Source organism: Aythya marila, assembly GCF_965140915.1.
Source record: "Aythya marila genome assembly, chromosome: 5".
Lineage (NCBI taxonomy): Eukaryota > Metazoa > Chordata > Aves > Anseriformes > Anatidae > Aythya > Aythya marila.
In genome coordinates this window covers 48,622,836-48,694,924 of record NC_139046.1, presented here as the reverse complement: position 1 = coordinate 48,694,924, position 72,089 = coordinate 48,622,836, and the positions used below count along the sequence as shown (strand labels likewise).

Below are 72,089 nucleotides of genomic sequence, written 5' to 3'. Positions count from 1 at the left end.
TACTATTTACTATTCCTTTTTTATTTGCGTCAGGTGCTTTCCAAAACACTTCAAAAACAAACACTGAATCATCAAGCTAAACTTTAAATTCAAGCATACCTATGTACTAAAATAGTTTAGTGAATATTTGCAGACCTTAACAGAGCCAGACTCTCAGAAAACCAGCCTGCTCTGTCTGCCCTCTGCTGGCCTTTGTGTATTTCAGTTTTCGCTTTAAAATGAGTCCTTGACTGAAATAACAGAAAATAGCAGCACCATCAAGGCTTATATCAAGCAAATCCACCAGCAAGGAATACATCAGTATCACAGAACTGTAGGGGTTGGAAGGGACCTCGAAAGATCATCAGGTCCAACCCCCCTGCCAAAGCAGGTTCCTCAGAGCAGGCTGCCCAGGTAGGCATCCAGACAGGACTTGAATATCTCCAGAGAAGGAGACTCCACAACCTCCCTAGGCAGCCTGTTCCAATGCTCCATCACCCTCACCGTGAAGAAGTTCTTTTGCATGTCAGTGTGGAACTTCCTGTGCTCTCACTTGCAGCCATTGCCCCTTGTCCTATCCCCACAAACCACTGAGAAGAGGTTGGCTACATCCTTGTGTCCCCCACTCCTCAGATACTTATATATGCTGATGAGATCCCCTCTCACTCTTCTCTTCTCTCCAGGCTGAACAGACCCAGGTCTCTCAGTCTTTCTTCATAGGGAAGATGCTCCAGGCCCCGTATCATCTTTGTGGCCCTCCAATGGACTCTTTCCAGGAGATCCCTGTTTTTGTGCTGGGGAGCCCAGAACTGGACACAGTACTCCAGGTAAGGCCTGACCAGGGCAGAGTAGAGACGGAGGATCACCTCCCTTGACCTGCTGACCATGCTCCTTTTAATGCACGCCAGGATCCCATTAGCCCTCTTAGCCACAAGGGCACAGTGCTGGCTCATGGTCAACCTGTCATCCACCAGGACCCCCAGGTCCTGCTCCTCAGAGCTCCTCTCCAGAAGGTCGTCCCCCAGCCTGTACTGATACTTCGTGTTGTTCCTTCCCAGGTGTAGGACTCTACACTTGCTCTTATTAAATCTCATTTGATTTCTTCCTACCCATCTCTCCAGCCGGCCCAGGTCTCACTGAATGGTAGCACAGCCTTCTGGCATGTCAGCCACTCCTCCTAGCTCTGTGTCATCAGCATACTTGCTGAGGGCAGACACTCTTCCCTCATCAAGGTCGTTGATGAAGATGTTGAACAAGACCGGACCCAGCACCAACCCCTGGAGAACACCGGTAGTCACAGGCCTCCAGCCAGACTCTGCTCCTCTGATCGCCACCCTCTGAGCTCAGCCAGTTCTCAACCCACTTCGCCGTCCACTCATCTATCCCACACTTTCTCAGCTTTGCTAGTAGGATGTCATGGGAAACAGTGTCGAAAGCCTTGCCAAAGTCAAGGTAGATGACATCCACCGCTCTCCCCCCATCTACCCAGCTGGTGATGTCATCATAGAAGGCAATGAGGTTGGTCGAGCACGACTTCCCTTGGTGAAACCATGCTGACTACTCCTCATAACCTTGTTCCCTTCCAATTGCTTGGAGACGGCATCCAGAACAAGCTGCTCCACAGAATCACAGAATTTCACAGAATTTCTAGGTTGAAAGAGACCTCAAGATCATCGAGTCCAATACCTTTCCAGGGACAGAGGTGAGACTGACTGGAATTATTCCATATTGACACGAATCAGATGAACACATTTCACACCAGCATGACAGCAATGGGGCCCTCAGGGAGAGCTGGAGTGAATGCAGGCTTACCTCGTTCCTCAAGGAAAGGGAGAGAGAAGAGAAGTGGATGCAGAGCCTGCAGCAGCATGGTCTTTTATGCCGCATCCCAGAGCCCTAGTAATCTTCCTCCCAGGCTTTGTCCTTGTCTTTCTCCTTTGTCCATCTTGGCTGGATATCAGGCATTGCCTCTAACTCTATACAAGAAAGAGAGAGAAGCACACCTTTCTACTCTGTCAGCTACTGGCAGACCTAGAGAGAAAAAAAAAAAAAAAGTTGTTAATTAAAAAGTAACGTTGTTTTAAGGCATTTCACCAAATATGTAATATTTGGTAGAAACCACACAGCAATTGAAAGGGAAGAACAAACAGTAGAAGGTACTTGCATGGCCTTAATTTACATGGCAATGGACACCATCGACAATCTGCAATGATTTACAAGTGCCTTACACCATTCACCCTTGAGACAGAAAACTGGGATTCCCATATGATGTAAGGGGAGTGCAATCCCTCTCAAAATACGAGAGCCTGGGGGACGCTACTGAGTACTGAAAATGTTAAGGCTAGGCAGCACCGAACTCAACAGAGAAGGGAGGCTGAGTCTCCCTGGCTGTTCACGTAACAGACAAGAGCCTCAGCTTTTAGCCCTAAGCAACGATTCGTAGTGCCAGGCGGGGAACTAGTTCTTCTTAAGCCAGGGACCATTTCAGCATCTTTAAAGCTACAGAAAGGCTTAAAGGCTCTGTGGAATCATGTTCCTGGCACAAAAATCTGGGGACTGGGCAAGTGGGGCGCAAGTGTGCTGGGGAGCAAGCTCTCTGGGCTGATTACCAGGGCTTTAAACTAGGTTTGATGGGGGAAGGGAGGGGAGCTAAAGGTGACAGAGAAGGGCTGGGGGAAGTCCTCACTACTGTTATAAATGGCTCAGTCTTCAAAATAGGACTATAATCAAAGTTTACAATTTATTAAAGGAATAGAGGTAAGCAAACAGCGCTGGGTGTGCCGGGAATCTCTGCTCCACCAAGACGCACACCAGTTACATCAAGCAGCTGATTTTTATGCTCCTAGGCTAACACATATTCATTACTACTTCTAAAAAACCACAGGGTTATTATGATTAGTTTCCGGAATCCAAACCCTCCTACTGGAGCATGCGTAACAGTCTCCGGTGGTCCCTCTGGGGGGGTCTCTCATGCTGAAGGCTCGTAGTCTTCCTCCCTCTTGTCCTTCTCCTTTGTCCAGCTTGGCTGTATGTCAGAGACCTGTGCAGCATTCCCTGTAAGCTTTGTCTTTTAGTCGATCTTCAGCTTTCCCTGTCTCCTTAGTCTCCTGGCCAGATATCAGAGACTTGTGTAGTGCCCCATGCAATAGTCATAATAGTTAGCAGCTATTCTGAACCCCCCCCCAGATATCAGAGACTTCAAGGAAAAGCCTACAAATACATTTCCCTTCAAGCTCTCTATTGACACGAATTGCTAAAACGTTCCTTTGCAAGATACAAAAACTATATACATTAACCACTCTGTTTTTCTTAGACTTGTGGTTATACAAGGGTCTGTAGGACAGAAGGTCACATTCATCATGCTATGAGGCCCTAGCATTGTCCCATATTGACATGAATCAGATTAACACATTCCACAATCCCCCATCTCCTTTTTCATGGCATTGATTCGTGTTTTCCTTTCCAATCAAGCCAATACTTGCCGAATTGATACCAATTGATACCAATTTTGGATTTTTGTTTGTTTTTATTATCATCAGGGAATGAGTTTTCTCCTTCCCTGGTTCTGGGTCAACAGGTACCACAGATATTTGCATTCCTTGTATAACCGAGTGTATTAGTCTGGTAATACAAGGTATTAAACATGGAATTAACAATCCTCCACGTATCCCCAATACAACCATCCTTATTTTAGCAAGTCAATCACCACCCATAAAGCCCCCTCCCATCATCCTCTTAGATCGATTCCATTTGAAATCTGAACTGGGACATGCGCAATTTTCTTCATTTCTTTTACAAGTTCATTTACAGCTTTTCTTTCTGTTGTGGTTTAACCCAGTGGGCAGCTAAACAACACATGGCCGCTCGCTCACCTCCCCCCCTCCTTCTCCGGGATGGGAAAGAGAAACGGGAAAGTGAAGCCCGTGAGCTGAGATAAAGACAATTAAATAATAATAACAATAATAATAATGACAATAATGAAGATACTACTACTAGTAATAATGCATATGAAACAAGTGATGCACAATGCAATTGCTCACCACCCACTGTCCGATGCCCAGCCTAACCCCAAGCATTCCAGCCCTCCTCCCAGCACTTGCACCCCCAGCCTGCCTGCTGGCAGGACAGAGTGAGAAGCTGAAACGTCCTTGGCTTGCTGTAAGCATTGCTCTGCAACAATTAAAACATCAGCATATTATCAGCACTCTTCTCATCCTAAGCCAGAACATAGCATTCTACCAGCTACTAGGAAGAAACACCCTCATCATCAACCTCTAAACAGCAATTACTAAGGTTAAATTTTCCACAGACTTCTCCTTCTCTAGTAAATAATCCAAAGCTAAGCGATTTTGATACAAAGCAGTTCTCATCTTGGTATTTTGCTTTGCAATTAATCCAAGCGCATCTCTGGTTTTATTTACAATTATTTCCATAACAGCTTGTAACCTAATTATTCTATTAAGTATACATGTATATATTGGGGGCCTATAGCCCCAGGACCTGTCTTCTGCCCACATAGCTGGATCATAATAAGCAAACGCCTTCAATCAAGGGGTTGGGCCCGCTTTCAGGGTCGATTTGGGTTTGTGTTACCATTCAGCCTGTCAGGGTGATCCAGCTCCTGGAAAACAAATCACAATTTTATATGGGTTTAAAAAAAAAGGTTCTTATGTTATTTTCTCAGGACAACCTGACCTTAGTGTGGGAGAAGTCCGGTCGAGGCCCTTTCACTCGGCAGTCCATACCCATAGGGGTTGCCTCCCTCGGTAGACCATACACACCGCAGTGGAGGGTCCTGCCCTGGTCTTGCCTTCTCCCTTTCCTCCCTTTACGCTTGTCCCCTTTATTTGGCCTCCTTAATTCATGCAGAGCCTCGTTGCCAGAATATTAGTTCTTCTGTAGCTTGAGTTTCAGTTCCCCAGGAGCAGACTCAATCCTCCAAGTTTCAGTGATTACTGGTCCTTTTATTCTGGATGCGTGGGTCCAACCCCTTTCTGCTGTGAGGTAGTAAGTAAAACAAGGTACGATCCTTCCCGTCGGGGGTTCAATGATTCTTCCCTCCAGGTGTTTATTAAGACCTTGTCTCCTGGTTGTATTTTACGAATAGCAAATCCTAAAGGTGGTGTTTGAGTCATCATTCCAATTTCTCTTAGCTCTTGTAATCTTCCAATAATAATTATACATTTCTGGATGCTATGATCCTCAACTACATTGTTCCCTAGAGGCATCCCTTGAGAAGAAGGCATACCACATAACATTTCATATGGTGATAATCCAGTCTTACTGCGTGGTTTAGTTCTTATGTTTAAAAGTGCCAATGGTAAGCATCTCGTCCAGGGCATTTGTGTCTCGATCATTAATTTAGCCAATTGTTGTTTTACTGTTTGACTCAGTCTTTCTACTTTCCCTGAACTTTGTGGGTGCCACAGAGTATGGTATTCCCACTGAATACCTAACGATTGACATAATTTTATTATTTTAGAACTAAAGTGTGTGCCCTGATCAGAATCAATGTACTGGATTATCCCATATCTAGGTATCAGGAGTTCTAATAGACTTTTTACCACCATTTGTACCGTAGCTCATGCTACGGGATAAGCTTCTACCCATTGTGTTAAATGATCTACTATTACCAATAGATATTTTATCCTCCCTCCCTTGGGCAATTCAGTGAAATCAACTTGTACTTTCTCAAAAGGCCTATAAGCTGTGTTTTTTTTTTTTTCCCCTCCCGTGGCTGCTTGTTGAAACACTTTATCTTCTGACAAGTTAAGCAACTTTGTACAATTTGCTTTGTTATTTAAAAACAACAACAACAACAAAAAAAACAAACAACAAAAAACAAAACACAATGCAACCAAATTGTTTTAGTAAATGATCACTTAACACCTTTTACCCCAATGTGTTTGTGCATGGAAATGTCCCAATATTTGCTTCGCATAAGCTTTTGGCAATCTCTCTCGCCTGTCTGGCAGTGTCCATTTTCCTTGTTCTAATTTAGCCTCTATTTTCTCCAGTTTCATTTGTTTGTTTTGTTTTCCATTGCATTTCAGAGTCTGTCCAAAAATTCCATAGGGGTTTCTTCTGGATCTTGTTGGAACTGATTCTCAATTCCCAATTTAACCAGATTTTGATATTTACCATTCATTATTTCCAGGGTGACTATAGTCTCAGTGTGGGGTCGGTAAGGGGAACGCAATTGTCAACAGCTCCCTGAGCAGTCCCATTGGCAATCTGAGCTCACTCATAAACTCAGGTTGTTTTAAGGTGGTTAACTGCTTTTCTGTTTCCATGACAACTCTCTCAGACCCATCATGGTCCCTCTGCCCCAAAGGGCTCACACCAGTGATTTTGAGATCACAGCCTCCTGTTGAGGCAGAACTATTAATATTCCTACATCCTCTTTCCCTGCTTATTCAACTTCAAACAGCTCTGTAAAATCCTACATGCCACACCTCTAACACCTTCATCAACTCTTTTAACCAATCCTTTATCTTTCTCCAGCCTGTACTTTTCTCATGCCAACACTAAAAGCTCAGTCAGGGGCCAACTTAATTCCACTCCTTTTCCCTCTAAGATGCTGGAACAACGTATCAGTATAATACATTTCATCCTATTTTCCTTTTCTCCTCAAAAACAACAATAATTGCAAGGTAGTGTTATAGTGGATTGATCCATAAAGTGGTCATTTAGTTTATATAGTGGCCACCATTGATTGCAATACTTAGTGAAAGTCCTGTTGCTTTCTGTGCCCCCAGTTCTAACAATATCCTTCGAATGTGCTAATATGCAACCAAGGAGGCTTTCTTTAAAATGTCTTAGTTTTGGATATTACTCATTTCCTTGATTTCCCATTCCCTTTTATTTGTTTATTTATTTATTTATTACTATTCTTTACTAGTTACTGTCCTTTGTTTCAATTTCCATGCAAACCTTTTTACTGCAGGTTTTTACTATTTTTTCCTAATCTTCTTCCCAAATGACCCAATTCTCTGGGATTAAACGCTTCTTCCCACATACAAAATTTACTATTGCAGATTATTAATGAGCCCACTTGATTCCTGTTTTTGAAGAACAATTCAGTGAACAGCTACACTTATGAAGATGAACATGCTGATTAACACACCTTCCTGGAAAGGAATTTTGCATAAATATGCACATTTCTGACAATTTACAAAATAAAAGTTTATATTATATATTATATATGTTATTTATAATATTACATATATTAAAATATATAAAATATATAGATTAAAAAGTGCACCTCACATGTTTGGCTGTCAAACTACAAAATTGATTTTTCATGCTACATTAACATAGGCAGAAAGGGAACTAGTAGGAGACACTGAAGATTTTCTCTATATCCTTTAAAGCTACTGCATCACTGCTCATTTTTATTGCATTCTGAAACCACTGTTAGGCTTATCTTATTCTTAAACTCCTTCTGCAAGAACAATATCTACTCATCTGAATTAAAGAAAAAAAATCACGTTATAGGTTTCTAACATTTAACCCAGAATGCAAAGACTAACAGAAGAACAACTTTCGAGATACTCAGAAAGGGTTACTGAAACACTGACTGGACCATCATTTTTTTTTTTTTTTTAACTAATATTTGGAAACTTCAAGGATAACGAAAAAAATATTATCATAATAACCATATAAAAAAACACACACTGAACAACCATATTTTTTGTCTCTTTTCTGCAAATGCATTACGCTTTGTGACTATTCACATGATATTCAATCCTTATTTAAATTAAAAATAAATAAATAAATAAAGGAAATACAAACAGCAGGCCACAAACAGATATTGGAGTATAAAAAATTGTAGGTGCTAGGATACTTCCTGAATTATACTGCTTGACTTCTCATTAGCAACCTTCAGGGTGAAGGAAATTAACAGCTACTTATTTCTGATCTATGGTACACTATCACACTAAATGAGTATTTCTCCTGATATAGAAAACTTAGAAAATTGAGAGCATGTGGATAGCTAGTTAGATTTTACTAGTTGTGCTGCAGTACTTCATTAGTAGTGAAGGATATTATATTTCAAAGCCTTGGGAAACAACAACAACAAAACAAACAAAACCAAAAACCCAAACATTCTCTAAATAGCATGAACCAGACTTGCCAGTTAAGAAGGCAAGTCAGACATGATCAGGAGACTTAAAACAGCCCTTCCACAACATGGAAGTGGTATAGATAGCATAGAATGTAAATTGAAATATTACCTATATTTTATATATATGAAATATATATTTGAAATATTACCTATATTTTACCTATATATGGGGAAGACAACAAATTACTCAGATTACTCGAGTAACTGGTACAATGATGTATTAAATGACCTTGCAGCAATAAAAATAATCAAATATAAGCTCAATATGAACAGGTAACTGAACAGTAGTTTTATGTGGCCTAACACTATGAAGTACTTGCTGCACTACACTATTGGGAATCACTCTCATACAATTAAGCAGTTCCATTAAAATTCCCCATGTGGTCTGACTCCTAAAAGTTTCCTTCTAAAAACAGTACCTGACTTGCATCGATGATGAACATCAATTTACAATCCTGAATTGAAGTTGTATAGGCTCACCCAACTGTGTATGACAGAGGAACATTGTGTGCATTAATCTGCAGATAAAATCACCACTACCACCTGTTTCAAAGAATTCTTGCTCTTTATCTAGCACTACCACAACGTACAGCTTTGTGGCTTACAGGAAGGGGCAGCTTGGCTGAATACCAGAAGAGAGCCTGTCTGTCACAACTATCCATCTCCTGCATTCTTTTCTAGCTTACACAGCTGTATGGACTATATGGGGTCTGGAAACAGATCAAAGAGGGTTTTGAACACATAGATACAGCATTCCTTGATAAGCAAGTCAATGACGTGCATCACTATGAATTCTTAAGACAATACTTCTACATTTTAGGAACGGGGAAAATATTCATCACCAAAAATGCAGACCCAAGAAACCTGGATAAAAACAAAGATAAAAACAGTAAGGTTTAAAAAAAAGTCATAAAAAGACCTGCTAGGTTCAGTAACCTATACATCTTGTAGTGTTACATAGCCTACTTGCTTGCTTGCTTACAGAAAATTGCCTCATTGGCAAGAGGATTCCTTGTAATACAGCTTCCTTCTGCCACAAGACAACGTTGGGATGTTTTTCAGCCACCAAAGCTTTTAAAATGGTTTATGGTCATGTTTGCTGCATCAACTGCTCCTTTTCCTATCCAATGTTTTCAGTTCCATGATACAGCTTTTCACCTTCTTAAAGTGGAGTGGTTGTAAAAGATACTGGGTTGTCCGTTAGTGACACCAAAATTCTTCTCAATAAAAACAAGAACAAAATCATCTATAGCAGAAATCAAGATTCCCAGTGGCTGCTCGAGATCTTCCCCATTTTTGGTAAAGTATAAATTGTTTTCCTTACTGTGATTAACCCATAACTGAAACTGCTAGGATAACGTAAGTCGTACTGATAGGGACTTGCACTGTGCACATCAGATGGAAAAATCACCAACCCACCAATCCAATTGACACTGGTCATTGTGCAACCATTATTCACTATACTTTATTTCCATTGTTCTCAAGGAAATTACGATAACGTACAAAATTTTCAATGGACTATAGAGAGGAAAAAAGTATTTGTGGTCTGAAATAATCCATGAAAAGACTAAAAAAAATATAAGTCATGAGAAAAAACAAGTAATTTTTTTTTTTTTTTAAAACTACACTTCACCACGATAAAACTAATCAGATGACTAATCCTAAAAGCAACTTTATTTTCTTTCAATTTATGGCACAGCCTATTGCATATGAAATACATGTCAAACATGACACTTAGTTCTAGTGATTCTGCATTAGTTTCCTCCAAATGCAGTTTCGTTCTGAAACGACCAACTTTTAACGCAATCAAAATGCAGCTTGCTGTACATTGCAGTGCATAAAAGCACGTATTCTGGCTTTGTCACATTTGTAGCTTGCTGATCAAGTTTCAAATTGTTGTATCCAATGGGACTAATTTCTAGTTGAAATGAAAGTGTCTATTTTGTATGAATGGAGATGAACATGTGGACAAAAGGATTAGGTGGAAACAGGTACATTCACTTTGTGATGAGTGAGGTTTTTTCAGGGATAACGTTCAGAAGGCTAATTCCAGAAGTTTTATTTTAGAAGGAATATACTGCAGGAAAAACAATATCCCCAAAGTCAGAGATTCTGAGAGCGTAATTAGGGATTGAAACCTTACACATATAGTTCGTGACTTGTCAAATATCACTACCTCCTAGTTTTCCTAACTACACCTATTTCAAGGAAAATTACATGAAGAAAGCAATTTTCAACAAGCATATCTTAAAGGCAGATATTTCTAGCAGACAACAGCACAGTCATCAAATTTTGTTAGTGTTTTAATTCTTCAAGAAGTTAGATCTGTTCATGGTATTTCTTGTTTAGGCATGTAAAAGAGATATTAACAGATGTCATTTTAAAGAACAACAAAAAATATTTTTTACACATGAAATTTTTTACTTCAACTCACTTCAATGTAAGCATAACTGTTTCATATGCTTCACTTTCAGGTCCATTTTAGTCATTGCACCCATTCCCAAACCCCTGAATTCTCCACAAGGATATTCATTGTTTTATTTTAACCCATATGAGCAACTTGTTATCTCCCTTCTGGTAAAACTGTAGATGTTACCAAATGGTACAATTACTTGAGGAGAGGCATTTTGGGGGGATCTGACTGCTATCACAACATGACTGAATTCCAGAGAGGTCCTTCACAGGCTGATGACTGACACATCACATACATCTGTTTTTCTGTCAGATGACAATGTTGGTAAGCAGGCAGATGTAAAGAAAACAAATTTAAAGCTTTTTTTTTTTTTTTTTTTTGCCTTGCTGAGAGACTGTCTACAGGTTAATTAAACCCTTGCAACTTTCGAACTGGGACAAAGTTGCATTGTCTTAACACATGTTTGTGTTAAACAGGGCAAGTATTAGCACCCACATAAATGAGACAGCATGATAAACACATATATGCAACACTTCCTTTCAGTGGCTCCAAAAAAGCATTAAGTAAAATACACTGACTTACCCTACGTGAACACAAGCAGACACACAAAACTGTAGTTGTGCATACAAATCAGTCCTGCAGCCCTTCGCTAATCAGCCAGAGAACAGAATACACAAAAGCTGGGAAGCACACACCAACACTACAGAATACCTAGTACAAAAATTAAGATCACTATATCAGATTTTAAATTAGCCTGCAAGCTCTCTTGTGCAGATGAAGCTACACAAACAAATGAAAACCCATTAAGTACAATATATTATGGTTCCCTCCTACCCCCTTGAAAGTACTGCGGGATTAACAGGCAACTTCGGAACAATTCATGGTCAACCACTTAAAACTGCAAATAAATCTTAAGCATGCAATTGTGAATATAATTTCTGAGTGAAAAACTCCTGGAAATACCAGTAGATTACCATTATTATGCAGTAAACTGAACTTAGTAATCAGAAGTTTGTTCTCTCTTTACTATTAATAGTTCATGAAATGTATTGTATTAGAACAAGCTAAAGAAAAAAATTCATGTAATGAAAACTGTCAGCTCAGTATTAACTAAAAGATTTTCTCTTGCAATTAGCTTTTTTAATTATGGCAGCAGCTCAACAAGTCCTCTCAATCTTAAAAAAATAGTATTTATAAAAAACAGAATTAGACAAACTCCCAGAATTTAACTGAATTTATATTTTCACCAGGTCCTGTAAACACAATTGTTTCATTACAAATTCATACTTTAGATGGTTCCGTACTCACATGCATTCATTCAAACTCATGGTTCCATATTCATATACAGGAAAAAAGAACAATCAATTTCTGTTCATTTAAATTTCAGGCCACTGTATTTATGACTCCAAGTTACAATTCAATATACAACAAATGACGAAACACTTTGTATTTACATCTTTAATCTATCCATTCAAATAACAACATTAATGAGCAAATTTTCAGTGTGCAAAATTTGACCTTTCATACTGCAACCTCCGTGAGATTACAAGATCAACGCCGGTTTTTCATCATAATATTGCTGGCACAAATAACTTGTTTTTTAAGCTAGCCACAGCGTATCACAGAACACCTGAAAACAGTATTTTTCATATTTTGTGGTACTGAAGAAGAAATTTGAGCTGGGGCAACTTTAAAGGCAATAATTATTATTATTTTTTTTCAAATTAAGCCAAAGAAAACCTGTTACTAATTAATTGTTGCTCTGTTTTCCCCAGATATTGGTAACACCAAAAACTGAAATCAATGAAGCTGAGATTTCATCATTTCCAGAGAATATATTTATTCTGATAAGTTCATTGCCATCTCTGCACTTATCCCAATGCATGAGAAGTAGTAGTCTTAAAATACTGAAAAAAAAATAGATACAGCTACACTTTAATTGTGCTTTAATGAGATCTAATTATATGAATGCAGCTGTGGATTCTATCAGAATTATTTCATATTTTGAAAATAATTTTTTTCTGATCTAATTTAGTCTCTCACATTTTTCCCTCAGTGCAGCTTGCAGTAAAGAATGAAACCAAACCCAAACTTTTTTTGGTTTATAACTTTTTTGCTCTTATGAAGAAATCCACTGAAATTTCTGTCAAAAGCTTATGAACCTTACTTCAATCTTATTTGAATGATGCAACATGCCAGACAAGTATTTTTCAAACTGAAAAACTACTGCAGCAATACAAATTAGCTACTCCACAATCTCAGTATTGATCAGGAGTCATACCAGCAAATTGCTCAATTCTAACTCTTGCTTACCTTGCTATAAAAGCTAGATATTTAGCCCTTAAATGAAGCACCTCACTCCCTTTTAAATTTTGTTAAATTTTCTTAAGCTTTCTTTTACAGAGATTGACTTTTCTATGCAAACATTATGCCCTATTAGTACTAAATGTTTAAAGAAATGTGGTATGTTAACTTTGAAGTCTTTTAGCTTTACAATATAAAACCTGATCATTGGAAATGACTAAAAGCATGAAAATTAACAGTTTTTCATATTAATTCAATAAATTAAATATTTTAACTGTCTATCTCACACTATTTACTCCCCTGTAATGTACTTGGGGGTGTTTTTCTGTAACAGAGCTCTCTGTGTTGTCAAAACAGGAAGCAATCTTCACCGAGTTTAACACAAGGCAAGTCGTATTGGATTCTCAAGGTTTGCTTTCAAAGTCTCCAGAAACTTTGAAGCCAGTTCATCATCTACCACACGACCATCACTTGAAAGAGTCACTGTCATGAGTTGATGCTGCTTAAGCTTTTCATTCCCTTCTTCATCTTCCACAACCTTAAGTTCTGGTCTTGCTCGACCCACAGCTAGGATGCAGGCCTGTGGAGGGTTTATGACTGCAGTGAAATCGTTGATGCCAAACATGCCCAGATTGGAGATACTAAATGAAAAAGAAAAATAGTTATCAGTAATGTCAGAAATGACATCTCCTAGAAGAAGGAAATCCATATCCAATGACTACTGTGAGCTAATTTCTTTTTGAAGGCCAAACCTCTTAACTCACTGAAAAGATCTGAACTGGATTCCAGTTGGGCATATTCAGACTCCGAGACCTGGGATTTTTTAATTATAACTAATGCACCTTTTTCTAGAGTCCTATTTCCTTACAGGAATTCATCATTACATTATAGCACAGTGATCACAAAAGCAGTTGCAACACTTTTGCTGCCTGGGAATACACAGTAACATCCAAAGTTCCTTTGGGCAGATAAACGCATCATCTCCAAGGAAGCACTGGATGTATTGCAAGATACCAGAAAGCTACCAAAATAAAACGACTCGTGTAATTTCTGTCACTGGAGCTCTAACCACAGATTAAAAAAATAAAAAGTTACCTTCCCTTAAAATAAAAACCATACTGTTTTAATTGTAAGTGTGCCTACTATCTTCTGTAAATTGCTGGGCAAAAGATGACCAAGATAAGGAAATACATCTAACATAACATGAGAACTACACAGTCCCCATACGATAACATTTTAAAATGATATTCGTGGGCCCATAATGGCCTGTTTCAAAAACAATGTCTTCAGAGTACAGAAAAAAAAGCAAGAATAGAAAGATAAATGCTAAAAATGCAGAAAGCAGACAAGCTTACTTTCATAAATAGGGCTGACAGGAAAGTGATATCTTCAAATAAAACTTTGCCTATCCCTATTCTAAGCCAAATGCCTTTCAGATCAAACCTCACAACTTCAAGTTACAATAGCCAAACAGTATGTTTTGGGCATTTAGATTGTCATTCAGGCACAGAAAAGCCTTATCATGCCTTTCTCTCTTGAAAACTTTGTCTGTATCACCAGCTGGGAAGTGGTACACAAAGGAGGGCTGGACTCTTGTGATAGACTGTTCACCAGAGAAAGTTGGCCTACCATCTTCTCCTTCTGTTAAAGTTACTGCAAGAAGTAGAAAAAGATAATCTGTTACTCTCTCATGGGCCATTTGTGTTTAAGAAGACATCCATGCCTCCACTGTTGTATTTACATAATCTTTTTATACTGAAAGGTCTACAAATTTTATGACCACTCCTCCAGCATGACACAGCCACTTATTCAAGACAGGAGCAGCCCTGGCACACTCTACTATATATTACAGCAGTATTTCTGCAGAAGTGTCATTTTTAGCAGTATTCTCATCACAATTATTCCATTATAGAAGATAAGAATATTAATGATGATCGTTCAGACTTAACTTTTAAAAACTGACAAAAAGAGAGGTAAGCTAAAATTTGTTTAACAAAAAATGTTCCTTGATGATGCTGTTTAGCAAGAAATACTTCACTCAATAGAAAAAATATTAAATATATGCTAGTATTTAAAAATCTATGTGCTCCGGTTTTGATGTTTCAGTTAAAATCAAATGGCAAGAGTTAATACCACAACTTTGCTATAGCACTTGTTACCCCTCTAGAGACATTCTTCTAGATGAATTCAGACAAACAGTGCATTACTGTATGCTGTGCTACCTCTGACAAAGAACTCTTTTTTAAATATTTATTTCAAAAACTATTATCTATGCATTCTCCTAATTAAAGGATGAAATTAAAGAAAAACAAGCAAAAAACCTTTCTTCTGCAAATTCAGAAAACTATGTGCAAATACAAAAGTCAGAACAGTCTTGGTGTGAAAAACCTGAATTCATCAAAAAAATGCAAAGCCTGAATCATAGCAGGCTCTGATGAAATAGACTTGTTGAAAACCAGTACCAAGATAATACTTTCCCCCAATACATGACATTCAGCCTAGGCTTAGCCCTCATAATCATCCCATGGAGTTTCATCCTAAATGAATCAAGATTTTAAAAGGTAACGCATTAATACATAGTAAAATGGCTGAGAATATAGCAGTTCTGAAACCACATTGCTTATATTAAACACTGCTAGAGAATGTTACCTAAAAGATCCTCCCTGGTACTCTTCAGGTAGCAGCTTTCCATCTCTTGCTTTCTTTGCTAGAGCCTAAGGAAAATGAAATAAGAAAAAGATGAGGAACAAGGAAAAGAAATTAAAGTGTCATAAGAGTTTCATTCTTTTTATTTCAGTGAGACGTTGTAAGTACCATACAGCCACAAAAAAAGTCATCTGCTTTTGGATTGTGGTGAGCATTTCAGCAACGTTGTTGTTGTAGGTGCAGTGATTTTACAAAAAAGACTAGGACACAAAGCTTCATTTTCCCAACTATATTGGCTATTCAATAAAAGCTATTCTCTCACCTTATGAACTTTGCTTCAGTTTTCACAATGGAACCACAGTGTTTTTATATAACAGGAATATCTAGCAATATACTGATGAGACAAATTCACTGTATTCCCCTCAACATATTTGGTTTAAAAAATTGTCAGGTATCACTACAGAACTTTCTATTAGATGGAGAGAGAATATAATTCAGCCACGTTCAACGTAAGTAAGACTGCCCTTCCTGCAACCTCCATTTCATCCATGAGACTTTTCTGCTTCTAAACACAACAGAAGAAACTCTCCAGAAGAGTTTTCTTTAAAACACAGCCCAAGAAATTCATACCATATTCTAAGGTGATAATATCATAAAGTACATTATGCATCCCCTAGCATGTTTCTAGCTTAGTGGACTCCTTAGACAGAAGCAGTCTAAGGTCTACCAGTCTACCAGATGAGTAATTCTTGCAGTACGCATCACATCAGGAGGAAAGGACTGGGTGGAGCCCAAAAGAAATGGCACCCATAAGTGGGTCACGAGACAGTTACTCAAGCCAGCAAGCTGTTCCTACACCTTTGTACAGAATCCAATGGAAAAGTGGTGACTGGAAATGTGCAGGGTGACTTCGCCATTAGTAGCAATCTTTTCCAAAGTTGGAGCTCTTCAAATGACAGCATAGACTGACATGGGAATATACAGAACAGGCAAATCTATCCTATTCACATGCAATACATTTAGTGCTTTTGGTATGTAATATATTTATTCTGCAGGTGGAAAAGTGCATGGAGAATGTCAAGATGTGACCGTTCCAGCATTATAACAGCATAAGACTAAAATAAACTCTTCCAAAAGCACAGTCAGAGAAGTAGGCTCAGATCTCAGTTACTGGGGAAGACTGATAAAAGCAACAGTCTCTGCATTTTCCTCCTTCTGTGCAAAATAACAATTAGAGTTTCCAAGCATTTAATTATGTTAGGGAAATACAAGTGGAAGTGAATGGAAAAAAAAGAGCCTGATTATCACCTCACAAAAAAAAAGTAATATATCACATCTATGAAACTTTGTTGGAGAAAAAGATTCCAGGAATCCCCTCTGTTTTCTAGGAATTTTCTACTTCCTTTTTAGGAGTTCTACTGCTGCTTTCTATGATTTTTTCTACATTCTTTCTAGGAATCACCCTTCTTTCCAGGAATTTACCTTTCTGCCCCACATACCCTCTTTTTATTTTTTTTAATAAAAAAGCCTGATTTCTGGGAATCGCTCCCTCTCCATTCCACAGATTTTCTACATGCTTTCCATGGATATCCTATCACGTGCTCTCCAGGAGTATCTGTGTTTTCTAGAGACTTTTAAAGTGCTCTTTAGGAACCCTCTCTCCCACAGATGTGCTTTCCAAGAATCACATATGCTTTCTATGAATATCACCATCCCAAGAGGTCATTTCTATGAACCCTCACTGCCCTTTTTCCAAGGAATTCTTCCCCACCATGAATTTCAAAGAAATCCCTCTCTGCTTTCCAGTTTTCCAGCTGCTTTCCAGGCATTTTCCTCAGGATTTTTAGGAGTCCTCCTCCCTTCCCTCAGTGGGCTTTCTAGGAATTTTCCATGCCATTTCCAAGACCCCTCTCTTCCGTCAACATGATTTTTTTCCAGAAAAAAAAAACCTTCCCCTTCTGCTGTTAATGGATTTTCCATGTTTTCTCAAAAATCCTAGATGTTTTCCAAGGATATACACAAATGCTTTCCTAGTCTCCAAAACAAGCTCTGAAGAAAACATTGTCCATCTATCCAGGTAAAAACTACACTGAACTAAAGCATTCGTACAAAAACCTTGGGAAACAGCATTATCTAGTTAATTCTTTTATCACTAGAACTACTAGCCTGATCAAACAAGAGTTTTCTATCCCAGTGCTACAAAACTGTAATAATTCCAGGTGTCTACAAATATCGTGTGTTTTTTTGTTGTGGTGGTTACCTGAATATTCTCAAAATATAAACCAAAAATAAACCAGCTCACCCATTCCAAGTTGCCTTTGGTCAACTAAATTGAATCAGTGACTTCATAAAAGCATGATAGATACATATATTTGTATATATTCACTTCTTTTCAGCAGGCGATCCCTACGGAATTACTAAATAGTTTGGTTTCCCCTTAAAAGTTAGTCTGAAGCACTAGTGCTAGGCAATGGAAACTTAAGTGATAAAGTAGTTCATAAAACAGAATTTAAATACAATCTACCTTAAAATCTCAGCAATTCCAATGGGACATCCTCTTTAAAATAAAGACTAAAAAAGGTATTGCTGTTCTACTATGACTAGCAAGAAAAGCTTTTTATATACACAAAAACGTTGTTTAGGTGTCAACTTAAAAGTAATATATTAACAAAAATGAAATAACCATGAAGACATCTTGTTACCAATTACTTCAATGTTTTTAAAACTACGGATACAAAAAAAAAGTTATAATTGCTTTTATGTATTGAACAGTGATTTTTTTTTTAAATGAGCTTATAAGCAAGGTATGTACAACTTTTTTTTTTTTTTTTTTTTTTTTTTTAAGTAACCTTTCCTAGTTATGAAAGGCAGTTCAGTTTTCTCCAGCGAGGCTTGATCCTCAACAGCAAACATGGAAGAAACTCTGACTGTGAACTTAACTGTGGATGCAACTATTCTGTTTATTTAAAATCTGCATTTCTACAGCATTTCCTTACTGAGAGCTTCATAAGCATTAGTGTAATAATCATTGAAATTCCTTCTAAGGAATTTGTTTTTACCAATGTACATCTGTACAATGTCTGGAAATTATAAAACAACTATTATACTTGCCACTGGATCCGACAGAGATCAGCGATATAACAGCTCCTAGTGGAATAATGCTACTTCATACTATGTATGAGAAGTTATATTACAGCACAAAAACGGATTAATTCATGTCACAACTATAACTACTAACCAATTCATTATCTGTGCCGAAGTTTATCCAAGCTAGTTTATCCTCCACCCACATGCAAACAAAAAAGTCAATTCCATCATAGTTTCCACTTATGACAATCGCTTTTATCAGTTTTAACCAAGTGAAATAAACAGACTGCTTAATTCTATTGATGGGTATTTTCCACAAGAAATAAAATCTTGGCACATCTTTTTGAACCATTTTGTGAGACAAACCCAACCAGTACGTGGATAGTAACATCCATGACACTGCTGGTCAAGGTAAACAACTGTCTTCCCTATATACATTTCTAAACAGCTTCCAGGCAAGGATCATAAAAGGCCACAGTAGTCCAACAATTGCAATGCCTTCAGCTTAAAACTAAACAGCAAGAAGCTTAAGAAAATCTCCTTCTTATGAATCAACCACTAAGTAATTCAAGCTTACACCAAGTTTTCAAAACTATGACACATTTTCTATGAATTTAAAAGTTAAATGGATACATTTAACTTTATTTTAGGCTTTTCTTCATCTCTAAATAATTATTGAACTAGGAGTTAATAGCCACAGGAATTGTGTTCACAAAATAGAGTCTGTATGAGCATGATACATATGTGCAATTGCATTACTCAAGTGATGAAAATATGGTACTAGGATGCGCGTGACCTGGAAAAAAGTTAGATTTAACATGCAACAGGAGACACATAGGTAACTTTCACAAAGAAAACAGATGCCAAAATACAGGAAAACTGGTGAAGAAACAGATACAGTTTCATAGTTTGTACCTTCAGAGCATGTGCGTGTGTGAGGGGTACATATTTGTTTCAATAATTCAGTGAAGTTGAGGAGCAAAATTTTGTTGGCGTGGATACCTGCAATCTGACTCAATGGCTTTTGTACAGAGTAGTTGTGACCTATGTTACACACATTCCATTTGAAATGAAAGGGAAATTGAAATGCTTACTTTATCATAGCCTATTCAACATAATGCATGAGTACGCTTTCATTGCGGGAGCTGTGGAACACAATTTTTGCTAAGAAAGGTTTGCAATACTGTGTCACAATATTAACATATTGGGGATGAAAACTGAAGCATATCCTATATTTCACTTCCAATAATGTTTTCCTTCTTGCCATTCTATCACTAATCACAAAGTAATTGAACAATCTCAGCTGACCTTCCTCATTGGCTGGCTAGAATATTAGTGAAATGATTTACTTTCACAACATGTGGAACATGAAAAAAGTCATACTAACCAGAAAATCTAAAAGACATCTTATTCAGAACATTTTGTGTGATGACAAGTCTTTTTTTTTTTTTTTTGTTACAACTCTGTTAGTTGTTCCCTTCTGCTTACGCAGACTATCATGATTTCTGTAGTTTTCAGTAAAAGACAAAAATTTATAAAGAATAGCTTCTGTCTTGTTTTAGGACACCTTCATGCCCTAGCAGCTACCTTCACTATATTCTCCAGATACTGCAGGCCTTACATTAGCACACATTAAATGATAAAGAAAAGCTCAGGTTAGAGCATTTCATCATTCATTGTGGTTTTGCCTGCCACAAAACACTTCCACTATGGCTGGAAAAATTGCCATGGATTCAAGTCACCAATTGGCACCTGGCCTATGCACAACATACTGCTTGTTTATAAGAGGAGTTTAATGTTTCCTTTGGGGTGACATTCTCAGTATGAAAAGTTGCAGAAAGTAGTAAGTGCCATAATGTAACTGCACAGAATGTAACATGAGCAGCTACAAACAAATTTCTGGGAAAGGTAGGAAAACAAAACACAATCTCAAACCTAAAAATTGAAAATACTACAGAAATTAATATTACCTCATAAGAATTAGAGAAATACATTGATGGCATCAAAATGCAGAAGTCTGTACAGTTTTATTTTTCAAACAGGCTAGCTAGCCATCATGTTGTTTAGTTGCACGGTAAGTCATTGTTCATTAAAAATGATAAGTTGTAAAATTAATAGTAATTAATAATTAACTCTAAGGAATACTGAAACAGTTTTAGATCCATTTTGAAAATGCTTTTCTTTTTATTGATGTGTCATGCTACATTTTTCACTACAAGAAACTACATAGCTATTTTATTCCTCAGCCTACTGTACATTGAAGTCCTACCTTTGCAGAGGCAGCAATTTCCTGTATTCCCTTGGCAGCAACATCTTTTATGATCGGTGTAATAAGACCTCGGTCTGTTGCCACAGCAATAGAAATGTCAATGGACTGCAGCTGCCTGCAGCCTTCTCCATCCCAAGTTACATTCACATCTGGCATTTGCTAGGAAAAAAAAAAAGACAGCTGATAGAAGAACAATGGTGCAATCAATTATCAAGAAAAAGGAAAATCCTTTAAGACACATAGCATGATACAGGCATTCACCAAATTAATTAGTGCATCACAGACTGCTGCTTGTAAATGAAGGCAAAAGATCAGGTCACACCTGTCATCAGGACTGCTACAAGCAGGACAAAAAAAATAATGAAATCACTGTAAAGCTCTAAGAATAGATTTACATGATTAGCTTGATTTAAACTTACTTTGACAAAAAGCATGAATACATACTCCAGGAACCAAAATAAACAATGGCAGGGGACCCAGAAGATTTCTTTTTGTGCTACTAGAGAACTAACAAATTATCAAAAGCCTCTAAATTTCTTCAGGAGTCACTGGCACCACCTTACAGACACCCAGAACACAAGTACCACAAAGCATTGTAATTTCTCCCCCCAAATAATTCACAGGATATTGACTTTAAAAGCATAGAAAACAGATCTTACCATACCCATGTGTTGTTTTCCAGTTTTGTCTCAAGCCTTACCCTCAACAAATAAAGCTAAAAGAGGAATATGCTGTGGGTACACTCATTGTTACTGGGATGAAGTTCGCCTAAAATGCATCAGAAATCTTTCTGCAAAGACCTCCAATTAAAATTCAAATAATATTTACTGATACTTTTAATGATTTTTTGTGAGTTTATCATATAAAGCTGAAGCAGCTCAGGGGAAAAGAAAAATAACAAACCAACATATAGGTGTAGTCTCAGGTCACTGATCAGAGATACTGTGAAGGTGCTATTTCCAGTAAGTCCAAGATTAGTATTGAGTAACCTTAATGAAACTCAGAATTAGGAAATTGAAAACTGACACCACAGTGCAGAAGATATTCCAGAAAAAAAGTTATGGGAGGTACACACAGCTAAGCTTCATTCATGAAGACACTAACTAACACTATCACATAATTTATTTAATGGAAAAAAAGGAAGAAAAAAAATCAAGTATAAAAAACAATTAAAAATAATCCAGTCTGTGTATAGGAACTCTCATTTTTTGTTCCAGTTCTTCTTCTCTAACATAAGAGAAGGGGTAACTTGTCACTTCAGCATTATGGGTATAACTCCTGAACCATTGAGTACAATACTAAATAACTGAATGAACGATATTGGCCACATAACATTAACCAATTTTAAGCAATACATTTCAGTCTAAGCTTCACATGTCATTAGGAGAAGATGAAAATTATGCTTCTGTCACAACTTGTCTAAGCCATTGTTGGAATGTTGGAAAATATTCATTGTTGGAATGTGGGAAAAAAAAGAATATGTCCTGAAATCAAGTGTCTTAAAGCCCCAAATTGGATAATTAACCTTAAAAATGGTTGATAAGGGTTGTGATCGAAATACTCTAAGAATTTTAAAAATCAAGACTTTTTTTTCCAGAAAGTTATTTCATTGTTTCAACTACAAGCAAACAAACCTTTACCTGTATTACAGAGAAGTTTAGATTATCTAACCCACACATTTATAAATAACGTGGTTTTAACATTTTACCCAAACCACAGTAGAGGTCTTTCCATATGTATATCTTTAATAACGTATGTAGGCTGCTATGCTCTTCACATAAGGGAAAATTAAGTCTGTTTTCACGTTGAGCTTAAATGTGAATTTCTTTGAATCACAGTTACACAAAGCTAGTTTACTATTTTAGATTTATTACTTTAGATAAATTTAAAAAGTAAACTTTTTAGAAAAAAGGGAGGGGAAAGGGGAGAAAATAATCAAAAGAAACTGCAATGTGGAAAACCAAGCATTTGAAATCTTATACCCAAATGAATGCAAAGGTCATAATATTTCTACAGAAAAAAAAATACTTAAATCAGAAGACATAAAATAATAACTCCAAAACAAGTTTACATGGAAAGAAAAAGCTTTTGTTCAATTGTAAGACCCACTGTTTCCTTTGTCATCAGTGATTAAGAGTATATATTCACATCAAGTACTATTTTAACACAGTACAACAATGTAATGTGAATAGCAATAGAGAAAAATGTGTTTATTTTCAATAATTTAAGAATTCTTATATTCATTTAGTAACTGATGATCAATCATAAAATTCAATTATTAAATTATTGAAGTCAATTATTCACTTACCTTCAGAGTAACTGCTGTTGCCTTGATAATAAAATCATTTACAGACACTTTAATGTCATCTGCAAAAAGAAAAAAAATCATTGCCCTTAAGATGTGTTTATCAGACCTGTGTAATGAAAAGATTCCAGCAATTCAGCAGATTTGCTTCTTAGAAACATTGTCAGAAAGTAACTCGTCTTTAAATTACTATCATAAAAGTGAGAACACTTTCTCTCCTTAGAACAAAAGGAATATCAAGAAAGAGAAGTCTCCTCAGCATAGACATCCTTTCTAGCTTTTGATATAAAGTCAGAGTAGCTCTAATGAGAAGTATTCCATATGTGTTTTATGTTTCATATATTTACTTTCCATGTAGAAGACTATTGTAGGATCTAAATACACAAAGATAATACTGAAGACTGCCATTCTTTGTGTACTGTAATGCATAAACTGGAATAATTGCAAAGATCAGCTTTTGTTCAGCTATGAATCACAAGTATGTCATTCTCCAGTGACCCTTGTAGCCCTGCAATGTAAGAATTAGCAAGGTGAAGGCACCTGCAAATCCTTAAATTGAGTTAATGCTATCTTTTAAAGCAAGCTGCAAAATAATATGCAAGTAAGCAAGTTAATAAGCAAAACTACAACACACAAAGAAGTCAATATTAGCTAGAAACATATAAGGTAACCTTAAGTAAAAAAAAAATATATATATATCCATTCCTCTTAAGCATAAGAAATACTGCATATCACTTAGTACATTTGTTTCCTTTCCCCCAAAACTTGGAAGAAGGAATGGAAACAATGCATCTTTCAAAGCTTTAGGAGACCAAAGTACTAGTAATGATCATGGCTGCCAACAGAAGCAAAGCCTACAGACACAATGCAAAATATTCCATAGTTGCTATAGAATTATCCTGAAGATATGGTATTTACACAATATTAAATTCATCATGCTTATAATGAAAAAGGTAAATTACTCTGCTGCCATCATGACTGCTGTCACAGATCAAGAAGCAAAACTACTTAATTTTTGAGACTGACTTATGGCATGTAATAAATATACATGTCTTTAGGATTGCTTCTCTGATGGGAAAATCATTTACAGATAATTATGTAAATTTCTCAAGTGATCATTAATTTAGAGGAATTAACCAAGTGACCATTTTGCCACATAATTGACTTGCAATGTTAGCCATTAGAAGAAACCCAGAACTCTAATATAACACCAGGGAATCTACAAGTACCAAACTGGATTGACGGAACTGCAGCATGAGAAAAAAACTTGCCTTTTTAAATACATGTCAATTGTACTTCACTGATGTGAAAATTGGGTAGAAAGATTCTAGTCTGCATTGTTAATTTTGAAAATATTAAGAAATCCTATTGCACAGCACACTTAACTGATTTTAAGAAAAACAAGAACTATTTTAGTAATATCAAAGCAATCTTTGATTATTACCTTAAACTTCCACAATATTTTCTAAACATACCATTTCAGTGAATACAAGTTGTGACAAAAAGTAAAAACTTCATTTCTTAGTCTTATACAAATATATTTTTGTATAAATTAAACAGTGACACATGAAAATTGGAATTTCCACATTACATATAATAAGATTTATAGCGCTTGATTCAATTGTCAATGTGTATTTCAAAATTATCCAGTTCTCTGCATGAAAGATTTCTGTTTACCTACCATCTTAACATAGACTTAAGCATGTATCTAAGTTTTTTGTTGAAAGAGATAACTGCCTTACTCCCATTAACACCATTACTATCTGTCTTCAAGGGGAATTTACCATGCATTGGCTGGCAGGGGTTAAGAACTTTCTCTTCTTATCATGGATAAAGCCATTCTCAACAAGAATTTGAGAGACTGTATTAGCTTTCCCTTTTCCAATAAATCCAGTGAAGAAGCCAGCAAAACTAAAAACTTTAACTTTGTACCCGAAGGATAGTACACGAGGGTATTTTAATTTAAAGCTTCCCCTGTTATCTTTCACAAGAGGAATTTGAGTTTTTAAGCCATAAAAAAAAATCTAAATAGTCCTGTATCTGGGTGGAATAAAACAAAAACCAACTGGACAATGCATAGTCTTCTGCAGTTGTCTACAAACCATTGTGTTAGCTGGCAAAGTAACAGCTCTGTCTTCCTGTATCTTGACAAGCTACCCAGTTCCACTAATCACACAGGACTATAGCTTGAGTCCGACATACAAAACACCATCATGCTCTGTCCACCACCTCCTGGACACAAGGTGATATGAACAAGGCAAAGTACACATTAGTACCACATGCAATAGTAAGTCAGTTTAACCACTAACCTTTGGCCAATTCAGTTCTTAATTTCAAAATAGCATCAATGTCACAGTCAGCAGCAGCATATGCATGAGGTATAGTAGTTTTAGACTCTGTTAATCTCTTAGCAATAACTCTTCGAATGTTGCTAGCTGGGATTTCTGTGAATGTGCCCTGAAAGAAATCAAATACTACACATTAAATATCAAGAGAGCAAACATACATTCCCTTTGCTGAAACAAAATTCCCAATACTGATGCGTTATCATTGGTGGCTCCCGTTCACTTTAAATTTCACCTATGAGGATCAGAAAGCAGCACATTCCAACTACAGAAAGTAACATGATTAAGATCAGTGAGTGTTCTAGTCTATTCCACTGAATTTGGATTAAATTAACAAAGACAGTTTCACTTTACAGTATAGAATTAATCCTAAAATTAATTCCAGCAGACGTCTTCAAAAAAGATATGTCCAAATATTCAGGCTTCAGTTCTCAGCCAGGGTATGTAAGCACTCTTCTCCATCTACCAGACCTGACATATTGCTCAGACTATGCTTGGTTCCCTATAGATTATAATACATATTTCCTCAGTGAATTACTACTTTTCCAGTTCTCAGAGTAGTTGCTTCAGTCAGGTTTCACTGTATATCTTTTTCCTTATTCTTCCTCTCTCTCTCTCCAAGATACATTCAGTAATGTTTCAGTACAAAAAGTTTCCCCAACTTCTTCATAGAAGCAAATCATCTTTTAAAAAAGCAGTGGCTTTCAGCACTAAGCAGCAGTGGCAATATTTACCTCTAATAAAGTTAAGCACTTAAAAGAAATATTACCGGTGCAGCTGGTTGTCCTGGTGTAGAAAGTGGTGGAACTGCTGGCCTTGGATAAGCAGAAGTCACAGCTGTTGCTTGCGAAGCAGAAGGCACTGCACTAGGCTGGGGAGGAGCTGGAGAAACCACAGGTTTCAATTCACTGGGTTTGCCCTTCTGCTTCTCTTGCAGAAGTTTGAGAGCATCCCTGGTGATTAAACACAGTGAAATATTGACAAAGAAGAAACAGTTTCAAAAATTCCCAAAGTATTACTACTCCATCACTAATTTGTTGGCAAATTTTGTGCATTTAAATTTCTGTTGATAAACCAAATGTTAAGAAGATGATTTTTAAGCTGATACAATTACTGTTTCTTTATTGATATCCTGAGTTACAGTAAATTATCTCATTAATTTCTATTAATAAAGTTTTTTTTGAATATGCAGTAACACAAAACATTTGTGTCAGAGAAGCATGTTTGTCATCACTAATTGTCAGTGTATAAGACAATTTGTAAATTGCACTAACAATTCTTGTAAATAAGGTATCAGAGTACATTTACTTAGGCTATAAAGTTCTGAAAATCTCAAATACAAGCTATTTCATTTGTTATACTTGGGACCACTTCAACTAAACAAATTACTTTGTGATAATTATGGTAGGTTTCTAATGCTACTTTATAAGTAATGGTCACAGGAAATTAAGCATTACATTTATCAATCATTTCTCTGTACCTTCCTGACATAAATATGCACAAACGTATAGGTAGTATACAAGTTCACACTTCATATACAGTTTGAAAGATAGCACCATGCTGAAGACATACATGTAAGGAAAACTCATATCCTTAAGCTACAATCCTATACCTACAAAGGTGCATTGCATTTATATAGCTACATGCTAAATACTGTTGCATGTATGAGGTGAAACAGATAAAATTATATTTACACCAGTACTGCCAACTGCAAGTAAAATAAGCTACGCTAATAAAATCTGTCTCTACCAGGGACTTGGCAAAAGAGCTGTATCAGTCATGGATCACCTATCTTTATGCTCTGGATCTGATAACAAAACCTAGTATCACGTACCCTACATAATCCTCTATCACTTCATGAAGCCATCACCACAGTATGTACACAAAGGTTTATTACATAAATTGGTAGAGGAAATCAAAAGCAAGTGTAAAAATCAGACTACTGACAACCACAGCACGGCTTCTAAATATAAGACATACCAAACAAAAAGGCTTTCTACTTTCATTAATTACTGCTCAAGGGAGAGTTTATTCTTCAGTGAGTGTCAATAGTTTATATGCTATTAATTTTTTGTGAAGGGGCAAAATCTCAGAACCACAGAACAATGTGAATGGACTTGTATTTTTTCTTAACAATAGCAATCCAGAGCCAAGAATTAAAACCTGAAAAGCTCCTTGTTTTCTATATATCTATTACTCTTTGCTGAGTAATTCATCACTAAAGCTGTTACTTGTTTTTTCCAGAATTACATGCTAGCATTTCTTTTAAAAGTATTTAATGTTTAACATAATTACCACATGGGAGGGAGAAAGATGGTTAGATTTCACTGAATAAAAACCGTCTCTAGCATTACAATTTCAGATTAAAAAAAAAAAAAAAGTAACTACATGATGTAATGCAACTTTCCTACTTAACATACTACAAGCTACCAAAAATCACTTAAGGGTTTTAACTTGGCAGCCATAAGACAGACCATCTGTTCATTATATTATTCCCATATTACATAGGATAAAGCTTTAATAACTTTTTATATATTTAAAGTTAAGAAAATGTTTTAAAATTACTTCCATGTATTATACAAATGGCATACGAAACAGATGGCCCTACCTACCATAGCCAAGTCAAAATGCTTTAATGATTTTGATAGCTTTCAGTGTGTTAACTGAAAAAATTATTGCTAGAATTGAGCTTATTTTTAGACTAGAATATTCACTGAGGAGTTTTTGAATTTCGCGCAAGTACAAGATAGACATTTTTTATTTTTTAAACGACCTACTCCACATGACTTAACAGATTAAAGAAAAATAGGCAGATCAATATTATGACTGTCATGGGTGCAAGACTGGGAGCCTGAACATAAGATGGAGGAGGCACCACAATATATCAAATTAAACATTTCTGTACAACGCCAAGAAGTGACATCTCATCAAAACTGGAAAGGAAAGATGTGACCATCCCTTCCAAGCTACTTTATAAACCCCCTATCAATACAGGATAGTAATGAAGAAACATGAGAGGAGTACAGAAACATGAAAGAGAGCAATCTGCCCAGAGAAGATACCAGAGCTTGGTGAACATTTGTTAAACAACAGTATGCTATACCCTGCTGTTATTATTAGAAGAATGCAAATTAAGGCAACTCTTCAGTTTAACCACTACTACAGAAATGTGCAGACTAACACTTTCTACTTCATTATGTTGGCCAAAAGATAAAAAACAGCCACAGTAAACTGTGTGTTTTGTGCTCAAAATATACTTTACATCCTCTAATTTGTCCATTTCACACACACTACTAATAATCATTGAAGATCCAGCGTTGGCACCATGAGATTCACATACTGACAGTAGCATACCCTGGTGGCAGTTATTGTTGCTAAATTTCCTCAGCCTCCTTTCACCTGAACATCTGATTACTGTTTTCATAGATTTCTTGGGAGAGGGAAAAGGTGAGCTGAGAATGCTACACACAGCTTCTACTGCACCATCAGTGTTATACAAGGAACTCATTCCCCCATAGTGACAGCTGATAAGCTGTATGAAGCATAGATACCAATGCAGGTCTGCACTTTATAAATACATTCACTCGTTGGAAACCCATTACTACATCAGTGTCCTATATCTTATTTGCAAGGGGAAAACATAAATGCCTGCGAAATAAATGTCTCTGAAATCCTCAATCACACCTAACTTAGTGACAGCAGGTAGGAAGGTATAGATGGAACGAACATGGCCTCAGAAGACCAGTTACTGCTGGTAACTAACATGCCCACCTTTTACTGTTTGCATTTACAAATCCCTACCTCATCAGCAAACATGATGAGAAAGGGCAGAAGCAGTCTGAGACAATCAACAATTTTAACATAGTGTCCAAAAACAGTGTCTGAGCGGATGACTAGAAACGTGGTGTAACAGAAGTTGACTTACTTTCTGTTAATACATTAATTTTCTAGCATATTTCTGAAGAAAGCACAAGACACTGCTTGAAGAAAATAAACCACGCCAGAACAAAACCAGTCAGAACAAGGAATATAGTAATTAAGACTTGTAGGAAATGAACTATCAGCCCACTAAGGGAGCAAATTGTGACAGAGAAAACTATCAAGTGAAATCACCAATTTCTGTTAAAAGTAAATTTTACAGTGCATTAAATCTAAAAATACAAAGTTGGGGGAAAAGAATCTTGCTTTCTTACATAACTCACTATCCTTGTTTGCTTCTTGTAATCTCAAACTTGGATTTTAACAATGTTAAAAAGTCTTGGGTTTAACCAAGGAAACTTAGTGTTTAACAGTGAAAATCGAACCTGCTACAATCCCTTGAAGAATTGATCACTACTCTAGTTAGAAACAAGACTATGAGTCACTCAGCTATGAAGTATGGCACGTATTTAACAGGAATCTCAAGTTAGCAAAAGTAGTATTTCCCTGAATGTCTGTAGAAGCTTTCTACAAAAAAAATCTGCAAACATTTCATTTCCAAGTGTAATAGCAGAGCCTGGAGGCACCTGAAAGGCTAATACTATTTCAAAGGAATGGTTTAAAAAAAATCTGTCTGCATTTTAAAATGTATTTTCAAACTCAAGTCTTTTGTATGAAAGAGATGTTTTGAAAAAATAAGATTGTTAGTCAGAACATTTTCATAGTTACAGAAATCTCTTTGCTACATCTCCATGACAACTGGGAATGTTAATTAGGTGTTTCTAAGTCCTAGAGGGTTTCCACCTGCCGTAGACTACAAACGCACCACAAAATACCATTACAATTGCATAATGAAGAAAATATCTGATAATTTGTTGCTGTACATAGCACATTCTATCCATTCAAATCCCTATTTTCACTCAATTCAACCAAAGACTATATGAAAAAGCTTTAAAACAGAATGAACTTCCATAGTCTGCTTTTCCAGTACATTTCAGTTACACTAACCTAGCTTTGCATGGAAACAAAATTACAGCAGCTAACAAGGGCTGCATAGGTGAATGATGGCTTCAGTCAAAAATAACATGTTCACTTAGAACAAAACCAAGAATTTCTACAAAAAGTTATCTTTGATAGCTTTACACACAACTAATGCAAGGATAATATATCATTTCAAGGCTAAGCATTCTGAATCTACCACTATACCATTTTACACGCAAGCTCCTACCTCCAAGGGTTGAGTGTTAATCAGTAGAACAGAATACTCAAAATAATATTAAACTACTAGAACACTGATCACAACAAACCAGAGCTGTAAACATTCCTTGTACTAAAAATAGGAAAAATAACAACAACAAAAAACCACAAATGGGAGAAAAAACAGAACTCTGGGATTTCTTTCATACCATACATACATTTCATTGCTCTCCCCAGTTTAACAAAAAGGAGAGCAAATTAAATCCTGACAGATTTCATAGTTTAACTTCAATGAAAGAAGAAAAAGATCTGAATTCATCAAAGAATAGGAGCTGAAGAAAAAAAATCCGCTATTGTTTCGTTTTGGTTCTGTATCTCTAGTAGGGAATAATAGTTTAGATTCACAACAGTAGCGAACACTGCTGTCAAGGCACTGATAGCCACTGTTAATGTGACAGCAGTACCATACAATCCACATTGAATATAAAAACAAAAATCTATTTGTTTTGAAGTTAAAGGCTTCTCCTAACCTATTCTCCCCATCTGCTTGACAGGTTCTTCAAATTACACTAGGCAACTCCTCCAAAGAAAAACATAGAAGAAAAAGGTGGCTTTTATGAAAATAGACTTTTCAATTTCATGGAGATTGCTCTGGGTTCAAAGGAAGAAATAAAGGAATATGAGGTTGTATGTTTACTGAAATATCTACATACTCTTTAGTGAAGATTCCTCGAGGCCCAGAAGGTGTAACATTGCTTGGATCTAGTCCATGTGTCTCCAGAATGTTGCGAGCCGCAGGACTTAAGCGAACCCTAAGGAAATGAGGAGGAAAATTAACTATTTAAAACAGTAAGGTTTACTTCTCTTCTTTACTGTAAGAGAAATTATACAATTTATGCTGTATCGTGCAAGCAACAGCTGAGGAAGAAAACAGTTCTATGCAAAAGCTGTGATCTTAATACTAAAGACAGACTCTTCCCCCTCACCAAGCTTCAATACCAGGTTGAATTTAAAAGCACAACAGTGACTTATAGGGACCAAAATAAAAACTGCAAAACCCATCTTCAAATTTTCCTTCCACAGCAGTATAGCGGGAAAGGATTATCAGTGCAGAACCAAATACATTCTTTAAGACTAGCTTGTAGTAACATAAAAAATGAGTTTCAGGAACCTGGACAAAAGGGTTGCTCATCTCTACTATTTGTTTGGCTAGTTGGCTATTACTAATGCAGTTTAATTCTTATTCTAACATTATTTTTTCCCTAGCTTTCATTTTATTTTATAGTATTGATTTAATGAAGCAGATGCTCTTTGGGAAAGCAAGTCATATAGATGTAGCTGCATAATTCAGTATCTGCTTTGGAAGACTAAATATGAATTCATCCCACACTCAGACATATCTATTTGTTATTTCCTGAATGAGAATGTTTGCACTACATCAAATTTAAGGACTGTCCATACGTCCTTGTCAAAAGAACACATCACAAATGATCATTTGATGCCAAAGATGCTAATGCATCTCTGGAATTAACAGCTGCAGAGAAACAGTTGCACATTTGACAAAAATACAAAACTTAATCCTTTCAAGTGCATGGATAATTGTCCTGCTACAGGTAATATTTGGGCATTGACCAAACGGCCACTCAGTTGGTTCCATGCGTCTTTCACTTGCATTAGAATAGCTCAAATGATGGTATCAAATATGAACATAGCAAACAAGATTAGCAAAGTACGGAGGTTTAAAAACAAGCAAACAAAAAAAATCCGCAAACAAAGCGCAAAACCCCAAACAAATGAAAAAAAAAAATCAAACCAGAACAGTTTCAGTAGCAGATGCTGCCAAAATGAGAGTTCCCCATTCTTTTCTTTAATAGACTGACTTCACAGCTTTTATGTTATCATAATTCACTCGAAGTGGAGAGTAACACCCTTGGTTGACTTGATATTTTGTTTGTTTGCTTGTATAACGACATAACCTAGTCAAAAATCTCCATCACAGTCATTTATAAACTCTAACGTGAAATTGCTGTTTGAATAAAACTCTTCAGTTTGGATTATCTGCAGCAATGTCTAACATGCAGCCTGAAACACAAACCTGTGATACATAGATTACTGTTACCTGCTTAACACTTTGGGGTTAATCTTCTAAGATGTTTGCAAATTCTTACCATACCCAAACATATAAAAAACAATCAACAACAACAACCAAAAAAAACCAACCTAACAAAGAGCACACAAGCTCACGATCTTGAGTTTTTCACAATTCTGTTAGGAAACTGATAATATTCCTTTTTCATAATATCAAAAAGTGGAAGAACTTAGCATGTTTGGAGTGAGCCATTTGTTGTTGTTTGCCTCCTTTTTTTAAGGAAAAAGATAAAGCAAGTTAAAGATAAACTGATCATCTCATGATAAGTATCTAATAATAAGCATTAGCATCCATCATATGTAAAAACAACTTTTTCCTCATCTAATCTTAGAATACTTCATAAAGCAATTATGTATCAGAATAAAAGCACATTAACAGAAGTTGCTCTAATAAACATATGTTGCTTGAATTGACTTTTTGGGAGTACAAGCAGAAAAATATTCTGAGAAGGCAAGCTTTATTACATCACACATACTTAAACACTCTCTTAAATAATAGCTTTATACTAGGTAAGAAGGGAAAAAATACTCTTCTTGGTTCAGCTCTACTGATCTAACTGAGGAAGCGTTCCATTTCATAATGAGCACAGAAACTCACTGCAATTTTCCAGGTGGATGTTCCAGTTTAGGAGGAGGGGCTGAAACTGAAGGACTTGCAGGAGTTGAAGTAGGTGCAGCTGCTGGTGGAGCCAGAGAAGATGGATCACTAGCATCAGCTGGTATTTCAACCTGCTTCCAGTCCTGTCCTTCTTCTACCAGCAGACCAATTAGCGAGCCCAAGCGTACATTTTTGCTTCCTTCTTCCACCTAAATTTAAAGCAATGAGAACATTAAGTTATATATTGCATTGTCTAGACTAACATGACTAAAAAGGGTAGATGTAAAAATTTCAGGCATATTAATGACACTTCATCAGGAAAATATATCCCATTTTATTTCTACTATTAATAATGAAGACTCGTGACAGAAATTAAGTACAGCTGCTATTTTAAGGTGAAAGGGAAATATTAACTTACATTAATGCCTCAAAGTTCCATACATCTAAAGTTAGCTAGCATTCAGAAGTTAAAGTGAGGACACTCAGAGTACCACTGGGAAAAAAAAAAAAAAAAAAAAAGCCCTGTTAGCTACTGAAAATGAGTGTGGATGCCTACCTAATCTTTGGGAACAAAGCCTGAAAATTTTGCTAGTTATGTACAGCAAGATACTTTGAGATATCCACACTGTAATTAGTAATGGCACTTTTTAAAAACACAACTTTGTAAATTCAGAAGTTAAAAAACAGAAGCCCCAACCCCATAACAACAACTTATTTTTGAAAAAGGTAACACTTGCTTCATGCTATCATCCACTGCTAAAATTTGTCTATTTTAACATAACTGGTGTCAAATAACAAGTGTGTCCCAAAGAATACGCCAGGACATGTGATATACAACTCACTATTTCAGATAACATCTGAACAGAAATCTTACAGAAAGAACATAATGTAATTAGACCAGATAAGGCCAATCTGTTCGAGATGTTCCTCTCAAAATTAAAAGACATTTCTGTACCACAATCAAAATAGCTTTTATGATGCTTTGGGAGATAAAAGCATGGACTTTAAAAACAAACAAACAAAAAAACCAAACAACATTGACTTAACCTAATGAAGGGCTTCACAATAGGATAGTCTTATGGTCTTTGAAATGGTTGCAGAAGCAGAACTCGTTAGATCCTCAAAAGCAGTAATGTTTCCAGGGCATCATGCCATAAGTTAAAATAGCTCTTGGGACCACAGGTAGCCACATATAACTTAGACTGTACCAAGCCCAAACAGAGTTAATTTCCAAACAACAGAAACACAATAAAGCTCTACATAAAGCCATATTGCACAAACATTTGCCTCAGACAGAGTTAGTACACATCTATCTGCACTGCTGACATTTTGACCAAGAAAATGCAAATCACTGTCAAATGTTTGAAAAGTCCAAACTAAAAACCAGACACAAAATAAACAGATACACACAGCACTGAGTGTAATATTGTTCTTATTAGTTTCATCAAGCTTTGTAGACACCTAAACGCTAAGTAGAATGCTGTAAAACTGTAAAAAGTGTACTAGGCAGATGCAGATACTAGAACATTATTATTCAGGGAACACGGTTGTCGGCACACTTACCTCCTCTGTCAGAACACATCAGATTTCACTGGATTACCTGTCCCCCTACCTAGAAGGGCCAACACTAGATGTAAAAATGAACAGCAAAGCCAGTCTGTTCTGAGTATATTCTCATAAAACATCTCACATTTACAGCTTTGTCAGTCCACTTTGTCTTCCCCCAGGAACACTACATAAATTTTGGTGTAATACTTCTTTTTAAAAGTGTATTCATTACATGAGGAAAAAAAAATCTAAGACAAATCACTATTTCTTGTCTGATCTCTTGATGCACGTTTCTCCATTAATACTCTGAAAAGCTTTATTTGAGAAAATGTCTGAAGTGCTCCAGATTTTACCATGGTGTTTTTTTGGTTTTTTTTTTGAGGTGAGTTTAAAGTACCTGGGAATAACAGAGTGCCAAGCAAAACTCACAAACTGCTTAGTGTAAAGCTGAAAGACCCTATAACAGAAAGGTCCGTTGACAAGCATATTTGTATAACTGGATAAGCTTGCAGTATTACTACCACTCATAACCAAATAAAACAGCAGCTTGAAGCAGATGCAAACATGACCTACCTAACATAGCCACTGAAAACACAAGAAAAAAGGGTAAAACAAAAAAAACCTATGCTATAAACAAACAAAAAACAAACCTGAAATTATTCACTCTAATCATTTTACAGCATTATCTTATTTAGCACTGAACAAGGCATTTAAAAACCTCCATTTGTCAGAATAGTAATCAGATGTTTGATGCTGAATACAAGACTCATACCAATGACAACACAAATGTCCCACAAGTTCAAAATAGTTCCCATGCTAATATGTAGCAGCAGTGTTTTGGTTTTTTTTTTTTTTCAAAATAAATTTTTTTTTTTGCACGTTTTCATTCCTTTGCAAAGGCATGCATGTACAATAAAGAACAGCTCCATTTTAAGAAGCAGTCCACGTATTGTACCTGAACAGACCAGTAAGCACTAGGATATGCTTGTGGTGTTAATTCTTCATTGCAATTTTGGTCTAGGAGTGCTTTAATGGAGCTATGAGTGCACATGCAGAAATCCAACAGGAATGGTTGACCATTCAGTAATATAACAATTCTACTAGTCAGAGTTTGTTTATAGACCAGCATTGCATGAACATTCAAACCCACCAACAGTCTTCATAGTGAGCCTATTGTGCTTTTTTCTCATATTCATTACTCCTCAAGATAAACAGCTGTGAAAACTCCAGCATTCCTTCATTTCTAGTACAAGTTTCCAACACAGATGAACGCACAGTTTATATTTTTAAAAACACGTGTGTTTAAAAATATTTTCAAAAAATAAGAATACACGCATACAGCTTTTGCAGCTCAGAACAGAGAGACAAGAGTTGTATCGGTTAACTTTTCATCTCCTGGATTTTTTAATCACATCTTCTGTATTTCCAAAATCCACAATACCAGAAGACCCCTTTGCATAAGCCTCAATGAACCCTGGAATCTCAGATTTAGAAAGAGCTAAAATAAGTAGTTTCACAATATTTCTATTGCTCTACATGTAAGCATAACCCAGAAGATTCTAAAAAATCCTAGCTTAGCTGACAAATCAGCAAAGCACAGCTGAGCCATGCCAGGGAGAAAAAGCTGGAGGTTACTCCTCTATGCAATTAAATTTTCCTCTGAGCAAGTACAACTGCAGCACAGTGGCAGGTAAGGTGGACAGAACTCATGCTGGCTGACCACAGTGGAAGCTTTATACGTAGTAGTTTCTGTTCATAGCAATTCTCACTTAGGTCACGAATGAGAAAATTGTAATGGATTTTAAATACAGTTCTTTAAAACGATCATTCATCCCCTGTTTTCAGTCCAAATTGAACTAAGTATTTTAGGCAAAAAAGTCACAGTTAATTTAAGAACTAACACTACTGAAAGAGTAATCACCTTTCTGAAATTACCCTTCTAAAATTTTCATTCACTCATTTAAGTTTTTAGTGCATTTTATACCAAATCAGACGTGATCATTAAAACACAGATTCAGAGAGAAAAGGAATGTATGCGTAAGGACCTATTTTATTCTTAGCCTGCTCTTTCTTATACATACTTGTAGCATATAGTCATAAAAAGGGGTTAGATTCCTTTAATCTAATGAACCTTACCTCTTTAAAGGTAAAAAAACCCACAGTGCTAGTTTGCATTTATTTGATTCAAGTTTTCCGCTCAGTTAACATAGTGCAGAACTGTAGCTGGAATCAAACAATTTAAAACCGTTGCCTTGTTTCTTTTAGGAAATGAATAAACTTCAACTGATTTGACCGCTGAAATGCATTATACTTGTTCTTAATTCCCCATCAGCTACATCACATGAAACTTCTGAGATGGGCTTTGAAAGGATAGCCTTTTCAATATGAAATCATCTCCCCATCCACAAACCTGAGCATAACGCCAAAAATTTTGCACAGAAGTCTACTGAACATCCAGTATAGTGCAGGATACTGCAAAAAGACTATTAAGAACTGTACTTGAGCTAAAAAAAAAAAAATAAAAAAAAAAAAATTAGAGGAAAAAAAAAAAGAAAAAAAAGGAAAAATCACATCCTATTGCTCCCCTATTACTCCAGTTCCCCAAAACATCAGGCAATTAGATCAGGCAATTCCAAAATATCGCAAGTCAGGCAGGCGGGGCAGGAGGCCGGCGGGGCTGACCAGGAATGTTCTAATGGAGATTAGGCGGAAACAGAGAGTGTTTCGCTACTGGAAGGAGGGCCAGGCGTCATGGAAAGAATACAGGGATGCTGTTCGTGTTTGTAGGGAGAAAGTTCGAGTGGCCAAAGCACAGCTAGAGTTGAAGCTGGCTGTGTCTGTGAGAGAAAATAAAAAGGGTTTTTTTTAGATATGTAAATGGAAAAAGGAGAACTAAAGAATACATAGGGCCGCTCCTTGATAGGGAAGGTCTCCTCACAGACGATGACGTAGGCAAAGCAGAGACGCTTAACGCCTTCTTTGCCTCTGTCTTCAATGCCGATGATGGGCTTCGGGACCCAGGGTGCCCTGAGCTGGAGGGCCGGGACGGTGGGGATGACAAACTCCCAACTGACCCTGAACGTGTGCTGGATGTGGTCTGTGGATGTGGTCTACCTTGACTTCAGCAAGGCTTTTGACACCGTCTCCCACAGCATTCTCCTCAAGAAGCTGGCTGCTCTTGGCTTGGACTGGCGTACGCTTCGTTGGGTTAGAAACTGGCTGGATAGCCGGGCCCAAAGAGTCGTGGTGAATGGAGCCAAGTCCAGTTGGAGGCCAGTCACTAGTGGCGTCCCCCAGGGCTCGGTGCTGGGGCCGGTCCTCTTTAATATCTTCATCGATGATCTGGACGAGGGCATCGAGTGCACCCTCAGTGAGTTTGCAGATGACACCAAGTTAGGTGCGTGTGTCGATCTGCTTGAGGGTAGGAAAGCTCTGCAGGAGGATCTGGATAGGCTGCACCGATGGGCTGAGGTCAACTGCATGAAGTTCAACAAGGCCAAGTGCCGGGTCCTGCACCTGGGGCGCAATAACCCCAAGCAGAGCTACAGGCTGGGAGAGGAATGGTTGGAGAGCTGCCAGGCAGAGAAGGACCTGGGAGTGATGGTGGATAGTCGGCTGAATATGAGCCAGCAGTGTGCTCAGGTGGCCAAGAAGGCCAACGGCATCCTGGCTTGTATCAGGAACAGCGTGACCAGCAGGGCTAGGGAGGTGATTGTCCCCCTGTACTCGGCTCTGGTGAGGCCGCACCTCGAGTACTGTGTTCAGTTTTGGGCCCCTCACTACAAGAAGGACATCGAGGTGCTTGAGCGGGTGCAGAGAAGGGCGACGAAGCTGGTGAGGGGCCTGGAGAACAAGTCCTACGAGGAGCGGCTGAGGGAGCTGGGCTTGTTCAGCCTGGAGAAGAGGAGGCTCAGGGGCGACCTTATCGCTCTCTATAGGTACCTCAAGGGAGGCTGTAGCGAGGTGGGGGTTGGCCTGTTCTCCCACGTGCCTGGTGACAGGACGAGGGGGAATGGGTTTAAGTTGAGCCAGGGGAGTTTTAGGCTAGATGTTAGGAAGAACTTCTTCACTGAAAGGGTTGTGAGGCACTGGAACAGGCTGCCCAGGGAAGTGGTGGAGTCACCATCCCTGGAAGTCTTCAAAAGACGTTTAGACGTAGAGCTTAGGGATATGGTTTAGTGGAGGGCTGTTAGCGTTAGGTTGGAGGTTGGACTCGATGACCTTGAGGTCTCTTCCAACCTATAAAATTCTGTGATTCTGTGGGATTTGCTACTCCACCTGGATCCCTACAAGTCCATGGGTCCGGATGGGATTCATCCCCGGGTGCTGAAAGAGCTGGCGGATGTCATCGCGGAACCTCTTTGAATTATTTTTCAACGATCCTGGGAATTTGGAGAGGTCCCGGTAGACTGGAAGCTGGCAAATGTTGTGCCAATTTTCAAGAAGGGTCAGAAAGAAGACCCTAGCAATTACAGGCCTGTCAGTCTCACGTCAGTGCCTGGTAAAATCATGGAGAAGTTGGTTCTCAGACTTATTGAGGCGCACCTGGGGGACAAAGCAGTCATTGGTCCCAGCCAGCATGGGTTTGTGAAGGGTAGATGCTGCCTAACTAACCTGATTTCCTTTTATGATAAGATCACCCGTATGGTGGACCAAGGGAAACCAGCTGATGTGATTTTTTTGGACTTCAGCAAGGCTTTTGACACGGTTTCCCATAGGATCCTACTGGACAAAATGTCCACCATACAGCTAAATAAAAACATCATACGATGGGTGAGCAATTGGCTAACGGGCAGGGCCCAAAGGGTTATGGTAAATGGGGCTGTGTCAGGCTGGCGGGAGGTCACCAGTGGGGTCCCTCAAGGCTCCATTTTAGGGCCGGTACTTTTCAATATTTTTATAAACGATCTGGATGTAGGAATAGAGGGTATTTTGAGCAAGTTTGCTGATGACACCAAACTTGGAGGAGTTGTGGACTCAAATGAGGGCGTAAAGGCCTTACAGAGGGATCTGGACAGGTTGGAGAGCTGGGCGATCACCAACCGCATGAAGTTCAATAAGAGCAAGTGCCGGGTCCTGCACCTGGGACGGGGAAACCCTGGCTGCATGTACAGACTGGGCGATGAGACGCTGGAGAGCAGCCTAGAAGAGAGGGATCTGGGGGTCGTGGTAGACAGCAAGTTGAATATGAGCCAGCAGTGTGCCCTGGCAGCCAGGAGGGCCAACCGTGTCCTGGGGTGCATCAAGCACGGCATCGCTAGTAGGTCAAGGGAGGTGATTGTCCCGCTCTACTCTGCGCTGGTGCGGCCTCACCTCGAGTACTGTGTGCAGTTCTGGGCACCACAGTATAAAAAGGACATGAAACTGTTGGAAAGTGTCCAAAGGAGGGCTACAAAGATGGTGAAAGGCCTGGAGGGGAAGACGTACGAAGAACGGCTGAGGTCACTGGGCCTGTTCAGCCTGGAGAAGAGGAGGCTGAGGGGGGACCTCATCACAGTCTACAACTTCCTCGTAAGGGGGTGTCGAGAGGCAGGAGACCTTTTCTCCATTAACACTAGTGACAGGACCCGCGGGAACGGGGTTAAGCTGAGGCAGGGGAAATTTAGGCTGGACGTCAGGAGGGGGTTCTTCACAGAGAGGGTGGTTGCACACTGGAACAGGCTCCCCAGGGAAGTGGTCACTGCACCGAGCCTGTCTGAATTTAAGAAGAGATTGGACTGTGCACTTAGGCACATGGTCTGAACTTTTGGGTAGACCTGTGCGGTGTCAAGAGTTGGACTTGATGATCCTTAAGGGTCCCTTCCAACTGAGGATATTCTATGATTCTATGATCAGTTTCATCCTATACTTTTCAGGAGACTGGAATCAAGTTTAATATCTATTCTCTATTACAATATTTAAGCCCATCATTTCCAGATTCCAAAATGGAGTATTAACCCATTAAAAGTTTATTTGGCATAATAATCTGTTCATGCTACTCCAATAAAGCTGCCTCTCTTCCCTTAATCTGAAAGACATTACAGCTATTATCCCCCTTGAGACATCTCCTTCTCAGACTCAGCTTCCAGTGTATGATTGTTATTGGATGATGTGAAATGTCTTGGCTAAGGTTGAATGCCATTGCTAGAGAATCTAACTGTTGCCACTGCTGAATGTTGCTAGAGTCTGGTTTTGATTGATATAAAAAGGCACCACAACAGCAAAATATACATAAGGAAATTTTGGAATCTGGGATGGTTTTGGAATGCAGGGAACAGGAAAAACCCAGTTTCTGAAATACTAATGCTATCTGTAGTCATCATGAACCACTTTTAAAGATGCTTGCAAGTGAGCACTGGAGTCTATCCTATCCTTTACACCTCTTGGGCAAGCATACTTTAAAAATTTTAACACAGAGAATCCCCATGCCTCCTCTTCACATAATCTCACAAAGCAGTATCTGTAAATGCAGAATAGATACTTCCTATTAAAGAAAAAAAATGAAGAGGTTGCACAATAATTTTCAGAAGCATTCAAAACTGAAGACGAAAGAATTAAAAATAGTGAAAGCATTACTCATCTACCAGTTACGAAAATAACAATATGAAGACCAAAAAAAAAAAATCCCCATGCTTTCAGAAGTGTCTACTGTGCAATTTTGTTCTGGAATACCAGAATGGATTCTCCGAAAATTACTAGATGTGTTGATATGCAGTTGAATGCAACAGCAAGAGTTTTATCAAGGTGCTACCAAAAAAAAAAAAAAAAAAAAAAAAAAAGGATCTGGGGAAAATAACTATTTAGCAATGTAAATTACAAGAAGGAAAAGGTTTACAAACTTACTATTTATATAAACAACTGATCAAAATGCAAGTTTTTTTGTAGAAAATGCAACGCTAATAATAATTTCTTATAAACCCTGACAAGCTTAACTTGCAGCTGCATTCCATCCTAGATCACTTCTCCTCCTAAAACACCTCCCACCTATTTTGATGCGTTCACTTTTGTAAAGAATGCTCATACAAAAAAGGAAGATGCTAAACGGACCATCACTTCTCAAATTCTCCCATGAAGGCAAGTACTCGCCCCTTTTTGCAAAGAGTAGCTACGCAAATACATTCTGCTACAACTGCATTTTCGTACAACAGCAAGAGGCAATGTAACATACCAACCCAACTAGCTTTTGTAATAGCAGCACAAACAAGTCTCACTGTGGGCAGGGTAGAATTTTGTCTTGCACGCTGTTGGCTCTAGGAACTAGTTGTAGCTACACCCTTTCTGTAATTTTCTAAGTAGCTAGATTACAACTAGTAGCAGTATGCCTATATAGCTCCACAACCCCATCTCTTGATTAGATATTCCCTAAATGAGACCTCCCTGACCAAATTACGTTTTATCTACTATCAAAATTTGTCATCAGCAGCGTTCTCTTTCAGAGCGCAATCCCAGTTCTCATCAATTGTAGGGCAGTTAACAGAGTAACACTGTTTAGCTGACACCAAGCATATGGAAAGGTTATCTCCTGCCACGTTAATTAAGCTATTGTTTCAGAGCAGGAGCCATCTTTCACAGACCTAGTCTTAGAAAATGGCATTGGAGAGAACTACTGCAATCGTTATTTTTCATCTTCAGGACAGTACCTAAGAATATTGGTCTTACACTTTGTATGATTTTAAGAAATTGATAGAAAAGGAAGGATGATACTGTGATTAAGCCACTGAACTCAAACTTCAAGTCCCTGTCTATACTTGAGTCTTTGCTTTTACCTCACTGAAGCAGCACAAGATCTCTGGTCTTTAGATGCCTACTTGCAAAACAAAAACATTAAAAAAAAAAAAAAAAACAGGAAAAATATTCATATGCCATTGGCATTGAAAATCCAAGGTCAGTCCTAAATCTGTTTCAAAGAAGGAGAATTATTTATTCCTGTAGTAACACTGTTCTTTAATTCAAGCAGTTTATTCCCTTAGTGTGGGTGCAATCAAATACTTGGATTTTTTGATTTTGCAGTCAAAGCAAATCTATGTTGCTAAGCTCAAGCAACCAAGATCCTTCCCAATCACAGCCAACTCTTAAGTAACTCTGCTCAGCACCCTTCCTCTGGAAATTTATCTTCAGTGGCAACAGGTAACCAAAACTGTTTATAGGAACCCAAATAACATCAAAATGCCACTCATCTTCTTGCATTTTACTTCTCCATCTCTACATGTTTGTTCACTCCCTTCTTTCCCAACACCACCACTTTGAACTAGATGTTTCTATAAAGGGTTTCATTATCTATTGCACATACATGACAAAACAATTTCTCCAAAGTTCTTATTCAAAACTCTTCAAATTCACTGTTAACGTTTAGTTATTGTGAATGGAGGGGAAAAACATCTACTATACTCCCACCAGCATGAAAATGAGAGAGTTTTGAAATCTTCAAGTAGTAAGCAGTTTGGGAAAGAAACGCATAAGAAACGGAAAAGGGAGAAAAATTGTGGTCCTCTCAAACAAACCACATGGTTGGATTCTTTTGAGCGTAAGGAATGAAGCCTATAATTTCTCCATGGTATCCATTTAGAATGAAGTAGAGACTAGACTATAAGCACCATGCAAATGATGCTTATAAAACAACGTGTGGTTTGCAAGAAAGAGTATGTTACAACTTTATTAATAATTTCACACAAAGGAACAACAGAAGATCGCTACCGTATTGTTGGTTAAAGCACCACCCAAAACTACATATTCCAAGTGACTGTCACTTTTTTCTCTGAGAAAGAGAAAAACTGCAATATTTCATAGGTGTGACTCATAAGGAACAAAAGATAAATTAATACAACTCAGTTGGACTAACTGAAAATCTCTCTCTAAATATGTCCAGAAATTACAAATACGAGTGGTTTGGTATACATACTGATATAAATAGAGCAATTATTTCTCACTGGGAATGCAAATAAGTACATTATACTAAGAGCTGAGCAGACTGAAAGCTATCTGTCTAAACTAGTTTTTGAGGCATTATGCTAAACAACAGTCTCAAGAGAGATTGTAACATCCTACTCAGACAGAATCCCTACCAGTATTTTTGCCAATATGCCATCATCACTCGATTCCATGGTAACCACCGCTTTGTCTGTTTCAATTTCACACAGTGCATCTCCAGCATTCACTGTTTCACCTGCAAAATATAACAGAACTTAAGAATACTTAGACTAAACTTTCTTTCAGAACTATTTAACCATGGCAGACAGACACATAAACATACAATAAAGGCACTTTACATCCTTCAATACATTCTACAGCTAGCAGATTCCCCATCATGGTTTATCATGATATATTGTATCTTTCAATTCCAAATATGAACACTAACATTCAGAGACAGAAACTGCAGCAGCAGAACATTAACATATTCATTAAATTCCAAATAGCATTGTTTATAGTAAGCTTTCCAAAAGGAAGTACATACACACACAAAATTAAATTTATTTGCACGAGACCATCAATCAGTAGCACTGGCACAAATATAATCCCCAGCCTTCCATTTTCATTGCTAGCCATAAGCCTAAGATGTTTAAACCAGTAATTATTAAGATTGGTCTTAGTCAGCAATATATGTAACTAAGTATTACAGTTCCCTAGTTTGTACCTATACTATCAAAGATTTTCAGTTAGAAATCTAGGAACTTGAATCCTTTTGGCAAGCTTATCTGCAGGCTTGCTTCCTCAATCTCATACAATCAAAAGAGGTCTAATAGAAATGCTTTTACTTTGTGAAATAAAAATATGCGCAAATATTAGAATCTGCTTTTGCAACATTACAGAAATCCAAGTAGAATAATTTTGAAGTCTACCCTTCCCCTGCTTTTCAAGTATACCTATAACTGCGGGCACATGATAAAATTACAATGGGTCTGGAATCCTTCAACACACCAATACTGACCAGATGGCCTACATTAAAACTGAAATTACCCTGAAGAACTTTGAGGTAGTTGAATGCTTTGGTCTCCAACAAAATATTATACTTCTCCTTATAAAGCACTGAAAAATGGGGTCAATATGTGCAAGTCTAACATGTACAGACGTTAATATCTCCCCAGTACCAGAACTGCTGCAACAATATTATCTAAGCACTTAATTCTTTCTGCTACTGATTCTTAAGCATCAGAAAGAAAAAAAAGTTGTGCAGGTTACAACCTGTATTTTGGTATATGATACACTTAAAATTTTATTATTGAATTACTGCCTGTTTCAGAACTACCTCAATTAGAAGGGAAAATAAAGCATTATATGATTCTCGCGATCTCTGCAGTAACAAGCAATAGCAGCATTCAAAGCTCAACCAATTACATAGTTTTAGAAGTCGTAAAAATTCCTATTGAGGAACTTGGCAAGGGAGGTCACAAAGTAGTACCTGATTATTTAATTTAATAGTCTAATTGCCGCACCGCACTTTGCGATAACTAGTGCATAAACAGTCTACACAGGAAACTAAATTCCCAGGCTTTATATCTGTGGCTTAATCCCATTGGATCATTAATTCAAGTGGCCTATATCTCATTAAATCATTAGGTAAGTACTTCATAGATGTTAAGAAACCAAACTGTTGGGCAAATTGTGCAATCTACAAAGCTAACATAGGTAAACAGAAAGGTGCTTAATTCCATCTTAGTCTCTTCTCCCAGCCTGTAATCAATCTGTAAATGTTCTGTACCTTTAAAAAGAAATCTTACTATTGGAGGCTGCTTAGCACTAACTCTAACAGTGCAAGCTAGGCAAAATAAATTTCATGTGTTTGTCCCGTACAATGCATCTTGGAACTTATATACATGGGGCTGTTCACAGAACGGTGAGAATTCCCTTACACAGGGAAGACAAGAGAAGGAGTCTTCAGGGAAATAGCCAAACCACTTTTCCATCACTGTTTGTTTTGTTTTCCCTTCCCTAGTCCCAGTATATACTGCAGCCAAGAAGTGGTCAAAAATTTGGAAGAAAACTGTTCATATGCAATTTCAAGAACAATTTATAGCAGCCTTCAAAATTTCACGGGTTTCAATATCTCAGTGCTATAGAAAGGATCATAGTTATTTTCAGTAGACTGCAAAATTTGTGATCACTCCTAAATAGCGCCCACTTTGATGTCAGTTACAAATCAGCTTTCCCAGCAGAGATGTCTGGAATGAACAGCTTTGCAAAATGTGTGTTTTTATGCTTTCTAATGAGAAAGCAGTGTTTCCAATGGAAGTTGCCTGAATGGTACTCTGAGATTATATATAATGCACTTGAAAAAACTTTTTATATCCCCCCCCCCCTTTTTTTTTTTTTTTTTTAAATTTAAGTGAGTAATTTCTTATAGCTAAACTGAATGATTAGTATTCCTGCTGAAGCTGAGTTTCCTTCTAGGAAATCATATCCAACTGGCATTCAGTAGCCTGCGTCCTCCGTTCAATTACTTGCAGACAAGTATCCAAATCACAAGATACAAAGTGCATTCCTTGGTACTCTTTGCAAATCAAATCAAAGTTGACTGAGCATAGAGACTGAACTCCCTGGAGGTGATGTCTCACAAGAAGACCAAGTTGCACTGCACTAGGAAACTGCTAGCACTGCTGCTTGGTCTGTTTCCTGCACACGATAACAAGAGGGTTTTAGTCTCCAGGGCTGTTAATCTATCATCTTTCATCAACATTAAATTCATACATAATAAATACAAGTTTTTAGAAACACAGTTTTAAGTGAAGGACTTTATTACCCACAGGAATCAATATAAAACTGCATTAACAATGAGAGATCAAGACTAAAGCTGTCAATTAAATTCAACATTTTTCCTTCTGCTGTACCGATATCATCTGCCCATCCTGTGAAACTGTAAAATGAAAACACTTGATACTTAAACAAAGAGCAGAAAAATGATCAAGTAGTATTCTACTGACCCCTGCTGGTTATAGTGGAAAATAACACTTCATATGCAATCACCAGCTTTCTTCTGTCAATTGCTTGGCAATATTTATTTTCTTGGATATTAGATTATCAGACATTCATATTCACTTTTTAAATTTTATTATGTTTACTTTCCAGACTTCCAGAGGGGGAAAAAAGAAGTTCGCTGGCACTTCTGTGACCATAGTTAATTCCTAACAAAGCAATATCATATACTTAGATTTGGCCTTGCTTTGAAATGGCACACATAACAATGAATATCCTGAAATAGCTTCTCAAACTCCAACCATCAATTAAGAATTAATTTCAATTTAGTTAAAGTACTTTTATTTTCCTTTTGCATTTTGTTTGAAACGTAGCGGGAAGAAAAATCACTGTATAGTGGTTACATCCTTGGACCATTTTATGAGGAAAACTGATTCATCCATGTTTTATGGACAAACTATCATATTCTTCCTCGTAAATTCTTCAGAAATTCTTACCAGAAGCAAAACATCGTGTCCATTACTAGAGGATCTATGAGCTATACTGTTGCCATCTGTCTACCTCCCAAACTGTATTCAAAACAGATACAAGTAAAGTACTCCAGTAATACAGCAATGGAGGATGTACGAACACTTTAAAGGCTAGCAGAAAGAAATAAATTACTTATATAGTCAGAACACTCAAAACTGATGTTTTGGTCAAATGGTGCCTGTTGAAGAGATGTGCTTTACTCCAAATGTGTCCGCTTCTTCCGTAAAACCAAAAATGTCTGAGGACAGAATCTCTACAGCAACCTAAAACTTCACAGTGCATCCTATACGAATGGACAACTGGCACCTGGAATCCAAAACTACAAAGTCCAATTCTAATATTACACTGGAGAAGGAGAAGGGGTAGGAAGAGAATAAAGTTTTTCCTGACGGAACTGGGTCTACTGATTTTTTTCCCACTTAAATACGATCTATATGAAGACAAAACGTACACTCAGCTTAGTTATCTAGCTACTCCCACATAATTTAACATAAGTCAAGTACTTTTCAGTTGTTAGTATTTTGCTTCAAAATACTAAGGTACAACCTGAAAGACCAATCTTATTCTTATGGAATATATAGCTGAAGAATTACAACTGTGGTCCTAAGGGGAAAAAAAAAGTCTCACCTTCCTTTTTTAACCATTTCACAATGTTTCCTTCTTCCATTGTAGGAGAAAGGGCAGGCATGAGAACCTTAATTGCAGGCGTACCTGTAAAACAATAATATTATTATTTAGACTAGATACTTTTCCAATTATTTTCTCAGTAAATTGCTTAACTCAAATGCAACTAGAAGTGAATGAATCTGAAGAACAATTATTGAACAAAATATTCACTACGATGATGCTCTTTCTTTAGAATGTACATACAAGCACGTACTGTAAATGCACTCCCAAGAGCACCAAGGGAAGCAAAGCACAAAGCACTGAATCTGTCTGTGCTTTAAATATAAAATATAAAGCTTTATAAAATATAAAGCTTTAAATAAATTGAACCCTGTCTTAAATATAAATACAACATGGACACTTTAGATCTGATGAAGACGACTTCAGATGCTCATGCTGCTTCAGCTTTGAAACAGTTAGTTTTTAAGGGAAACTTTTCCTAGGACTAAGACTTAGCGCATTATTAAAAATAGACACTAGTATTTCAAGTAGCTCTCAGTTCAGCTTGACCTACTGAACAATGCTTTGGTGGATGGAAGTGAAGCACAGTTATAAGACTTTTGTCCAACAGAAATGTAAACAGAAAAAAAATTTACAGCTTGCTTAGAGCTCAAACTATGCGGGTGTTACCAATGAAAATGCAACAACAAAATATAAATATCACTAGAAGAATATAATCAGCTATGATGAAGCTGTAAATTTTCTTCCTCATATAAATGTCACAAAATTCAAAAGCTGAGCCACCAACAGCCTCTGCTTCTTGCATACCAGAGGCAGAGGTACTAAGCCAAACTGGGTTTCCTTTTTTTTGTGTGTGTGTGTTTCTACATGTGGCCCTACACATGCTTAGTTCTGCCCCATCAGAGCTTCTCTTAGCAAAACCTTGGCTGAAACACCATGCCATAGCCTCTCCTTCCCTCCAGGACACACAGACAAATAAAATGAGTCTCAAAGACAAGTGAGCAGGGAAGGGAGTCCAAGCGTAAGACTTGTCAGATATAAGCAAACCCAAAGGAAAGAAAAACCCCAGGCACAGCAGTGTGCATGCACACCAATCTCAATCCTTAAGAGAGGCCAAAACTGCTGCAGTCACAAGAAACTGGATGAGAGGTATTGGTAAGTTACCCGTTGGTGTACCCTGATGGGCTATAAAGGACTGGATACTTCATCCAGAAATGCCTCAGTGGTATTCACCAGCATTTGTCTCTCTAGTTCTGCAGTCTGATTACAAACATATGAGCACTGTGCCTACAAAGCACCTCCTGTTCTATCTCAGAGTGCTTCTCTGTCCTCAGATTTCTAGCCACGGGCACGTGTGTTAGGACAGAGTGGGGTGGAAATGCACAGAACACAGCTACCCAAATGTCAGAATCATCTCCGACTCTTAACCAAAGGTGAGTGACTTCAACTTAATTGTGACCCCTGCCTTAATGCTGAACTGGAATACTAAGAGCATGCCAAGGCAAAGCATGTAATCCCATTCCCTGAAGTTCAGAGTCCTGGATTCTGAGACCAGAAGTTTCATCAATTTTCTCAAAATCTACCACAAACACCGTGTGTTCCTTCTCCTCTCCACTGCAGGCTTTGGAATTTTTTCCAGATGACAGATTAAAGCATATCTTTTAAATTAATAAAGCCCCCCTGACCCCAGTACTCCAGACAATGATGAGCTGCCTACCGCACTGATAAACTGTTCCAGCATTTATTTATCCTTTTTCCTAGGAAACCGTATCTACTTTGCAGTCTGAAATTGCCCAACCCAAATTTCAGTGATTGGATCTTATGTCTGATAAAACAACTTGAAACATTTCTCATTCCAGAGATCTTCCGTGAGCGTCTCTATAGAGGGACCAGGTAAATCCTCAGCCCTTTCCTTCCCGTGACAAGCCAAACACAAAGATCTGCAGGGTGCCACCACGTATTTAAGCAATAAAGACCCCAGCCTCACCACACCACATACGTGTACTCAGCACAGGCAGCCAGCAGCTCGCTGCCACGTGCCAGCCAGCTGGACCTTCCCAGGGCACCCGAACACAGCGGGAGAAGCAGCCCTGCACAGCACCCAGCTGCGTGACACCCACGTGGGACTGCGAGCCCAGGGCTCTTGCCCAGCACGCCACCTCCTGCCCTCTGATCCTGGTGCCACGGGGGCACGCAGACGCCCAGCCGGTGACACCGGAGATACCCTGCTGACCTTCTGCGGAGAGCGACGAGGCCAAACTAGTACAGCTCTTTAGGCTCTATTTTGGAAGAGCAGTTTTCCAGTGCCTGGTCAATTTTTAAAGCTCTTCTTGAATTATTTTTAATTGGAATTTGTATCGAGTTAAAGCACAGAAACAGACAAATAGGAAGAACACTGCACATAACGGCAAACATCAATTCTGCTTCATACTCCCCTTTTCTCTGTACCCTGTCAGCAGCATTAAGGTTTATCAACAATAGGAAGCAGCAGCACATTTCTCCCAGTTCCTGTATTGCTTAGAACAGGAACAGCTTTACACACTTAGGAGTGACCCCATTTTTTTCCCATTGTCCAGAATAAAACAGGCAATGAAATAAAATCAGAGGTTTCAGCTAAAAGGCCAGAATGAAAACACTTCCCATCCTTACTTCCAAGTCCGAAGAGTTACCATGGTTTAGATCTCAGAGAAGACAAAGATAAAAGGAAAACTTCAATTAACACACAATGTTTTAAGGGATTTAAAAGCATCCACCTCTGTTCTGTAATTAATTAATGTTAATATATCCAATAAATCTGCCCTTGCCTGTCTCACTGTTACAGGATTATGAAAGAATTAAATTATTAAACTTGTAAAAGGTATTAAAACATAAATATTTCAGAGGTTATGTAGAGTTATAGACGTGGCATGGTTTTTCCATTATTGCTGGACACAATGCATTTTTAAAATGCAAAATTGAAATAATGTATTGAAATATCTAACAACCTCCGCAGCCATTAATGACCTCACCATTTTAGGAGGCACAGAGAGCAGAGAGTGAGCTATCTATTCCCCAAAGTCCCCAGGACATCAAAACAATCAGGGTCACGCTCCCCAAAACTCTTGAACTGTGGATACGAGCCCAGCGTATACATGGTTCATGTTTCCAGCAGACTGCATGAAGAAATACACATTTCTTTCAGCTGCCTATTCCCAGGGTATTTTTCCTTTTCCAACTCAGCCCAAGAAATTGTTCTGTTCTTTCTGTGATACTGAAACACTTGTCAGAGTTGCATTATTCATTACTGTAGTCCTTAGAAATGCATCCAGACAATGTTCTGGGTAGCACTGCTGGTCTTCATCTGAACTTCCTCCAAGAATTTTTTTTTTTTTTTTAAGTTTCTTTTTGCAAGCTCTCATCTTGGGCTAATACACATGAAAATGATCTACAATGTATATTACTCTGTGAATTCTTCTCTGTGCTCATGTACCACATCATGGTTTGTTTATGATTTTTTTTTCCTAACACTCCAAGTTAAAGCATGAGTTTATTTTTCTTTATGCTATGTACATTCATAGAAATACATTTATAGGTAACAGCAAGTAGAAAATACATTACTTGAAAATTTACACTATGTAAATAAATGCTTTCCATTTCATTTGTCTAAATTGATGAGTCAACTTTGATGATCAAATACAACAACAACAAAAATTACTTTGAAGTCACACCCCACAAAAATCTAGGACTACCTAGAAATTGGCCATACTTCACTGAAAAAAAATAATGAAAGCATTCCACATTTCTAATGAGAAAAATATGTTTTTAAAACACAGTGTGTCATAGTTTTTGTTTTAGTAAAGAGTTACTTGACCCATTCCCCACAATATGCTCCATACCATGGAATAAACCCAAAACTGAGCAACAAATCTGGGGTACTGTAACATTTTCCCTTTCCTGTTATGAGCAGCTACAACAAACCATACAGTCCCTTCTGGTCCTTTGAGCAAATTAAAAGACAAGATGCAGCAGCAAACTTATATGAAGTACTGGAAAAGTAAACCAGAGACAAAAGAGGAGAAAGAATCCAAAAATCAAGGCATGCATTAAAATGCGTCCTCTGAAAATGACGAACCGTTGGGCCTCATTGCAATAATGGAAAACACAAGCGAGGAGCAGCATTCAAACTGACTGCGCGAGGTGTATGACCCTGCCTTTAACAGTCACAAAGAAAGAAAAATTCTACCACCATGGCTCTGCAAAAATATTTAGGAACTGTACGAACAAAACCTAGGATTGTGAAAACTAATCCTATGCTCCACTTTCTTTGAAGATGGACTCCAACTTGCAGGGCCCATACTACTACTTGGAATGTAGCTGACCTTTTACTTCAAAACACAATACTATATTTAGTATTCTGGGTATGAAATAGACACAGAGTGATGTGGGGATTCCAGGCTGGAAAAGAAACATCTGGCTGTAAAATTCTGTGCATTGTCGTTCAAGACTTAAGATATATTGCAAAACAACTATTGATGTTTTCTTTTGGACTGTTGAGATGTTTTCTTTAGACCGTTCACCTGAAAGTTCAGCATACTGTTTAAATGACAAAATAATTTGCATATGGAAATATTTTGATCACCAAATGCATTCAAACCAAAAGAGTTATATAGACACATCACAGGTCAAAACTTAAAAGGAAAATACGAGTTTATTTGTAGTTGCCAAGTGTTGGCTTTTGAAGATTTTCCGTATCTTCCTACATGGACGTTGCATGAATTTTAATATCCATCTTATTGTCTAGGGTAATTTGTGGCCTTGGCCAGCCTGATGTAGTGGGTGACATCCCTGTCCATGGCAGGGGGGTTGGAGTTGGATGACTTTTAAGATCCCTTCCAACCTGAGCCTTTCTATGACTCTATGAAAAGGAATCATTGTATTCACATAGAGAATTGCACTGTACCATAAAAGCAGCCTTTATAAGCGCTCTAAAAGTAAATATTGTTGCTCTTTCATTGCATGTAAACATGCAATGAAAAAAAGTTCTGGCAATTCACACAATCCCATAAAGATGGGGCTCACTCAGTTAACAGAATGTAGAGCTACAACCACGTGAAAATTCTCAATTCCCAGTCTCCATCCACTAATTTGACTGCTATCAATTTGAAGTGTTATCATTTAGCATCTATCTGACTCGAAAAAATGAAGGAAGACCTAAAAAACTACAACAGAAAACCTTCACATAAATTGGAGCTACTATTTTAAAGATAAGCCCCTATGTAGCCAAGGGCATTTTTCTTGGTGATACATTCTAATAATTATGTCAAACATGGGCATGAGATTTCTGCCTCCTCCTCCTCCCCTCCTTGAAGAGATTTAATGCATCTTTACACTGTGTATTTAGTGAACTAAAGAGCAGACCAGTAGACCTCTGTAATAGGCTATTAGCCACAGTCTGAGAATATTGGTGATGATGAATTTTGTAGTTAAACATATCCAATATAACTTTGGTTCATTGCCTTGTTTGACCTCCTTTGACATGGAAACAGTTACAGCTTTGTCAAAACAAACAAAATGATTTAATGCGCCCCGCTGGTGAGCTCTTTCACAACTTCCTAAGTAATACTCCTGAGTGACAACAGATTTAAAAGATTTACTCCAACCTGACATCAACGATAGGATTAAGGAATACTAAAAAAATAAGACAAGAAAAGGTTGACAGACCTCTAATATTTTTAGAGGTTCATTCTATTTTTCTTTCTATGAAGAAAGTACATCAGTGCTCTGGCCTTACACCAAGTCTACTGTGCAGCTCCACAGAGTTACTAGAGTGTCAATTACCTGTCCAAATATAAGTAATGTATACTAATTTGCCACTGTTTTGAAGCAGATCTAAACATTGGTAGTTCAGCTAATGTAATTAAAGACATTGGAAAGCCTACGCATAGGCACTGCTGGAACTTCACACTTTTCAGCTTATGGAGATGCACAGTGTGACCTAAGAGATAACAGAGGGTTGAACCAACAGCAGAAGTTATCCAGTTTTTGCTCCCACCACCCCTTTGTTTTTCCCTCCTTGACCCCCCTATATTCCACAAGTTGCACATCCTTCACATTCCACAGGCAGGATGCAGATCGTGCCCTTTAATGCAAACAGATTAAAACGACATTGTTCTACTGCCGCAGTATAAGGAACTTGCAAGGCCTGCCAGCAGGACAAGAGAAAGATGTCACAAGGTATCACAGAGCTCTTGCCCCTAGCTGGACTACAGTGTTGCAATTACCAGTTAAGAGGGAAAGAGCTATTGTATTTCTAAAAACAAACAAACAAACAGCTTTTATAAGCAGATACTGCTTATAAGCAAATCCAAACCATGACCTAGTTATATACTAGTCATTTAGTATATACACATGGTTTGCTCTTGGTAGCTTTCACTGCGTAACTGACTAACTCTTATCTCTCACACTAATTTACTTACAGATGATTTCTTTGATACTTCTGCAAGACAAGAACCGCATCGTGTTATGCCTTGACCTTCCCAGATTTGTTCCTACACGTTTACTCCTGGCAATTCCACCAGATCCCTGCTGTGGGCCTCCTCGTGTCCTTCCTCGCAAGGCCTGGATGAGCCACCTCTGTGAAACTGACCCGTACTTACATTTCCTTTCCTCCCTTTATCTGCCTGCCTTTTACCATGTTTTAGACAGTTCTGTATCATTCACAGCAAAGAATTAAAAGTGTAAGTTCTCCTAGGAGCTTATTAGGTCATGTCTTTTAAAAGCCTAGATACCAAGGGCTTGAATATTACTGTGTTAGTAACCGATACAGGAGCTGAGCGCGGCAGCCCTCACCCAGCTCTGAGGCCAAGCACCCACCCTCAGAATTAAGACCAGCGTTTCAACACAAACCCCAAACTCGCCTCCTAAACCCGCACTGAAAATTAAAACCCATTTCCTCACAGACGGGACCAGCTCTGCCCAGACAGCTGCCGCAAGGCGCTGGCTAACAGCCCTGCCCGGCCCCCAGCACTCACCGCGGCGCTGCCGGGAGCCGTGCAGCGGCCTCCAGCCCCCGCGGGCGGCGGCGGCGCCCAGCAGCGGCCTCCCGGCCAGCAGCCGCCTCAGCGCCCCGCCGCCGCCCCGCCACAAGGAGGCCGCCATCTTGCCTCGCCTCCCGCCCCGCCCCGCCCCGCCGGGGCTGCCCGCTGCGCTGCCTGCGCCGCGAGGCCCCCGGCTCGGCGCTATGGCTGCCGCCAACGGCTGCGGGCGCGAGGGCGCGCAGGTAACGGGCGGAGCCCCCGGCCGTTGGGGGGGGAAGAGGGGGGCGGGGGGGGGCAGGTGCTGAACACCCGGCCTTTAAAACTCATTAAAGCTGCTAATTGCGGTAATAAGCAGTGAAAGTGGTGCGCAATAAATACATAAGTGATCAGTTTCAGCCGGGGAAGCTGTAGGCACATCGGCAGCTAGAGGCTTCTGGGCAGCGCAGGGATCCTCACCCACCCCGCTGCCTTCTGACCTCCCTTAAAATGATGCTCACTTAAAAGAGAAGCAAATCCCTTCTGATTTATAAAATCCTTGCATGGTCCTGAAAGTGTCGCAGAAAAAAAAAAAAAAGAAAAAAAAAAAAAAAAAGGATCATTACGTTATTTTTGCTACTTTGGGCATTTAACAAATTGCTATAGACAGATTTTAAGCCGAAATCTACAAACTTAACTAATGCTACTTCTCTCACTTTATACATAGGGTAGCACAGATCCACTTTGCCACATTAAACTTAGCTAGTCCAAGAAATAATGATTTACTACCTGTCAGTGTGAAATATCAGCTATATGACTCCATCCCTGCTTCTTTCTCAGGACAATATATATTGGACAATATATATTTTCTAAGCAATTTGTGAGGGAGATGTACATATATATGTGTGCATCAGTGTATATTGTTTATATGTATATATATCAAGTGTATATATGTATATATATCAAGTACTGCTTATTGACTGTAATATCCTGAAATAACCGCACTTCAGCTGAGTTTTACGATACATTTGTTCCACAGGTAGCCTGGGGCCACCTTGATTTCCATTATGTTAGATTTCCATGTTATTATCCCTTTTTTTTAGTTTTAATAGTACTACTACTAATAATTTGGATAAAATAGGAAAAAGCCATTTTTCCTTGAGTAGCCACAGTCTTTTTTGCAAAATACAAAAACCGTTTTCTGAAAAAAAAAAAAATACTGATGGAAATAGCCTATATTTTAAGTGAATACTTTGTCAGTTTCTGTTTTGAAACTTACCAGCAAACTTGTTTTCAAAAAAAAAAAAAAAGGATTGAAAAATTGGTCACTTCTTTTAACTCATGAAAATTTACGGAGTTTTTCCTCATACTTAACATCATGTCGAAAGCTCAGGTCAAGATGATAACAGCACAGCAGCAAAGAAGCTAAATTGTCCACACTGACTGTATCAGAAAACTGGTGGTCTAGATCCTGAGTTGGAGACCTAAGGAAGAGAAAACCAAGTAGCATCTGTCCTTCAACTTAAAAATCAACTTTAAAAGTTCTGTTCGTTGAAATTTGACAAAGAGTGATCCTGTGGTTGCCTGCTGCTGTCACAAGTTCAGTCCCAAGCTTGTTACAGTAAATAACCTTTTTTAGATTTGAAAAGGGGAGTCATCTTTATTATCAGTAATTTTAAACATGAAATACAATGATATTTCTTTTCAGATAGTTTGTGGTTATAATCAGTATCCACTAATCCTGGAAAAATATTAAACTATGAAGACTGATTTCTGATCCTGGAGTTCCTCAGAAAAACAGTCAAAAATTCTGGATGATACTTACTTCTGTATGTTTTTGATGAAAGTAGCTCCTGAATTTGAACTTAAAAAAATACCTCTGAAGATTTAAAGTGGCAAAAAGCACATATATTCCGCTATGAATGTGACTTTTGTGCTAAATGTCCAGATTCACCAAACAGAGAAAATCTGAAACAATTGGAAGAATGCTATAACAGAATTTTTCACTGCTGTGTACATTCAATAAATAAGGGCAATATAAACCTGTTTAATAGGAGTTTGTTCCATCAGAAGTAGAAGGGATTATTTTTCTTTGAAATGAAAAATACCAATTCATGGGTTAGAACTAGTCAGTGATGTCGTGTTGAATGAAAGTCAAAACAAGACGTCATGGGACTCAGTCTGTGGCGGTCTGTAACAAGTTAGAACAACAGAACGGGGACCCATAATTTACACATGCTATGCACTTGTATTTGTAAACATAGGACACATGCATTAATATTTTCAGAATCACAGTAACATTTCAGAGACAGTAGCATTTGAGAAATATACTTAGTTAGAATATACTTGTTAGTATGTTAACTATTCTCAGTGAAGAAGAGCTAGAAAGGAATGATTTCCTTCCCAGCTATGTGATTGAGGTGTAGAAGTTTGCTTATTTTATTTCCCACTTCGTGCACTCCTGTCTATAATACTCTGTTTTAAGTAGTGTGAACTTATATGGGTTCTTGGTGCTTGAAAAATCTAACTTCTTACCTAAGTTTCTAGGTGTGCCAGTTAGTCTGTGTGTAACACTTGAATAAACAGGCATTTTTTTTTTATTTTTTAAATATATTGAAAGAGACTCTAAAGAACAGAAACAGAGCGGGCAGGATTAGCATTTGAAGTGGATGCCAGTTCTTCAAAGATAACATCTTCATAAACAAGTGTCATTGAAGAATATGGTGCTACGCTGCTAAATTGAAGTATTGATCAGACTTTACATACATATTTTAATATATATAATGAATTATGCATGACCCTCCAATATCCAGGGTCAGTATTTGATGACCTAAGGGTCTATTTTTTTCCAAAACAGCCTTCCTAAAATTGATCGTTTTTCTGATAAAAACAGTAGCAATGCAGGGAGTACGTGTGTTAATTGCTGATTAGTGTCACACGCTCATATAAGAAACAAAATCAGCTCTCTTACTGAGGTGTTGTACTTACAGATCTTACCCCATTCCAGGAAGATACATTTATGTGAAAGTACTTCTCTGTTTCTCTACTGTTTTATCCATTACTTTAAGAGTTCAATTATATCAGGATCTTTGTGAAAATACATATAATTTTTGTTTTTACAGTGGTAAAGCAGGGAGGCTTTGTTCGGTTTTTGTTCTCTAAGATAAGCTAAAAGAAGTACTCAAGTCAACATGCAAATGAGGAAATTCAAGCACACTGTGATTTAAAGTCTGTATCTCACAATTTTCTCTTTATATACTGGTTATTTTTTTTATATAAATATTTCCAACATTCAAGATCTTAAATTTTCTAATACTTAATTACCAAAGACTGTTACCTACCTGTTATGTACAGCTTTCTGAGTTTTATATGTTCAGTGTAAAGAAATGTTTAGAATTTCCAATAAATAGTTTTGGCTTGTACTGTAAAGCCAGTCTGGTTTAGGTCAATGATAAACGTATCTTTGCCATGACAGGTACCTTTGGTTAAAAGTCAGATATATAGATGTATACATCTGTATATAAATGTGTATTTATATATGTAATATATTTACATATATACACATATAGTACATATATAATAAACAACAGAAAGTGGAAAAAATAAATAACTTTTTTCCTTCTGAAAGAAATATTAAAATAATGCAATTTGCCTTCTGGCTAAACTGCTTGTGAGCTAACCTCACATTGTAAAAATGCAGGAATGTGAAGTTCCTCAAAAAATTTGCCTATCTTTTCTATGGTATTTTTCACTGCTGTGTAAAATATTAACAGCTTAAAATTATATTCTACTGTAATTTATAGTAAGTATGAATAAAATCATATTGTAATTAATAAATTAAACTATGAAGTTTCAAAGCTAGCAAAATAAGCATACAGAAAATTGATACAATGGAAAAACAGTAGAGCTTTTCAAAGTGAAAGAAGTTATGTACATTTATTTTCCATATAATCCACGATGTGATCTTGTTGGTAATACTCATGGGCCACTGCACTTGGATAAATTTGAGATGAGACTATTCCTGTGAAGGATAAGTAGCCATATTTTATTTCAGAGTTTTGTTTGTTTCAAGGCATGAATGGCCCCAACAAAGCAAAGAAGACATTGTACAAAGACACGGTCATTTTATAATTGAAGTTTGTAAGTGTAAATTAGACTGTCATGCTGCAGTATGAAAGCACTACCTCTTTAAACTATGTTTCAGAATTGAAATTCTTGGTTTTGTGATGTTTATGATAGCTTTTAATTTATTTTTAATTTATTTGCAGGAAAAGTTGCATCCAAGAAACCTTATCCCAGAGCTTTGCAGACAGTTTTATCATTTAGGCTGGGTAACAGGAACTGGTGGAGGAATCAGCTTGAAGCATGGGTAAGTAAAGATGGAAGAAAAAGAAACTAGATGATCTTTGAATGTCCCTTCCAGCCCAAATCATTCTATGATGGGTATAGAGAGAAGGTGGCTGTCATTTAGTATTTGGTGAGGGCAGTTCAGTTCCGTGACAAATGTTTGATTGTCAAGTGCATGTAACAAGGTAGAAGTGGAAATGAACAATACCACAAATTTAGCCGTACAGAAAGGAGGTGTCTAGCCTGAATTAATTACTGAGGTTCCTTCAGTGGAGGAGAGGCAACTTCAGAGAGTTTCTTTATTCTGTCCTTTTTCTATCTTTAAGGTAGATGAATTGCCTTCAAAGAATTATCTCTTCTCCATTTTTCATTCCATTGACTGGAATCTAGATTAGGTTACACCAGGCTATCAAATGCCTCTGGTTAGATGAGATTAATCCCACCTTAGACATGTCGCAGACAAGACATTTCCTTCAATAAGGAAATCACTGTTCAACTGAGATAATTTCTAAGGAGATATTCTTGGCATATAATTAAAGCAGAACAGGCAAGAGCAAAACAATTTTTGGTGTGTATCTGAGGAGCAACACTTCGCTTTTTACTTGCTCATCAGCCCCTGTTCATACTTTCCAAGCTTCTAATGGAGACAGAGCTCCTCTCAGTGGCCATTGAAAAAAAGAGAAATGATCGCTACAAAGTAGCTTTCACAGTGTCTGCCACCTCACAGGGTGTTGTGACACTGTAACTTGAAAGTGACCGATCCCTCATTTTTCTGACATATCCTTCCATGTAGTGCATATCAGAAAGAAAACAGCTATTGCCATTTAAATATGTATGTATATCTCCAATAAACACAGCCCTAAACACTAATGTTTGTGATATAATGGCTTTGGGCAGGTCACGTCACTTCCCTGCTTGTTTTTGCAAACAAACCAACAGCAATAAATAATCAGAGAAATGAAATGATGAGGATTAATTCTTGTTTTCAAAGTTCTTCACTTACAGGAAGTAACGCTGCTTTCTCATCCATAGCTAAATGTAGGCTATTTTCTTTGCTGTTTCTGCATAATTCATGTTCATTGTGACAAGACAAATGTTGTCAACAGGAAATAAAGGAACATAGTAGCATGGTGTTCCTCGACAGTTCTATCATTTTATTGCTCAGAACACACTGAAATATGTATTTGACTTACTACTAATAACTCATCTTACTGTGGTAGGAGTGGTAATCTTTATAACTGTATTCGTGACTACAGCAGCATTTCAATGAATGGCCATGAGGCAACGAGTGGACTAGCCTAGAATTGCTCCACAGGAGATAGCTAAAGAGCAACTGAAATGCAACTGAAATTCCAGCAACTAGTCTTACCAACTAATCCTGATCGGCATTACTCACCGTGCAATTTACAGGATCTACTCAGAAAAAAGATGCCAGTTTGGATACGGTATAGCATTATAAAAAGTGGATCTAGAATTCCATCAGGTATCCCTTATTTCATAGTCTGTATTTCATCATCAGATTTTGCTTGCATGACAAATTTCTAAAGAAGTGGAAAATAAATAAATAAATAAATAGACATCTCATGCTTCCTAGCTATATCTGTAACTTGAGTAATTATTCACTAGATGTCTCTGCACTCCCGAATTTAATACATTGCTGTTGAAACCAAATAGTGATTACAAGTATAAGATATAATAATCTGATTTTCTTTGCTGTTATTTAAACTATTTCAGATGCCATCTTAAAATCATTTAAATTATTTTTTGTAGATTTTAATCATATAAAGCTTGCAAGAAGTGATGCACTTCTACTTAAATTTGTCACTTCATTGCATTGAATTTGTGATTTTTAATGAATGCAAATAAATATATAAATACATTTTAAGACTGTATATAGACTAGACAGTTACAACAAAAATGAAAGTATTTATTTTGTATAATAAAGTAGACAATTTATGCTGTTTATAGGTAGTCTATTGATTTTTAAGTAGTAGTTTTGCTACAGCTCAGTATCTGATTGCTACTGATTGTTTTTTTTGTACAATTTTTTGTTCTGAATTCTGAGGTGTAGAGTTCTGACTTAGTGTAGATGAAAGTTGTGTATTTTCCTTTACAGGAAAAACAAAGTTGCATTTTCTGCATGTATTTCAGATTTCTTCACAAGTTGGAAACACTGTCTGGTACTCATGTAAGCTAGAGAATTGATATGCCCTTGTATGATCCAGTTGCATGTAAAAAAAAAAAAAAAAAAAAGAACATCTACCTGTGATTGTATGCAGGAGTAAGAAAGTTAAATTTTCACAGACTAGATTTGCTATTTCCTTTTCAATGTATCTACAGTTACAATGCCCATGCAGTTAAATAGGTGTGTTTTTTATATTTTTTCCTGTCTGTGACTTTCCTTAGGAATGAAATCTACATCGCTCCTTCAGGAGTCCAGAAGGAAAGAATACAGGTACGTTGAACATTATTTTTACCTCAGACCTCATTTTGAGATGGGTGGAAGTACATGTACCTTTGTTTAGTGTTTCATTTTTCGTTATGTGAAGTTAGACACTTACTATACTATTCATTGCATTCTTGTAGTAACTGTTGAGTTCTCTCCTTATTTAAGTACTTGGATAACTTAGCAAGCCAATGTTTGTTTCAGTGGCCAGTGTGGGTTAAAACAGAGAGATCATCAAGACTAAATTAACTCTCAAGACTGAAAGTTACTCTAGACCAGCTGTTTTCTTTTTCAAGATTAAATGGCTTTATAGATATCTGTCTACAGTTTCAATAACACCCACATAATTAAGCATTAACACCTCCTTTCTATTTCTTGTCATTTGAGTGATTGCTAATCTTTCTCTTGATCTTCTCAGAAAATAGATGGGGTTGCACCCCGAAAAGGTGACCTTGGCTATTTTATTCCTTCCCTGAAACAGCAAAATACCAAAATATAAGTGGAGGGGGAAATGGTAAATGATAACTATTTTACAACAGCAGGAACTCCCCCAAATATTTATTTTACAGGTCTGAGGGAAAATACAATGATGAGTGAAAGGAAGCTCTTCACTGATAGAAACTTGCATAGTGCCTGATAGGAACATAAGCAAGATAAGCAAAAAATATGACAAGATGTCATGTTTTGTTCCTCATTGGCAGCAGCAGTGGACTGAGCATAGTGAGCAAGGTGATGTCTTGTGACTATTTCCTGCTGATTTTTTTAAATTAGAAAACAATTTTATTTCTAACCTGAACAATTCTCTACTGTGATGACTAGCTGATTATTGCAAAGGTAACATTCCTGTAAAGCTACTAAAAGCAAGGTTAAAAATACATAGTTTTACAAATTAAATATATTTAGTTTTAATTTGCTTCCTTTGATGGTTCCTAATGGTGTAAAGGAAAAGTACATCTACATTTCTTTTTTTTTGAATAGGTTCCTACTTTTCCTTGTGTATTGATTGTTATTTAGATAGATGTCTCCTTTCCTAGAAATATATAGTTTTACAAATATCTGCTCTACAGCAGTCTGAATAAAAGAGTACCTAATATTCACTCACTTTAGATAGTGATGATAATTAATGTTAGCAGCTAGAATAACTTCTAATCTTTTAATCTTTCAACTTTTTCCAAAGTTAAAATTGCATGCTATAATAAGTATGTGGCGTTCATGTATGTGTATATTTCCCTAGAAGGAAAACAAAACTGTTGAAGCATCGCAAGTAACAACATTTTTTGTCTTATAGCCAGAAGATATGTTTGTTTGTGACATGAATGAACAGGACATCAGTGGTCCCCCACCACACAAGAAACTAAAGAAAAGCCAGTGCACGCCTCTTTTTATGAATGCCTACACTATGAGAGGTATATAGCACATGTTTTTGGTTTAGTGATGACTGAAACACTATATATGTACGCACAAAATCAAAATTCAGTACCAGATTCTTTATACATGAAAGTCACAGTGACGAAAAAAAAAAACCTACAAAATAAATTAATTTGTACAGGAACACATACAATGGAAGATAATCTGTATTACATCCCATGAGTCTCATTTACACTTTCTTATGTAGGTACACCTGTGATCATCATCTTTTCAGCACTGACTTTTAATGCAGTCTGTTGATTTAGTGTGGTTGCAGGAGGGAATGGGGTGTTTACACATTTTGCAAGGTGTAAGATACCCTTTTAACAAGTTTTGGCTATGGTTAAAGGCTCTAAATTACTGATAGGTGAAAAAAAATATGAAGCTTTTCTTTAATCACATAGTGACTGTAATCACACTGCTAGTTTCCAGTTGGGCATCTGTTTCCTTTTTTTGTTGTCAGAGATGTTAAAAAAAGCTCAGTTGTTATAATTCGTTAGTACATTTAGGTAGCAGTATGGCTTGCAATCATACATATGGGAAAAGGTATTGGGGGTTTTGGGCTGCAAATAATGTTCTGCACATTTCTCTGGCATGACTGTACTGGAACATCTGCAGATGGACAGTAATAGACAGCTTTTGCTGTTGTGTAAGATTACATCTGTACATCTGATACTATACAAAGGATTTAGGGTGTCTCAGCTCATCTTACTACACAAGAAACTTGCATTTGTACCTCAGGAAAACTTGTATTTTTTGGCAACATTGCAGCCGTAAAGGAATAAATTATAATTTTTGTCTATCTATCTTTCTGTCATGGTAAAATAAGATAACAATAAATAATTTTTCAGAGAATCAGTGGATTATTGAGGAAGACTACTTGCATAAAAATAAAGTCTTTAAACTTTCACAAATAAGTTTGGAAATTCTCTAGAATCACAGATTTCTGATGAACTTAGAGTGTTTTAGTCTTCACAGTACCTAAATAAATATGCAAGGAATGTTTCTCTTTGCTTTTGTGCAAATAGTTTTTCTCGTAGAATTTGTCACTAACTAAAATTTGACACGGGTACCGTAAGACAATCTGTAATTATCTTTTATAGATGAGTAATTATTTCCTACCTTTATTTAGGCTGCTGTACATTATTTCTTCTACTACAGTAGATCACCATTTGCTACGATGCCTAGCCAAAGGAAATGTATCAAGCATGTGAGTAAAATGTTCTTAATAGATGTATTTTAAAAACATAAAATATCTATTTTTCTTCTTTTTCTCTTCTTAGGAGCAGGCGCAGTGATCCATACTCACTCCAAGGCTGCTGTTATGGCCACCCTTCTTTACCAAGGGAGTGAGTTCACTATTACCCATCAGGAGATGATAAAAGGAATACAGAAGTGTACTTCAGGAGGCTATTACCGGTATATCTTTATGTTAAAAACAGAGGCATGCTATTTGATTGCTTGTTTTCAGCAAAATAAATAGATGTCAAGTAACTTGAGTTATGTGTGTTCAAGTGTATAATATAAAGTATTAGGAATAAGTAGTAACAAGACCTCTGGAATAAATCAGTCATTGGCTTCCCCTACGAAGGTCTTAAGCCTATGGAAGAGATCTGAGATAAAATCTTGTAACGTCAAAGTTCCTGTGGTCTGTTGAGCTACAGAAACAAACCAAATAAAGAGCCATGTCCCGACAAATATCTCAAGAACAGAGATGTGAACAGATCTATACGATGTTAAACTGAAATTGTAGCCAGCCAACATTAGGTTAGATTGATAAAGCACAAACTGCATTTGGGTGGACTTCACATATCATTGCCTGTGCTAGTTTGGGGCAAGTTAAGAGAGTAGAGGATTTCAGATTTTACTTGACAGACTTTGAAAGAAAATTCAGAATAAACAGCTCATTAAAGATAATGTTATTACTTTTCAAGGATGAGCTCTGAGGTAAGTGCTGAGTTATTCCAAATTATGTGTGATGGCTTGTTTTGAGGACTCCACCCACAGAGTGTTGAATTGAGACCAGCAAACAACATTTATATAATATGTGACAATTAGATGAAAAATTGAAATGCTAAATTCTTTCCACTTTTTGATGTTAATTTTTGTAACTAACAATTGCCCTTTGGCAAGGGAGCAAGCAATATGTTTGACTTGTGATTTTATGCCTAGGCATATTTTATTCAGAGTTTTGGTTGACTTGCCAGCTTTCCCCTTCTTGACAGCATTAGCATTTGTATTTTTATGTGGCAAAACTTCCTAGTAAAAGACATCCCTTATACTGAATTGTCTAACAACACTGGTTTAAAAACAACAACCAAAAAACTTTTTTTTTTTGTTGTTTTGTTTTGCATTTTGACTTTTCAAAGATTCCTATATGTTAGTCAGGAAACACTGTATTTATTATGCTCCATATCTACAAGTTGTCCTATACCATCCTGCGAATCTATCAGAAAAAATAAAGAAAGCAAACGTAATCTGGAGCTTTGCTAAGTACATGTTCATCCACCCTAGATCAGTTCTGTTGTCTTGCTTCACGCCAGACTGCGCATTGAATTCAAAAGAAATTCTATAGTGCAGAATAGGGTCTTAAAAAACAACAACAACAACAGGGGATATTGAGAATATATTTTTTCTAATTACAAACAAAAACAAAAACAAAAAGCTTCCTTTTCTGGAAGCTATCCAGGAAAATGTTACAGATAGGATAATCAGAAGTATTTGTTGGCCTAAATACGATCCTAGAGATGCCAGAATAACTTTACCTTTGACTTCTGTAGACAGAGAACTAGATCTGTAGTAAATAGCTTTGAAAGTCTCAGGTTGTCTCAAAGTATTTTATATAAAGTTTTATCTGAATGCGGGTTCCTTATCGTTCAGTAAAATACTTGATATCTGTTTAGTTTAACTCATTCAGAGTCTTCTGTGGGCTTTACAGATAATAATTCCAGCTGAATGTGAGAGGGCACTTTTTTTTTGTGAGAGTGACAGAACACTGGAACAGGTTGCCCAGAAAAGTTGTGGAGACTCCTCTGGAGATACTGAAAACTCACCTGGATGCCATCCTGTGCAATGTGCTCTAGGTGATCCTGCTCAGCAGGGGGTTGGACTAGATGATCTTCAGAGGTCCCTTGCAACCTCAGCCATTCTATGATTCTGTAAATCTTACTAACAAGGTTATGATTGGGAATCAGTTTATGGTGTCTATACCTGCTTCAAAACTAATGTCCAACTAGAAAGCAGGAAACCAATCCCTTAGCTGATGTTGTTACTAGTAGCAAACACTCCAAATCCAATTTTAAGTGATCAGAATACATGGGAGTCGAACGTATAAAAACTTAAATTTTCTTCACTCGCTATTTTTTTGACGTCCTTGGGAAAAGGATCAGCATAGAAAACTGCAAGGGATGAGACCTCTTAATTTTGTGAATATGTAATATGAAGTACAGGCTATATTATTTTTACCATTGCTTCCCTTCTGTGTTTTTTAAGAATTGTACTAGCATCCACTCATGAAATATCTATGAGATCTCAGTGATAAATCTGCATGTGAACTGGGGACTTATTAAAAACTATTTAAACAAGTTTCTGCCAGTGTTAATTAAGGTTCAAACAATGCCAAATATCCCAGTCCTCCTTCACAAGAAACTGTTAGGCAAGTTCCATTGAATAACATGCATCATCTTGCCTTTGGAACTGGGGTTCTCAGGCTCCCTTAAGATCACATATAGCCCACCAATCACTCTATCACAGAGAAGAATTTATTTTTCATGTGTTGACTCTTTCTATTTATATGCCTTAGAAGGACAATCTTATTTCCAGGGGCTTTTTGGACTACCTAAATTAATTTTTTTTCTGGTCTCTAGCAAACAGCTTCATTTCCTTCTTCATGATGTGATTCTTTTGAATAATTTAATCTGAGATCAAGCTTGTAGGTGATGCCAATACAGGATGAAGAGAGTCTGAAAAAGTTGTAAAGGGACCCAACAAAGTGATGATATGTGAACAAACAACTACACCTAATACATTAAATTGCTGTTTTCTTTTTCTGCCTCAAGTGCGGTTCAGGTATTGCCAGCATGGCATAAGTCTAGGGGTGGGAGATATCTCTGGAGTTCATATGTTACACTGTGATTGACTAACAATAGAAGAGCTTAAAACTCTATAGTGTTGAGAATTTAACATCTTTATGCAAAGAGAATCTCTTCCTTTTGGAAGAGCTAAAGTATGAGATCACGCTTCCAAACATAGCATTTTTAAAATATAAACATCTATTTTTCTCTTAGATATGATGATACACTAGTGGTTCCCATTATTGAGAATACACCAGAAGAGAAGGATCTCAAAGAAAGAATGGCAAAAGCAATGGAAAAATACCCAGATTCTTGCGCTGTATTGGTCAGACGTCATGGAGTTTACGTATGGGGAGAAACATGGGAAAAAGCCAAAACAATGTGAGTACAATTTACAAATATGGTACATTTTGCCATTATACCTCAAAATTTTAATGACCCTAATATTATGTGTATTTCTGAGCATTTTTAATCATTCAGAACATTCATTAATTTCTGGCCTCGCTGAATGTATTTGATAATGGTTTCATCCATGATTTCACTGATTTTTCTTCCTATTCAGTGCTGACTGACAGTTCCCCATGTTTGCCTTTTACACAGGCAAGTCCCTTCGCATATGAAACCTGAAGACAATCTTTGCTTTTACTTGACATCTACCAATACTGTTCCCCGTTTTCCCTAGTCCGTTTTCAGGGGGTTATTGCATTCTTCATTTGCTGATGGAAGAGCAACAAATCAAGTTCGGATAGCAAAAATGCTGGGCATGGCCCAGCTCACTCACCACGTAGCAGTGATGGAAATAAATTACAACAGCTGTCCAGACAGTCACATTGGTGGTGTACAGTTCAAGAAAGAAAACTAATAACTTTGAGAAAATGTAGTAAGACTTGAGCCTAACTTTACATTTCACATATTCTTCCTTTTAATCTTAGGTGTGAGTGTTATGATTACCTATTTGACATCGCAGTGAAAATGAAACAGCATGGACTAGATCCTTCAAAACATCCAGCAGAAGAAAATGGGATCTTATAAATGACAATATTCAGGTGTGAATTTATCTGTACAGATGATCTTTTTGGAGGGAAAGACTGTAGTTGACACCGTCTGCTCAGTCTGCTTTCTCAGTCAGTCAACAGACTAGAAACTTCAGTACTCTCTCCTTCTCTGCTCCATTACCACTGCAGTTGTATCTATGCCAGAAATAATGCTCCCTTACCATGCAATGCAATGGAAAGATACATATTAAGCATGCCCAGTGCCTCTTCTAGTGCATACCTGTGGCATGGAGTGAATTGCTTTTGAAAACTAAAGTATATCAAGCATTACTTGACAGAAAACAGTAAAAGAAAAAGCCCACATCCTCGTAAGCTAATCTATAAAGAGATATCTGAACACCTACTTTTGTTCTTCAGCTTGTGGTATCAGGTTTGGTTTCAGTCTGTCTCAGTAGTGTTACTTATTTGGTGTGGTTTTCTGGTCTTAAGCAAAAATGGCTGATTATAATTTGATTGTTGTGTTGATTACCGGCACCTGTGTGACTCGTGTCACAGTGAATTTCTGTTTGTAGTCAGTGTTTTGAAGTAAAAGCACATACATAAAGTGACCAGGCAGTACTTTATGTAATTGAAAGAGTTCTCAAACAATTCACATTAGGCTTTATACAACTCAGTACGGCAAAACACAGTGGTAGCATGATGTTGCAGAGTCTGGGATACCTCTTCCTAACATCTAAGCAAATTTAAAGATACTGGTACTGAGATCATAAAGGAGTTCCTAGACCAAAGTAGTGGTCTAATTAAACAGGATGGTCTAATTTCTTGCACAGAGTTGGCCCATCAGATAATTCTCTCCACCCACCATGTTTGCATCAGAAGAGATGAAAAATGGCTGCTTAGGCAGCATAGAAGGTTACCTAGACCAGCTGGGTACTCAGAGCATTAGCCATAATGCCCACGCTAGAGAAGGAAGCAGTAGGACAGGAGGCTTGCTGTCAAATGAGTCCTTGTCTGAGGAGATATTTGGAGAGCTGCCACTGCATTCAGGGCTGAAGACATGCTGCCTAGCACACCTGCACAGAGCTACCCTATGGCCCATGAGAAGGGTTCTAAAATTGCTCTTCAGCTCCTGAAATTGAACATGTTGTACTAACATAGTGGCAATAATCTTCCTTTGCCTTTGGTCTGAAATACGTAGTTTTAAAATACCTTAATTTTTTATCCCGTTTTCCCCATACAGGTATCTTCTTATATGGGAGTTCCAGATTCCACACCTCACCCTGTTGAAACCAGAAGGGGGTGCTATTACACTCAGCAGATTGACAGATGTTAGCAGTCAGTTTCGACTATCAAACACATCAAAGAAGAAAAGGAGAGTTAAAACAGAAATCCTGGACAATTACTGCTATTCACAAGTGCTGTCAAAATCTACAGTAGAAAAAATGAAAATTCAGATGCAAAAAAAAAGAGTGAAAAAAGCTCCAGAGAACTAATGTGACATTTTGTTTGTATGCTTTTTATATTTCAACAAATATGTGTTTGCTGATCCTGCTCTACTACTACATCATTTAACTTGTTCTAGTTCTTCATTTCTGAAAGATAAAGTAGTCCTTATTCTTGGGAAAAATGTGGGGACCCCCCTTAATTAAAAAGTTAGGTATGAATTTTAAAGGATTTTTTAAACTGTTGTTTCATTTATGCTATGTTAATAGGATTTCTGTGAAATTAAGCCTGTAGCATATGTATTTTCAAATCATATTTTGTCATTATAATGAGTAGGAAACTCAATTTTATAGCATGCATTGGGAATTTGAGAGATTGCTCTGGGTTTTGTCATATTTTTTTTTACCTCTTACAATTCATTCACTTTCAATGTGATTTTGTTTAAAACTATTACAACTGTAAGATATTTTTTTCTGAACAATGATTATCCAGCCTAAGGTAGGCTTAATCAAACAGCTCATTAAAACAGTCTCACGTGTTTATGTATCTTAGTGCCTCATTTCATAATCTGGAATAGCCCCCAGTGGCATCAATCTAAGCCATGATTGACCAACTTTCTGACTGAGCATTGAGACTCTTGTCCCAGGGAAGAACACCAACTGACCAGCTTACACTGCCAGAAGGGAGAGGTCTTGTTTTCCCTCCTGTTTTCTGCTAGGGGCCATGCATTCCCACCACTTCCCTTGCATCATCTCTGGCACTTGTTTGAGCTTCTGTGAGGCGAATTAACTCATTAACCTAAGAGAAAACTACTGCAGGGGGTAAAAATAAAATAATTATATTTTACCTAATCATCCCCTTAGAATGTTAAATCAGCTTAGAGGTGGGTCCAGAGTACCAGAGCTGTGGCAAAAGAGATGGCTAACATCAGAGATGGAGAAGACATTCCCATACTTGATGGGGATGACTGTTCAAAATTAATCAGCCACTTCTGGAAAAGTATTTTACTAAACAAAGAAATCAGGAAGAACTTTTTATTTTTCACCTATTAAAAAGCATTGACTTTTTGTAGTTATGTACATCAGACTACTGATTATATCACAACAAAAGCTCAAATTACTGGTGATTGTTTTATGCTGACCTTGCACCTGAAAAAATAAACCATCCTGTTTTGGCTTGGTCGATATTCGTGTCCCCACTTAAGTCTTTCACTGGGCTCCAGCAAAACTCTTTCAGTAAGGCATCTTGCTATAAGCGAAGTGCCTACTGACCAGAGCCAACCCAGGTTGGGCAACAGCTGTTTCTAAAGCAATAAAATGCAGTTACCTGTGCCATGACAGCCTGGTGCAGCCAACAGAGTTGTTGCTGCTATGTCAGCAACCAAATGCATTGCATCTCCACATCCTCGTGGCAACTACAGCCTGTTTTTCTATGCCAGGCACAAGACAGCATGTTCAGCATCTGCTGCTACCAGACAAGACCAGCTATCAAAGAAGGAATCAAGACATCAAGTGATGAAGAGTTACTGTTTGACAGGACTGAGGCATGTAGGGAACGATGCACCACAGGAAGCTTGCCAGCAATTTATCTACCAGTATAGTGTACCCTCACCTTGCTGGAAGCCTTCAGGTTTTCTCGGCAGAAAATACCTAAGCTCTGCTCTTAAATTTTCCTGACCCTGTCAGTCAGTTAACAGCTGAAGAATTGTTAATGAGAATTGCCGTACAGTTTGGATAGCCTCCCCCCTGCCTGGTGTTCGGGCTGTGAGGCACACGAGCATCCATTAAGGCAAATTTAAGTGAACAAAATCTTTGCCACTACATTCTTACATTAAAGGATTAACCAGATATAGCTCTTTCCTTTGCTGAGTTTTGTGTCCTTCACTTCATCCTCTGAACTCCCTTTCCAAGTTGTGCTCCTACAACTCACGGAGAAAAAAAAAAAAAAAAAAAAAAAAAAAAAAATAGCAGTAGCACCATGCTGACGGAGCAGCAGGTTTCGTTATGAAAAGTGTCGTTTGACAGTTGGGCACATTTGCCCTTCCCTAGGGTAGGTGGAGGTGTCCCGGCAGCGTGCGACCTTTACACCTCAGGGGGAGGGTGGCCTTAGTTGTGAAATGGCGGTTATCTCCAGGTTACTGCAGGTTGCTGATTACAGTTTTATTGATACATTTTTTCATTATTAGACACTTATTTGTCAGTGGTAAATACCTTGGGGTGACTAACTACACATCCCGTGACCGTAGCAAGAACTTAGATGAAAACCGTGGTGTTTTTCAATTACATATTAATGCAAAAATCTACTTACTGTTGAAATCTAGTTGCCACCTACTGGTTAAGATCTTTGATTCCTTCTTTAAAATGCTAGATTTCTGCAAAAAGAGAATTTCTGAAGATGGTGTCAGAAGAAGATGTAACTATATCATTCCCTAATAATGATGTTTTATAGGGATAAAGA

General features: G+C 37.5%; 2 protein-coding genes across 3 annotated transcripts; one reads left to right on the top strand and one right to left on the bottom strand.

The window, feature by feature from the left end:
- Window positions 1–11,736: 11,736 nt before the first annotated feature.
- On the bottom strand, window positions 11,737–55,096 carry PDHX (pyruvate dehydrogenase complex component X). Its single transcript, XM_082762411.1, has 11 exons — window positions 54,940–55,096; window positions 47,930–48,013; window positions 43,927–44,027; window positions 33,338–33,546; window positions 31,305–31,403; window positions 26,246–26,429; window positions 25,441–25,588; window positions 23,135–23,193; window positions 20,827–20,985; window positions 15,474–15,538; window positions 11,737–13,465 (listed from the first exon to the last, which is right to left on the bottom strand). The coding sequence occupies exons 1-11, from the start codon at window positions 55,064–55,066 to the stop codon at window positions 13,201–13,203; spliced, it is 1,500 nt and encodes a 499-aa protein (XP_082618537.1). The 5' UTR covers window positions 55,067–55,096; the 3' UTR covers window positions 11,737–13,200.
- APIP (APAF1 interacting protein) lies at window positions 55,080–71,811 on the top strand. Of its 2 annotated transcripts, XM_082762412.1 has the most exons (8): window positions 55,080–55,187; window positions 59,190–59,290; window positions 61,675–61,723; window positions 63,003–63,120; window positions 64,405–64,540; window positions 67,408–67,575; window positions 68,127–68,240; window positions 69,430–71,811. In XM_082762412.1, exons 1-7 carry the CDS (start codon window positions 55,149–55,151, stop codon window positions 68,224–68,226), a joined length of 711 nt encoding a protein of 236 aa, XP_082618538.1. In that variant the 5' UTR covers window positions 55,080–55,148; the 3' UTR covers window positions 68,227–68,240; window positions 69,430–71,811. The 2 variants fall into 2 exon arrangements, with proteins under 2 accessions (XP_082618538.1, XP_082618539.1); XM_082762413.1 differs by lacking the exons at window positions 55,080–55,187; window positions 59,190–59,290; window positions 61,675–61,723 and adding an exon at window positions 62,137–62,443.
- Window positions 71,812–72,089: the final 278 nt, after the last annotated feature.

Coding starts and splice junctions, on each gene's coding strand:
- APIP (XM_082762412.1), top strand. CDS start 55,149: ATGGCTGCCGCCAACGGCTGCGGGCGCGAGGGCGCGCAG. Junction 61,724..63,002: donor TCCAGAAGGAAAGAATACAG/GTACGTTGAACA, acceptor TTTGTCTTATAG/CCAGAAGATATGTTTGTTTG. Junction 63,121..64,404: donor GAATGCCTACACTATGAGAG/GTATATAGCACA, acceptor TTCTCTTCTTAG/GAGCAGGCGCAGTGATCCAT.
- PDHX (XM_082762411.1), bottom strand. CDS start 55,066: ATGGCGGCCTCCTTGTGGCGGGGCGGCGGCGGGGCGCTGAGGCGGCTG. Junction 33,547..43,926: donor GCATATTGGCAAAAATACTG/GTAGGGATTCTG, acceptor CTTTAAATTTAG/GTGGAAGAAGGAAGCAAAAA. Junction 13,466..15,473: donor TACCAGGGAGGATCTTTTAG/GTAACATTCTCT, acceptor TTTTTCATTTAG/TATCTCCAATCTGGGCATGT.